This window comes from Saccostrea echinata, unplaced genomic scaffold (genome assembly GCF_033153115.1).
Source record: "Saccostrea echinata isolate AGI-Se365-2 ecotype Australia unplaced genomic scaffold, CSIRO_AGI_Sech_v1 ptg000020l, whole genome shotgun sequence".
NCBI lineage: Eukaryota > Metazoa > Mollusca > Bivalvia > Ostreida > Ostreidae > Saccostrea > Saccostrea echinata.
The window spans coordinates 855,209-927,297 of NW_026889769.1; the positions used below are offsets into that span (position 1 = coordinate 855,209).

General features: G+C 33.0%; 3 protein-coding genes and 1 long non-coding RNA gene across 6 annotated transcripts; 2 read left to right on the forward strand and 2 right to left on the reverse strand.

Moving 5' to 3' along the window:
* Window positions 1–1,866: 1,866 nt before the first annotated feature.
* On the reverse strand, window positions 1,867–12,928 carry LOC133189877 (RNA-binding protein 24-A-like). 2 transcript variants are annotated; one of them, XM_061325279.1, is made up of 4 exons: window positions 12,532–12,928; window positions 11,697–11,808; window positions 8,845–8,896; window positions 1,867–4,435 (listed from the first exon to the last, which is right to left on the reverse strand). In XM_061325279.1, the coding sequence occupies exons 1-4, from the start codon at window positions 12,703–12,705 to the stop codon at window positions 4,117–4,119; spliced, it is 657 nt and encodes a 218-aa protein (XP_061181263.1). In that variant the 5' UTR covers window positions 12,706–12,928; the 3' UTR covers window positions 1,867–4,116. The 2 variants fall into 2 exon arrangements, with proteins under 2 accessions (XP_061181263.1, XP_061181262.1); XM_061325278.1 differs by having other exon boundaries at window positions 11,685–11,808.
* Window positions 12,929–24,729: 11,801 nt separating this feature from the next.
* Window positions 24,730–29,732, forward strand: LOC133190032 (uncharacterized). 2 transcript variants are annotated; one of them, XM_061325504.1, is made up of 9 exons: window positions 24,730–24,878; window positions 25,020–25,111; window positions 25,249–25,290; window positions 25,537–25,575; window positions 25,773–25,802; window positions 26,187–26,290; window positions 26,743–27,019; window positions 28,993–29,172; window positions 29,427–29,732. In XM_061325504.1, coding segments are annotated over exons 1-8 (645 nt in total). In that variant the 5' UTR covers window positions 24,730–24,819; the 3' UTR covers window positions 28,995–29,172; window positions 29,427–29,732. The 2 variants fall into 2 exon arrangements, with proteins under 2 accessions (XP_061181488.1, XP_061181489.1); XM_061325505.1 differs by having other exon boundaries at window positions 24,730–24,817.
* A 1,504-nt stretch (window positions 29,733–31,236) lies between these two features.
* LOC133190033 (uncharacterized) lies at window positions 31,237–36,288 on the reverse strand. Its single transcript, XR_009721554.1, has 3 exons — window positions 35,324–36,288; window positions 32,666–32,817; window positions 31,237–31,652 (listed from the first exon to the last, which is right to left on the reverse strand). It is a non-coding gene; the product is annotated as an uncharacterized LOC133190033 (long non-coding RNA).
* Window positions 36,289–45,551: 9,263 nt separating this feature from the next.
* On the forward strand, window positions 45,552–51,518 carry LOC133189815 (LIM domain-containing protein A-like). Its single transcript, XM_061325207.1, has 2 exons — window positions 45,552–45,609; window positions 50,938–51,518. Exons 1-2 carry the CDS (start codon window positions 45,552–45,554, stop codon window positions 51,516–51,518), a joined length of 639 nt encoding a protein of 212 aa, XP_061181191.1.
* The last annotated feature ends 20,571 nt before the right edge of the window (window positions 51,519–72,089 follow it).

Genomic DNA, 72,089 nt, shown 5'->3' on the forward strand with positions numbered 1-72,089 from the left:
TTGTATTTTAGATTACTTTTTCCCAAAGTTCACTTCATGTATTTGAAAAGAAAAATTCAACATCGGCAACGAACATATATGCACTTGCTTCACAAATTTTGTAGAATGACGTCACGTGATCAAAGTGATGTTTGATTGGTAAATCGATGGTATGGCGGAAGAGAGGTTCGATTCTTATTGTTCAGTTCTCATTACACAGCATGTTGTGTACAGTATTTAAAACCATGTACCTTACTCCAGAACAGTGGCTCACGGTCAATGATTGATAGAAACTTGATGAAGGGAGCGCTCCCTCTTTGATTATTTACCGCTACCCTTCCAAGAACAGAGAAACCAGAACAATACACACTGTTTCAAGTTTTTCGCAATTACAATCATTTTATCAATAATTTCGACCTTGTTTGTACTCTTCGACTGTAAGTTTAGGTAGCAGACTTTTAAAAATGGACACACATAGACAAATAAAGATGGAGAGGGTTAAAGCGTCTAGCAAACATTGTTTGTTCGGAGATCTTTGTTTGGCGTTTCAATGTATGACAATCTTAGCCAAGTGCCTGAAGTAGCCAATGATTAAGCGATAATCTCTACATGTTGGTCATTGTATCAACACCTTTTTTCCAAGATAAGAACATTTTAATGCGAAGACTGGTCTGAGAATTCACAGCCTAGGGTGTTATGATAACACTGCGGCTACCCTCTGTGCAATTAAGATAATGAAAGTAAATTGAATTGATAGAAAATCTCATCGCCTCAACGCTCATTAAACGCTTCGTGGGTGAACTATCATTTTGATTTGGAGGGAGAGACTGTTAGAAGCATCCATCAGAAAATCGAAATATACATGCTTTCATGAACTTTCGTTCGCTTAACTCTTGAGCAAGATAAATAAACTATATGTAAACCCACATATGACCAGAAATGAAAACAATCAAACACTAGCGCAAAAAGTGGAAGAAATCGAACATCTTGGCTGTAAAAGAGTGCAAAAAACGTCTTTTTGTAAATTCCATTAAGCAGATTTTGTTGTTTTTGCATTGTTTTTTCAATGATGATTAGAGAGTTCGGAGTTATCTTCTCTTCGGAGTTGCAATCCAGTCACAGCATAATAATGTAGGGGAACATCTTGTTTATAGCTGGTTGCTCTCGTAATAGCTTACAGTTGCATAGTAGTATTTTTTACATGATGATTAAATGACCTCAAAGTACAAACTCGGATTTTCTCTTCGTTATCTGATGACGTGACTAATGAGACTAGATTATTTAACCACCATCTTATTGATGTCATATTTGGAATTATTTCACACGATTGTTAACATTTTCACCCAGTTTGTTTCCCTTCAATTTCTTAAGTTGTTCCCTTTCCATTCTACAAATCATTGACCTTCGAATTTAAAAACCATTTCCAGACACAATAGAAAGGTGCTGGCCCACAATGTCATTTTGGTGAGACTAACCCATTACAATATCGACGAATTGCGAAAGGATGAAAGAATTGCTCGTACATGAATTTTGGTAAACTTCTTTGACAAAGGAATTTTTCACGAAAGAAACTCATCTTAAATATCATCTTGTAGTTAGATTGCTATCATTAGTCACCTGGTGCAGATTTTACCATGCCGTGCAAACAGTATGTCAATATTCCCTTCTACTGAACAAACAAGGGAATGTTTCTTATTGACACAGGTTGAAATCTATATCACACCATATTGCTGTCTTAAATAGGTGATGAACATCTTAAAAAATTCTGTTACTCGATCGTCGCACAATGAGTTAAGAGAGAGAGAAAAACTTTGTAGTTGTTTTCCGTTGGGAACCCTCTGGCAAGGACAGACAATACTGTCTCGAAAGAATGAAAATGAACAACTGTTGTATAATATTTCGTTTTTTATTTGTTTTCATGATTGTAACATAAGTAAATGTCAACATAGTAAATGGTCTGTTTTTATTTCAACATTGGATTATGCTATATTCTCGCGGATGCTATACCGCTTTACAAATTGACACTATCATATGATGACACGTTGATGTCGATTGTTTTCATCTTTTCTACTATACAGACAATAATATACTAAGCTACGATATCTTCAAGTTATTTATGCAATTATTATGTTCTAAGTTATGACATTGATGATTGTTATAAATACAATTACAATGATAATACATTAATATAAAAATCCCAACCACCATTTTTTCTAATGGTCGGGTAAAATAAATAAAATATAACAATAATATTTCGCCCCTGCTTTCGTTATACAAATCTTGTCTCTGAAAGCGTAACAGCAATAAATATTTTTGTATATAACATATATACCAACAAGAGTTGTACAAAAAATGAGGCATTAGTTGTTGTCAAAGACATCCAACCAATAGATTTAAAATTGGACTGAAAACGAGGTTTAACTTTTTCTTATACATTTCGTGGTAGTCAGGAGATACTGCAAATTCGACATGGAACAAAGCTACTCTTCAAAATATGGAATGCGTTTTCGTCACAGATAAAAAAAAAAACGAAAATCAATTTCATCGTAATGTAAGTAAAACCTCGTTTTCAAATCCATAATACTTTCGGGTGTACAAGACTTTATTTCGCATTAGAACACAATATGCAACGAGTTGCCATGGTGATCAAATCTAAAATCGAAAAACCTGACTAGATTGACAATTTTAGTATGGTTAGAAGAATCATAGGAATTGGTCTATAAGCATAAAAACACCCAAAACGAAAAAAGATATTGAAAACCATGAAAAATGTCTCTGTGTGAAATTATAAGGAAATGATTAAATTGATTCGTATCGCCATGGCAACCTCTTGGGATGGACAAGGAACTTTAAAAATTATCTGATTAACATAAAGCACATTCATGTACTCAGCTAGCGCCACCTAGAGTCTTACTTGAACTACAAGCAGACAACTCGTGAAGCGGTGACGAAGTTTGCAAACATTCGAACCACATCCATACCTAACCTTATAAACTGATGATTGGTGACGTCATCTAAACCTAGCTACAAAATGAGACAGCAGTGGATTTCAGTTAAGAGTTTCCCCATAATTTTGATGAGGAGAAAAAATTCTGTTTATGCATTGGGACTAAAAGGCACTTGAGCCCTTTTTGTTGGGATATGTATCTAAACTAGCGGGCTGCGCAAGCTCAGTGATTCGATAGTCCGATTATTTGCACTTTTTGTCAATACAACCAAATAAAGAAAGACAATTAGGTAATACGAATAATATCAAGGTAGCACTTGCCATTGACTGCTAAATTCTATCAATGGGTCATCCTTTTTCTATTTGCATAGTGTTTTAACTACGGTGGCCTCTAGATTAATAATAAGACTAGTCTATATTCTACTAATATATAACATTACAATGATATGTACAATGCTCAGCGACAACAATGATATTTTATAAATATCGAATATTAAGTCTGTAAAGAGCTAACGACTTTACACAATAACAAACTCATCAACCTCTCACGACCGCGGTCTCCGTCCTACCATAAAGAGTGAAGAATGTCATGAAGTCTACAAATTATAATTATCAGCTACATTTCACATTTCATGTGACCAATGTCTTTTGCATGTCATGACCTATGACCTATAAAATATGATGGCAAGGTTGAGCTAAATGGACGGAGGAACCACGTGATTCAAACATAAAAACAACGATATTATAAATACTTCGATACAATTAAGATATATAAATAATACGGTGATTTTGAACTGTACTTGGGAAACGCTTTTTACTCTAAGCTTATCAAGCATGTATCCTTTCAACCTGCTCGCACTTCCACAATGTAGATTTAAATACAGACATCTCGCCCTCGCACTCTTTCACCCCAAAAGTGTTTAACAAACTTTCACTCATTTCAGTTCATTTTCTTGCATAGAGATCAGGCAACTTATTTCTTACCGATTTGCTATATGCATATATAATTAAAAATTTGAGAGAAACGTATCGATGTAAAACTGTTTAAAAAATGTCTTTAAAATTTATAACTTAATGGTGGATCAAGAATTTGCTCCGTTCTTTTCCTAGGACGGACATTTGGTCATTGTTGTTTTTTTTTTTAAATAATTGAGTTCGGTATGAATACTGCTTGTTCTCCCCGAATGTCATCATTGCATTCTTTCTTGTATTTGCTGGGGCTGATAGTGTATCGCACTACCGCCTGCCACTAGTGCAGGTTGAGGGATGGCGGCGTAAGTATATCCTGCAGCAGTGGGTGTGATCAGGCCACCAGCGCTTGAGGCGTAAGGATATGCTGCCTCGTATGCTCCAAATTGAGAAGCATATGCGGTGGAATAGTCAATCAGCTGTCCTGTGGTGGCCGCGGCTGTCGGTGAGAGTGGTGAATGCGGTACGGCAGTGGTGAGCACACTGGCGGTAGATGGCGCTGCTACATAAGCTGTGGACGGATATAAATACTGAGGAAACCTGTAATTAGACAAAAAAATAACTGTCAACATTCAACCTTCTAGGCCAATTACGTCACAGAATACTAAACATAAGATATGATCCATGTGAATTATGATAAACAGAAGGAGACGCTTTTGAATAAGAACATGGAACAGAAATACTTGATCATTGATAACCATTATTCATGTTGAGTTTCAATACACTGTAAGTGTGTTGGCAAATAAAATTTCGCACAAAGCTCTCTAAGACGTCGGAGTTAAAACTCTACTCAAATCACTTCTCTTTCTTATTTGCACACCCAAAACTGTATTGAGCAACAATTTTCAGCAAGAATCCTATTTTGGAAGGCAAAAATTATATTCCATGGAGGATATGTCTTTTTTTTCATTTTAGCCTCGCCAATGGTTACACGTGTTCCCTAAAAGATAATGTATTGCAGTCTTCATTGTTTGAATTTTATGTCCTAAGAAATAAAGTGCAGTGACGGGTCACGGAGTTGCCAGACAAAAAAAGATCATTTAAATGTGTTCATCATTTAAACATCAAAGGAAATTCTGTCATAAAATGTAACTTGAAAAAAAAACTAAGAAAACTGACAATTTTCCTATCGAGCATGTCTGAAAGTCAATATTTTTTGTATTAGAGAGTTTCAGTATTGATCTTTCTTCAATACTGCTATTTAGTAGCACCCCGCAAAACAAAAAAAACTTCACTTGGTCTCAATATTGGACAAAAGTTGTTATAGAATAAACTGGGTACATTCTGTAATGGAAGAATCGTAGAATTTTCTTTTTAAGCAATCTAGTTACTCGCATGTCAGCACAGGAATGTTCAATCAATATCGAGTCATTTATCAGCACCGAGATTTCAACTGTCGTTTCTTAATCCTGTAAATGTTCGAGATATATACACATCAAATAAAATACACTACCGCCATTTTTACGCCTAGCAAACGCAAACTAAGTTATACAAAGAAATGTTTCACTTTCTTTAAAATCTTCAATAGATCAGAGAGAAAGTGTACTAGCATTGATTGAGAGTTTTATCTGTGAGAGTACACACCGTCTTTCAGGTGGTGGATCAAAACGTTTTCGTTCCATTTCTAGACCAATAGCAGATAAAACCCCAGTGAACTTGGAAGTGTTTAATACGTAATAAAATTCCAAGATCCGCCACTTAGTTTGAGGTATACTCCGTAGGATCGCCCATTGGAACAATTAAGCTGAACATATATCGATATCCAAAATATGCAATTCCTGCCCAACCCCTAGATCCATCTCTACATTCTCGAAAATCTAATCACGAGGAAACTTCAATGAGTAGTGCATCAAGGCAATCAATTTATGAAAAAAAATTAGCAGGCGTAAAATTTCAAATGCAGCGAAAGGCACGAAACACAAGATATAGCACCAAAGCTGAGTTAATTAATACTCAAGGGATAAACTATCTTCTAAGAATATTTCACCCCCTGTGTGATAAAAAGCCTTCAAATATATAAACTGTCATGATTATTTATAGTTTATTCCTGGTCAAATAAATGGAAACAACTGTTTCTACTTTCACCTAAAAAAAAATTAGCATTAAATATTTGATCACCGTGTTCTGATACATTTTAAGTTTAACTGAAGAACGTATTATAATCTCAAAGGAATTAGGTAACGGTTAACTTTACGATATTATGGAAAACTGTGTCGGTTGACAGATTGAGTCATATTTGTTTGCTTTTTATTTTATCCTTTCAGTGTCTCGGCTTCCCAAATCCTGTCTCCTATTATGATCAGTTCAGTTTTATGTATATCAGTATTTACGGAGATATCACAACAAAATTACTTCACCCGCAAAGGGGTTTTCATTCCGGGACGTATTATTTACTTATCCCTATAGCCTAATTCAGCGCTGATTTATTGAAAATATAACCTTTATGGGACTCGCTATGAAGCCTAGAAAATCTAGTCCCGTTTCTCTTTAAACTGTCTTAGTGTCATCTTCAATCTTACGTAACATTTAAGGTGTGATAAAAATGCGGTGGAAAAAAGAATTAACCAATGATCCGTTATATGAAACTAAGTAAAAATTTGGATTTTTCGAATATTGCTAAGGGAAGACTACTAGGATATGGTCAAAAGAGAGAAGTAGGTGAATGGGAGTGATTAACTGCTTTTTTCAATTGCATAAACGTGTCAGCTCTAATCATAACAAATCGTAAAGGCTATAGAACTCCCAAATGGCCTTGCCCCTAAATCTCCCCTCGTTAGGATCAATGTAAATATTTCTTTTGTTAATTGTTTGGTCATCTGATTAATCCCGGGAGAGTGCCTCTAATGACATGTTACAAAATGAGTGATAGATCACTCCAAGTAAACTACTTGCTTTCGCCATAATGACCATCAAACGAGATAGATATCAGATTTGACCATTTTGCAAATGATAGAAATTCAACAGAAAATGTTAGAACGAAATAATGTCGTATGTAAGTACCAAAAGGTATTTGTTAGGATATTTTCCAAAGCGATTTTATCAAGTGTTACATTTATACTATGAAGTGGAGGCGTTTAAAAAATGCGGATCTTGTTTATAAAAGACTAGCAGGATGTTTAATTCCAACCGAAACAGAAGGCCCAGGGACAGCTTGATTGTGACGCCATGTTTATTCCTCACCTCTATTCCGACTAAATACTTCACAAGCTACGACATATGTTTTTAAAATTTTCCATAGGAGCTTAATCATTTATGGGTCTGATTTTCACACTTTGAAAACAGATGTTGTTTAAGTTTTTGTCTGAAGATGCGGCCAATTCCTCTTCAAAAAAATAAGGGTTGAACAAGAATGTCGAATGTTAGGAGCAATCAGATGTGAGCATCGTTTGATTCCATGTCCAATCTACTGACCTCTTTGAATGAAAACAAACTCACTTACACTTGCGCTCAATTCATATAAATGTATCGACACTTGGCCCTCTAGCTTTGAACTATTTGTAATAAACTTTGAAGAACTTTCGCCGCCACTTGAAAATTAATCTGAGATTTTTTGGCATTTTGAAATCGTACCTCGGATGAAATGTTTAAAACTATTGATAAAGTTTATCTTTTGAAAAGGCCACTCTCCCCCAATTCAGGTGGAAGTCATTTATTTATTTTCGTTCACAAAGCTTGCCGACACCGAGTCAGATTTAATGCAAGTTTGACCATTCAATGAAATGTTTTATGGACGAGATAAACATGTCTTATCGGTACTCAAAGTCGTCTAGCATTTTCGTCCAACTTGTAAAAAATCGTTTCTACTATGGCATGTCTAGCAATAGAGGTTGCTTACTTCCTGCCTTTCTGTTTATATTTACTTTCGATGCCACAATAAGAACAGTAAGCGTTATAAAATGTGACAAAATCAAACATAGCACCAACTTCCAAACACAAACAGAGCTACTTCGGGGGAAACTATTTCTAATCCGAAAACCAAATGCGGTGTCCTGCTGATTTCCGGTTCTTGTTTGTGTTGCTTTTAAACTCCCATTTTCTAACTCTCTTTCATGTTTCTTGCCGTTTGTTAATACAATTTCAAAAGTAATGTGAAAATTCTAAAAAAAAAAAAATAAAAGGTGAAATAGTTCACAAAATTCCTACAAAAAGTGTTCAATACTTTGAAAAACGATAAGAATACAATTCACCAGTGTTAGTATATTATTTACAGGGGCGACATAAGTATTATAATTATGTTAAAAGTAACAATACTGGTATTTGATGAAAAAGTATTTTCAAAGTGCAAAAACCCCACGTCACTCTCTGTCCATTGGCAAAAACACCACACGGGAAAAATTAAACAAAAAAATCAAGTCAACTTGAGTGTGGTGTGACATGATCGAGCTGCACACAAAAAATCAGAGCAGACTCTAAACACCGTCCTATTCAGCGCACCTGAACCCGGATGTTGGTGGGCACGTGATCATGAAAAGAGTACAGGTGCTCTGATTGGACTGCTCATCACATTGTCATGGAAACAAGAGGAATCACACGTATTGTCAAGCAAAAAAGAACGAAAGTTTGTAAAGAAATAAACAAATGACCAAAATACACTTCAAACGGAAAAAACACTGCCAAAATTTAATCACCGATATCTTTGCTTCCATAATTTTTGGGATGCATAGTAACAGCATCTCTTGACTTAGACCAGAAAGACTGCGTCAGATGGTTACAAAATCGGCTATCCTCTAAAATTGGTAAAACATGTATGGAGTGAGGATTATGAATCTTATGACATACATTTCTTCAAGACTTTCTAGAAGTCAGATGATGAAATGACTAAGCTATGACCTATTAAATGTGTGAACTAGCACCTGATTTAATGATATGTACAGTATAAAAAGTTTCAGAATATATTACAAATACTTTATCAATGTGATTTATGTGCTAGGTAATGAAAGATTTCTTACCCATATTGACCTGGTATGAGACCGGGTACACCTTTCACGGCTAGCGGAATACCTAAAATTACAGATAAAATCAGAATAAATGATATCCCATGCAACGAAATGACATCATCATAAAGTGTTAAAAAACATCAAAAAGTGCTTGGGCCTAATTATGTTTGCCAGAAAGATATTACACACTATAATCCAGCAGCTATTACTTCTGGTGTAGTGTAATCCAGGACGAATTTCTTGGAATACAGGTCTCAAACAGACGATTCTTATTACAAAAAATAAACAATATCGTGGAACTAGGACGAGCTTCCGTCTGCTGAAGGGGTGAGAGGCGATGGGGGTACTTGTTAATAAATCACTTTCCCTTGTTTTGATATGTTTATATAATAACACAATCCTCGAACAAACTGACTCAGTAGCATAAACGTAAAGGAAGAGATTGCTGTAAATATACCTTTTTGTTAAAATGTGACGAGAAATCTGACTGGACGCCTCTCATTCCGATTTTGGTGACTTTTTTTGAGCACATAAATACATTGTATGATAGGAAGACTTCAAATAGTCAGAAATATATTAATATATTTTGTTATGTTTGATTGAAATATGTGAAGTTATGAGATTCCGTTAAAATCGATTCCGAGATACAAGACTCGATCGTGCCCATTATACGCCAATAATACGCTAACGTGCAAAAAATATGTGGAAAAGGAATGTGGTAATTGTTTTCTTGTTTGATTAAATAAATGCAATAAAATTTTCCAAGATAAGAGTATTGCCGCACAGGTGCGTTTGTTTTATACAGTCCATCTTGCTTTGATCTTTGTCCACGGCAAGTTTTATTAACTTCCATACACTTACTCATATGTTCCCTCAATATCCCTATGATCGTTAACTCGACAACGTTCATTACCCTATGGCTCAGTGCGAGTTTTACAAAGTACAATGTATTAGATGACATTTTGAGGCATATTAAAGGAGGATTGGGGGATTAGGCTTAAATCTTTGGATTATTTTGTATGTTATAAAACTTGATAAACCACAGCACACACCAACGGTACATAATTTGCCAAAATATATCGTAGAAGATATTCAATGAAATATATATGTGGTAATTTCCACTATCATTAATCTATGTCTCATGACTTAATTTTGGATAAGAAATAGAAATTCTCTTTCAGAATACAACCCCGAAAATTGTTCTGTCACAAAACAGAAGGGCTGGACTTTCCCCAGTCCCCAAATATCTCCCGTAATTTATTTATTATTTCCATATGACACTCCTAAACCAAATAGTGGAGATACAGTCTATTTGCCCTATTTACTTTTACGCTTTTGATAAATAAGTCATCAAAAGATGAAATAGGACGTATATATGAATTATTAAATCCAGTTTAACACAACATTGAATCAAAAAGGTTTATCCTTTTGAATGCAGTCTTTTCTGAATTTTGGGAGGAGTTTTTACATTCATGCTACTAAATTTATCAGGCCTCTCTCACTGTGTCCGTTTGGGACTGGATTGTTAATACACGTGCCTATAATAATTGCTTAAAATATCACGCTAATTAAGACATGTTACTTCATGAGTTGTGCCAATTATCTGTAATTGCCACACATCTTTGTACATACATATGGTAAATGACACGCTTTCGCATGTGTAATAATAGTTTGCTAATTTTAGCAGCCATGGTTCGTTTGAGTGACCATGACTTTAGTTACCTTATAAAGTCACTGTATGGTGCTTGGTAATTAATAACTTAAAAACATAACAATCCCATTATGGCCCCGCGACAGCATTCATGTTTGTTTTAAGGTATACATTGTTCTCTCCTAGGTTTAACAAATACCGATATATAGTTTTTTGATAATGACCCCTTTTTCCGCACCGATAAATTTCTATTAACTTTTAAAATACTGAGTTATATAAAACAAATTATGTTTGCTTGATCGGAATCTGGTTAAAGTAAATTGTTAAAACTTGATGTTTGTGGGAGATTAAGCGATTAAAATCAAAATATTCAACAAATACGCATGCTCAAACATGCGACATCAGACCTCGGTATGGATATCAGAATTACGCTTCATGCTTTATGAAATCAAATAATCTTTTTCAAAACCGCATTGTGTTTGAGTCTTGTGTGCCAGAGATCGTTCTAAATCTTTGATTTACAAGCCAAATTTATTAATAGACACAACAACAACTGTAATTTATGAAATTAATATGGAAAAAATTTCAAGCAACCGATATACAATGCTTTAAAAGCCTATTTGGTAGTGCTATATTTGTTTAGTTTTGAAGTATTGACTGTTAAATGCATAAATGTAAAATTAAAATCCATTTTCAATACATTATAATCCGTAACAGCAAAACTAGGCGAAATAATCTCTTGATTTGATTATTTTATGAGGATCATACGCTGAACACTGCATACATGACAGTTTACGAATAAATATTGAAGTTAGGACTAAAGATTTATTGGCAGAAATGGACATCTGAAACGGATTTTACTCTGGTTAACTTTTCCACATTGTTAAAAATAATGAATTATTTAAATCGTTAATTGATTTTACAAGTAATGAATTTAAAACCTTGCATGATTTCGTAAGGTCAAATGAAATACCAGGAATCACGTAGACAAAGAACAGGGAGCAATGTATGCTATACTGTGCTTTTACACAACAATTCACAAGCAATTTCTTTACAGAGACGAGACCAACATTTAGATTTGAAAAAAAAACTGTTTTTTATAATCTTGTGGTTTCTTTCAAGTGATATAGAATTTCATAACCTGAAGACCTTATACCATATGAAATGTTTGGAGGAAAGTTTTCGGTACCGAATGATGTACCTGTCTGAATACCTCTTGGTTTGGCCCCGAGGTAGGCCAGATTAACATTGGCCTTCCTTCCATCAATGATAGGATTGGGGTCTTTGCATGCCCTTTCTGCTGCCTCTCTATTAGCCATTGTTACCTGTAAATGCATAAGACACATAGTCAAAGAAGGACAAATAAATTCCTCTAAAACCAACAACTTTAGGTTTCTAAAATGGCCGATGAAGAAGCAGACAGCTTTTGTAATTTTACCAATAGATTTATTTCTGTAAGGTCATGCATTTTTTCTTATGGAAGTCTTTTATCACAAAGAGCTGGGCATTTAAATTAATAAATTGACAAGAAAACCTATACAACGATTAGACGTTAACCCGCGTTTCTCGTTGGATCAATCGGTGCAATGTCCCTGTAATCAAGCTTCGTTCAATAAAACCTTACTATATACTTACGGGTTTGATTAAAGAATATATTACAAAAACTCCAACTTAGGCTATTTAAAACGAAACGAGAAATTGTGGGGATTTGTGTTTACTCTATTTCAGTTGTTGAAATGTAAGGGACAGTGGGTACCTCTGTATGGAATTGAATTCCGTAGGAGAGGGCGAGAGTAAATGAAAATTCCCAATGTCGAGTTAACACGGGTGATGGATTGAAATCAGACAGAATACTCACGATAGCAGCCGATAGGAAAAGATAAACATGTTGATAACACCCCAATTTTTAAGACCTTATCTTACAGAAGTCAAATACATAAAGGTTTCCCTGAGTATAGAACTGGGCAAGAGGAAATGTCATTTGTATAGGTCATACCATGATGAAGCTTAAATTAAAGAAAGTGACAAGTTACAATAAAGGTACTTACAAATCCATATCCTCGGCTTTTGCCGGTCTGTCTGTCTGTAATGACAACAGCTTCCTCAATGTCACCGAACTTGTCGAAGAATTCCCGTAGCGATTTATCTGTGGTATGGTATGGTAATCCTCCCACAAAGATTTTGGTAAAAGTTGTGTCTTTCTGAGTAATTGTGTTGGCCATTTTTGTTTGTTGAGAAAAGGAATAACAATGAATAACTTAAAAAGCCCTAAGAATCACACACAAACACGTGCAGGTGAATTCCACCACAACTTCAACCTGCAACTGTCTAAAAAAGACTACGGCACACACGGACTAGAGAGGTGAATATCGATAGTGTGCAGCAGTTACAGCAGATCTGTATATTTGGCACTCTTCTACTACAGTGTGGAATCTATATCTTTTGCAATGTGTTTAGAATAAAGAAAACATAAAGCTCCGCCCACATGCATGGTTTAATGAGCCACGTGAAAGAGCCGTTAGTCCCGCCCCCTTTAACGCCTTCCTTCCAGCATCGACCTCCTCCTGAGCTCCTCGCCCGTTAGCGTGTCTTATCTGATCGCGTTATGCCAGATTGCACAGGGTAGTTTGTAATTTTGATATTACCGATCTAGCTAATGTTTTATTTAGATTTCGATAGCTAATGAATGTAAGAAATGATGCACACAACTGCTTTTTATCAGACGAGGACGGAATTTATTGTTATAGAGTTTTCTTTTTTTGTTTTTGGCTATTCTTGATATTTTGTGACGCCTTGGACTGGATTTTTTGGCGTTTGTCCAGCCTACTTAGCTGTCATTTTACATCTGTTTAAATCTGTTTATTTCAGTCTACTACCGATCGATCGCATACAATTTATAGCATGAAATCACGGAGTTTCAAAGCACACCATCACAGGATTTAAAGACCATATCTCCGACTAAGTTAGTCTTTGTTACCGCAGTAAGCTGTTTAAAGGGACAAATCCTGCTCTAATCCGAATAATAATACTGATTATCCATTTAATGTCGTCGCAATAAAAACTAATTTGCATAACTGACAGATGAAGTAACCTCTTCTACGCGGGAGATAGAAATGGCCATGTTGTTGTAGCAACGATAACAAAAGGTTTTGATTAGCTTCGTGGACGAATGAGGACGAAGTTCCAAAGTCACCTCAAGTCGAAATCAGTGTTCCGATTCGGTACGTAATGACAAAAAAATACGATCCATCTTCAGATTCGTTAGGGGTCCGCTGATGGCACGCATCAGATTCGTAAATTGTGTTTTTCTTTGCTCCCTTTCTCTTTTTGGAGTTACTACTTTTACAACAGGAATAATGTAAGGTAGGCGGCAGTGTGTGGTTTGAATTTGGCCTAGATTTGCTGTGCCAGTTGTTCATTATATTCTTTTTATCATATACTAACATTTTCTTCTTAGAAATTTGTTCCCCCTCTTTCTTTTTTTCCTCTCGATTTTTTTTTTCAATCCCCACGTAGCCGCTATCTGACGTGACCAAAGAACAAACACATTTCGGGATGCTGTTGATTTTTATGAAATAAAATATTTACTCATTAGATCTGTGTGTGCTTTTTTTCTCTTTTGTGTGTGATTTTTTCATTAGTGTGTTTTTGTGTGATATTTTATGGGAATTTGATGGAAAAAAATCACACCCTTCCTGCAAGAAAGTGCCACGCTTCCAGAACAGAAGCTGCGGTGTCGGATGTCCAAAACATTACCCCTGCTCCGTAAAATCCTGCGAATCTGAGAGAAGTTGTCTGATAGGGTTCATATTTTTTAAATCGTTTGGTGTGGTGTGAGTTTGGAGTTGATTTGTCTACTTTTTTATCACAGTAGTTGTGCCCTCAGCTTGTGCACTATACTGATCAAACCTCAGAGACCAATAAAAACAACAGCAACAAATATAGCTCAACATAGTCCACTTTTTTTTTTTTTTTTTTTTTTTTTTTTTGGTTAATTTTTACAATAAATAAATATATTAAGGAGGATAATGAGCTTTAAGTCTTAATACAGATTGAATTAATAAACTGTCAAATACAAAAGAAGGTTTTAGGAAAGTCACAGGTATCAGAAAATAAACCAGGAAAATTCCATTAAATACTTCTCCATACAATTTAAAATAAGTACGTACGGTACATGCTACATCTTTCCTGAATAATATAATTTCTTTGCTTGTATCCCTTTGCATTAAAAAAAAAATGAAAGTTGTGGATAAATGATCTGCAAACCTAGAGAACATTAAAAATGCGAATAGCATAAAAAATCACAAATATAAGTAAAATGTTGCGTATTTGTAGTGAAGCTTTTGATATGGAATTTGCGGAAAATGAAGCATTAAATATGGACGTGGTTCGATGGCATACAGAAAAGAAAATTAGGTAATAGAACAAAGTCTGGCGTTTGGAATTTATCAAGATAGGGGTACACAGATTACAAAACATTGTCCAGATAGAACTGTAGTGTCAGGCCAGGAAAATGTTTCTTTGATATTATTGTTAAAAAGACGGAATGGCAGGATAGAACTTTAAAAGAAGTCTTGGCTAGATTAAAGGGAAATGTTCAAGGAAAAAGTTACATAAACGTGAAATTTGATAAATTAATGGGAGAAAAGCAGTGCCTCTTGAACTTGACTGGGAGAGGAAATTTCTATCGAGGATATTTTTCAATTAATAAGAATATCGTGCAATTTATTTTAAGATAATTATATTATTGTGAAAAGTGAGCAAGTTTGAAACAAAGTTCAAGCGTGGGAACCTTATCTTAAATGACTATGTATTTTTTGTGTGTATTTTTCTATGATGCCCCTGTCTTATTTTCAAGAATGAAGACCATGGTCTGACTATACATATATGTGGCAAGTAACAGCAGCCATTGTTTAGATGGTGTTTACATTAGAATTTCAACGCAAAAAAAGTTTAACCTCGTTCGAAATGCAATTGTTAAGTAAACTGCAAGAGGGAACAATGTCGCATCTTGTATAGTAGAACGCGTTCGATAAAACTTTCTTGACATTTAAAAAAATCAACAACAAGTTAAGAAAAACAACAATTGGAATTGTCAATACCCTAGCAGGATAAGGACTGAAAGAGTTAGTGAATAAACTGTCTGGTGTATGTAGTAACAGCCGTAAAAATTCTCACTCCTTTGAAAACAAATACAGCTGTCTAAGGCATGGTTTGTTCCAATGTTTGTCAGAAATTGGTCTTCAGTTCCTTTAACTCGCTAGCATCTTGGAACACTCAAGGTTAAAGGCGAAATTTTGCCAGATCAATTATTGGTATTATTTATTTCTGTTGATTAAATTACTGTCATATTAATTGATCAATATAATTTTTAACAACTCAGAAGTTATTAGCTGGTTACAGGGCCATTGTTCGAAGACATTGATTTTCTTCAAAGGAAGTACAAAAGGGTTATTAAGGATAAGTTTTTAAGAGAAATGAACTTAAGTATATCCCAATAAAAGATCTATATCTTAAAAAAAAATTAATAATAATTAAGGCTTGATACATCAAAAGTCGCCAATTCTCGCCGGGTTAGGGTATTTCAATTAAAAAAGTGCATAGACGAGCAAATGGCCCAGCACTGTAGCCTGAAAAATACTTCAATATTGTATAAGATCACCGTGTAGCCTGGAAACTACCATTTTCTTTTTGATAAAGCACCATTGGATACCTGCTGGTTAGTTCATTGTGGTAGGGTTAGTATCTGTGATGTATTTTGATTTGTATATCTATTCGCTTTTACTGTTGTGTGTGCGATATTCTTCTTATCATGGTAACCAGCTGTGTTCAAATCCTTACACTCAATTACAGCAAACAATGGCCGATTGCTCCCCACCTCTTCTTGTGCTATAAATCAATTAATCCATATCCCCCCACCCACGGCCAGTGCGTTAAGCCGGACATTATACGTCCGGAGTAAGGGCCATGTGGCGTTGACCATCCCCAATGTTTATGGTCCACATACCCGCCAGGGTGCTCGATTTACTTGTCCAGAATTGTCTGACTAATTATTATTTTTTAATTAATACCAGATTCTGATGTTGACGATATTACGTAATCCTCGTGGTTAACCTCCCCAAAATAAAGCACTTACTATTCAGATCCAAAGCTTTTAAAAACATGTCGACAACATAATATTATGTAATGTGTAGAGCATTATGAAGTTGACAGTCAAAATTGATCGTACAGACCCCTAACCATAAGTCATCGATTTTTTTTTTAATTTGAAAATTTGAGCTTGATTAATTTAACTTTTGACGAAAAAGTCAAAGTATATGTAACTATGAAATAAAAACTCAAATTGAATTTAGTTTTAAAAAAATATTCAAAGGATAAATGTCTAAATGCAGGGTAAAATATCACTTAAACTGATTACAAGAACCGATTAAAAATAATTTAATCAGTAAAAAGATTGTAATACTATGTGTTTGCATGTGGTGCATGAATATTTCATGAACATATTTTATTTTATTTTATGCAGACAGTATTTGACTTTTTACTGGACTTGGAACTTGCACTTTATTTCACATTATAATCTTCCTTAAGAAATAAAGCCATGTAAAACAGCTGATTGGAAAGGATTACGCCATTTCTTGGGTCTTATGACCCGAGCCCCGAGATTAAGTGCCTCCCCTGTTTTAACACGTACAGATCGAGCGGGATCCCCAACTGACAAAGAAGGCTCTAATTACCCAGATACCATCAGCCCGGGTGTCTATGTCCTATAAAAATCTACCTAAAACAAAAGATTTGATCGTATCGACTATTCATCAGTCGTCTTTGAAATAAGGGAGCCTAATTGTTATGGCAGTGTCTAGATTTTAGAATTCTTTGTATGGTTCGTTGTTGTCTTGCAGAGAGAGAGAGAGAGAGAGAGAGAGAGAGAGAGAGAGGTTGTTCTTATGTATATACATTTAGTTAACCTGCCAACCTCTCCGTTCGTTTGCTTTGTCTGTGCTGGTTACACACATTATAAATATTTCCAATGAATAATTATAACCTTTTAAAACATACTGGGTTTAAGTCAATAGTACACTGTTTGCCGCCTTTGATGCTATAGTTGTGACCTATGTTGTTAGTAGGTCGGCAAAGTAAATACTGGAAATAATGGACTAAACATTCATTTCTTTTATTCCTGAACTTAATGTAAAGATAACAAAAATAAATCTAGAGTTTATCCGACAAAATCCTAAATTATATATGTACATATTTCGCCTTCTTCAATATCCCTTTGTTACCTCACCAGTGGATAAAAACAGTAAAGGGATGAATTTACTCAGACATTTTCCTATAAATTAGTTCAAACTGACCAGATAAAGTCTTATGGGGTCATGCCCAGTTTGTTTGTATGTTGTTACATATGTTTCACATTAGCTTATATTCTCCTATTTTTTTTTTTTACCAAGGCTCATACAAGCGCGTTGCTTACATCTTACTAACCATACATATACAGTTTCAACCGTATCTATTTTTTACCACACAGGTAGTGTGCCGTCAAACCAAATTGATTTTATTCTGAAATCAACGATTAAAAAATACAAATACAACTGACCCTTAAAGAATTCACTGCACTAGAGTTCCAGAACAACCAGCTTTAGTGCTGTTGCTAGTCTAGAAACATACGGTTTCCCGTATTGAGGGCGAAGTAACTCGATCATTCCTGGCATTAAAATAAACAAGAAAAATGTCTTACAATCAAGCAAAACAAGAGAACAGTCTAACTCTTTGAACTCCCGTTTTAATAAATTTTGTAAAATCAACTCTAGTTTGACCTTTTTATTAACGAATCAAACATTTTGCAGCATGCATTGTATGGCACAGAAACTAGTATAATGATTTGAACAGAGAAATCAACTTTTGTAAATTTTTGATCGACCTTCGCTTCACATGAGGTGGGAGAAACTTAATATTCAGAGTTGAGGTGTATGGCTGGCCATTGTGGTCGTTCCTTGGCACAATTCTGACTTAATACAGCTGACAGACTTCATAATTCCTAACACTCGGTCTCTATAAATACAGCATCAATAATTAATTCGGTTTTCCAAGAGACGGCATGCTTCGATTTAAACTTCATGTTCTGAAAGATTTTGGATTTTTAACACCGATAAAAAATATATAATCTTCAATTGTTACATAAAATCAATATTTTTCTTTTTTTAGGAAAGTTTGAAACGTATCAAGCAAATGCAGAACAAAAAGGTATATGTGTCAAATTTTCCCAACATGGGGAGAACCTGTGACTTAGAATTTTCAATTTTGACACAAGTACATTTAAAAACCCAATAAAGTAAAATATCTTCTTGTGGGTATGGATTCAAAGTAAAAGCTTCATTTATGAAAAAGAGAGTGAGAAAAAGAGAGATTGAATAAAACAGCATAACTTTCATAAATCAAATATTTAAACTTAAATTCATAACAAGTAACGATTAAAATTTTCCAAGTCATTGAAGACCCATTAGAGAAGAAAGGGGAGAGATGTTTAAATGATTAGAGTCTTAAAGAACATGCCCTTAGATAACACTATAATTGGAACATTGGAACAAAGCAAAGACGTTTAGACTGTTGCGTTACCGACAACCTTCAAACGGAATTATCTAAAATTCATACCAAAGAGGTGAATATTTAAAAAGTAAAAGGAGAATAGTGCGCCCATAGAAAAAAGTGTAATAACTCTAATCGGTTTTAGGGGAGAAGTCATGCAAGAAAACAAGATAAATCTGTACATTGTGCTTCTAAGTATTTGAGCTGATTTTTGAACGATACCGTTCCGGATAAGAACTTAAGCGTAAGTGGAATAAAGTTTCAAGGATTATGAAATGTTCACAAAAGTTGTGATGAATCATTCAAGCGAATTGTCCAATTTCTAAACTCGGAACAAAGGAGAAGCGTTCCCCTTTTACCCGCATTTAACCTTGTCAATGAATATTCTTTCAAAGATCATGAAACAAAGAAAGATGACTTAATTTTTCTGCTCTGAAGGCTTCACAAGTCTCACCTTGTTCTGACAAAGTAACAACCTTCAAAAATGAGTTGAATTCAAAACAATGTCCAAATTTTAAACAAATTTTTCTTATGTGACAAAGAAATTTCATCTTTGATCCGTTAATAAAGTTTATTAAGATTATTACTATTAATTGTTTAATTAAGAAATCAAAGTTCATTGAATAAAGCTGCAGTGGAGATGTCATTTTGATAAGCACAAAAAACAGGGAGGAAAGCAAGGGAACCATATGGGATTGATGCCAACGGCAAAGTAAGAATATTTCCTCCTGCTAATCGCGTTATGTAGGCGAATTAGAGACCTTTTGTCTAGTCAAACCAGATCCATGTGGCGAAATGACAACGAGCATCGTACATACACAAGGATGATTGTCTTGAACATGTAAAAAGATCCTTGTTGGTAAACGAAAGAGAAATTTGATCTCGTTTTTTGTGTAAGGCAAAAGCTAGCAGATTACTGCAGGTCATTAATGTAAATTAAAAACGACGCGTGCGTAGAAACTAACGCCGTTGAGATGACTTGCTATCACATTCTTCATCTCGTAAGCTACTGATGAAAGACTCTCGGTAACACACACGCTTTTCTGAAGACATACAGTGTGCCACATGCATATCGCTGCAAACATTTAGTCATAAAAAATAATCAAACACATACAGTGAAACCATTTTATATCAAATAAATATTATCATCAAAATTGAGGAATTCAAAATTTATTTTCGATACTCTGAGCAGTAATAAAAAATGAAATATTTATTAACTTTTTTAATTTTGAGGGAAATATTTTTTGGATTTTTTCTCAGACTTTATGCATATTATGTTCTTATAGTCAAATATTTTTTTGTTTTTTTATGCTTTGAAATTTATAGTCGGCGTTCATTTCTTCTTTCTTTAAAAAAAATGAGTAAATTTAATTTACAAGCCTACTAGTTTAGATATTCATTGAAATTCAATTAAAAAAACACTCTATGTAGATTGTATATTTCTGCAGCTGTCATTCTCTTGTTACACACGCCAAGCACGTGTCACCATCCAGGGCACCTGCTGAGACTTGTGTATTGCATTATTCATGGCATATTCATGCTCCGTTTAATTGACCCCCGGAATCTTAACCATTCTTCTTTGATAAAATTTGCGACTCCTTATACTTACGCGCAATAAATAAGGTATAAATGCAAATTATTTAAGAAGAGGATATCAGAAACTTGAAACATTTAAAAAGCTTCAAAATCTTAAAAAATATTAAAATTAAACTAAAGAAGGATATATCCGGGTGTGTTTTAACTATATTGTACCATGTGTGATGTTATTACACACTGTCTCAGTGCTGGTGCTGTTATGTATTTCATTAAGATATGGCTATCTGTGCTAACACTTTAAGAATGTGGAAAAACAGAGAAGCACAGAATTCCTAGGAGTTCATTAACAAGACTGCATTGTCAGCAACATGTCTACCTCAGAACAAAAATCGCAAGCACTCTTTGTGTCTTTTCTTCATAACTATCAGTTAACATAAAATTGTTTAAAAAATGGACTTAAGTTTTTCTTAAATTTATAAAATAATTCACTAAATGATAAAATCACAGACACTGAATATACAAGAAATTGGTTAAAATTGCATTTGTACTATATTTTTCTTTATGAGATGTATTATAAATGATGCGGTAATTACTGTTATTATTATTATTTGCAATTCAAATGTTTATTAAATAAATAAAAAAAAATAGTTTGAATTCGAAAAATCAGACTAAAGAAAATATTTTTCATAATTTCCCGTCGAATTTGAGAAAGAGATAATTCCTATATCATATCATGCATATCAACATGTTATATACATGTACATGTATGGTCGGTACTACATAAATAATATGACAACATTTTATATTGTAAACGCTTATCAATTTAAAATAACATTTCATAGCGAATTTAGTACTCTTTTTTTTTTTACATTAGCATGTGTCAAATTATAATTGATTAAAGTTAAAATGTATGATTATCATTAATATATGCAGACAATTCAGACGGAATATCTTTATGTGCAAGTAAAATATTAGTAAAAATGGATGTTTTATAATTGAAATTTGATGTTGATTCATCAAATAAACAAAGTTTCATTACAAATGGGAAACTAACACAGCATTAAAAATTAAAAATGGATAGTTTCTTTTCTGTAAGTAGGAAAAAATATCATGAACAGATAATTTGAATCCGGAACTTCGAATTTTCTTTCTTTAAATAATGAAATTAATGAATTATGGAACATAATGTAGACGTATTATACATATAATAAAGAAATACTTCTTTCGAATGTCGTGTGTCATTGCTACGACTTGTTCAAAACAACCAATGCTATCGCTTCATCGCGTATTTATTATGTTGGTCATATTTCTTCACCGATAGAACAATGAACGACAATCGCCTAATGTACTCTTCTGGTCACGTGATGAAATCTAATCTCGTATTGTACGAGATTTGTCAAGTTAACGGAAGATTGTCGCTCTAATATGACAATAGCTTTAATCTCTTGTTTAACGAAATCCATCAACATTCATTTTAATATATTTTAGAAATCTCCAACTATTGAAGTTTCCCTGATAGAAATTTTACTTCGAGCAAATGATTTGAACTGAAGAAATTTAAGACGTCTCAAATTGTTAGTGAACTCGTACCACCCTTTTAAGTCCCAGTAATGTGCACTTAATCCACTGTGTGCAAGTGAAAAGAAACTTAACAATGTTAAAAACTGATAGTGGATCTATACGGGATAATCGACATCTTTTATATAAGCTTTAACAAATTGATGACATTTCTTGTCAAAATCTAGTTTTCAAAATTGAAAAAATCGCCGATTATGTTCCAGAAATGAACGATATCATGTAAATGATTTATAGATCTATCAAATTAGAAAAAAAGGGTAAAAGTTTATTAACGAAACCAGGGTAGACTTGAAAAATGACTTAGCAAAAAATATGTCGGGTCTATTTATTAGGTAATGATTGTACGATATGAATTATAAAACGAGCCAAGTCGTTTCAGCCAGAAAAAAAAAATCGTCATTCCATGTTTTGTTAGAGATTAAAATCAAATCTTCTTTCAGTGCCAAGCAGCTTTTGCAGAAGTTTACAAAAGGATTTATTATTTAGTCTAAATGTTAGCGGGATTAGTTTTAAATCAGTCAAAATATCCTTTAGTAGATTAAGTTGGATACACATAACATATAACGTGTAATATACACCTATATCCCTAGGATATGTTCCAGAATGCTAAGAAGAATAAAAAGAAAACAATGTTAGTTGAATGCTATGGAAAGCCACAGGGGACCCCCAAGTCATGTTCTATATATTCATAGTAATTCAATCTTGGGCGGTCATGTTTACAATCCCGGCCAAGTCATGATCGGCCACACGGGACTCCCAAGTCATGTTCTATATATTCATAGTAATTCAATCTTGGGCGGTCATGTTCTATATATTCATAGTAATTCAATCTTGGGCGGTCATGTTCTATATATTCATAGTAATTCAATCTTGGGCGGTCATGTTCTATATATTCATAGTAATTCAATCTTGGGCGGTCATGTTCTATATATTCATAGTAAATCAATCTTGGGCGGTCATGTTCTATATATTCATAGTAATTCAATCTTGGGTGGTCATGTTTACAATCCCGGCCAAGTCATGATCGGCCACACGGGACTCCCAACTCCCAAGTCATGTTCTATATATTCATAGTAAATCAATCTTGGGCGGTCATGTTCTATATATTCATAGTAATTCAATCTTGGGCGGTCATGTTCTATACATTCATAGTAATTCAATCTTGGGCGGTCATGTTCTATATATTCATAGTAATTCAATCTTGGGCGGTCATGTTCTATATATTCATAGTAATTCAATCTTGGGCGGTCATGTTCTATATATTCATAGTAATTCAATCGGTCATGTTATGATTGCAACTCTGACCAAGTCAGGTTTGGTTTGATAGCATAACATGGCCTTCTTATCTTTGCCGGTCATGATTTGACAACCCTGGCTTAGTCAAGATATATCCCATGTTTTACATCTTGACTAGGCCATGATTTTCTATCCCAAGATTGCATTGCCCAAGATACATTACTTCCAAACGCAGTCAAGATTTACTTCCCAAGATTTTATAGGACCGAGATTCGGCCAAGATAGCATTGCGCCAAGATATATTACTTCCAAACGCAGTCAAGATTCACTTCCCAAGATTTCAAAAGACAAAGACTAATTTCCCAAGATTTCAAAAGATCAGGATTTACTTCCGAAGATTTGAAAATATCTAGATAACTTGTTACCGTCGTATTACAATATAGGCCTACATAACTGCAATCAGGAATCGTTGTTCGATGTAAGTACATTATGAATAATTTTCTTTTATTTTATTTAGATTGTTTTCCTTTCTCATTAAAACTGTAGCGGGTCTCAATCTATTGACGAGTGAAACTGAAACCCTCACGAAGCAGTAAATGTCATTTCTGAACTTGATTTCTTTTAGATTTTTTAATTATTCCTACAGCTTTATTAACATATAACTGATAATCATTTATTGTAATTGTTTTCATTTTTCCATAAATGGAAGCAATTATATTAACGAGGAAACTCAAGTAAATTTATCTCAATAGTAGGATAGTACGGATCCTTTAAAATTAGAACAACCTGAAGTAGGTTTTTGAAAATACATTTGTGCAATTTTGCATTTAAAGGAAGAAAAAAAAACCCAAGAAATTGCAAGGTTGTTTACTATGCAGTTTTAAAATAACAACACAGAACACAGATAGTTGCATGAAACATTGCAGCTTTTAGGCAGTTTTAAGCAAAGCATGCATTTATATTGTTTGAGTAAATGGGAGTCCGGTCAAGTCGTACACAGACCAACTCATATACAGGTCAACTCGTATACAAAAATTTCCGTATAAACAACGTATACAAAAATTCCCGGTATGCTAAAGAGTCAACTCGTATACAAAAATTTCATATGCATATATAATCAAATACAATTTATGTCAAATATTAAACATGATAATTAATATATATATATATAACATTAACAAATATTCTTACAACAGATGATATCATTTAAGAAAAGATTAAGTTATATAATATTTTACAGCAAAAGATGACTTTCATTGTCTAAAACAGTGATAAGTATCCATTTTCTGTAAATAGGCTAACAATACGAGTTGACCTGTATACGAGTTGGTCTGTGTACGACTTGACTGTAAATCAGTAAATGTATACCAGTCCACCTTGTGTGTGATAAGGCATCGATAAGTATGATTACTTCACATTGTGTTGAATTATTAACAATCAATTATCATAGTAGTATAATTAGGTAGGTAAATAAAGCTATGTAGGTAATTAAAGGTACCTAGCAATATCTAGTGATTGTACTGGATCTGGTATTATAAGCATTGATTGTCATTATATTATGACCTCTTTTTATATACAGTTCATTATATATTTTCTTTTTTAGAATTATGTTTTGCATTGAATGTGGGGTGGTTTTAGGCCCCACAAACAAGTTTTGTGGTTCATGTGGCGCCCCAGTCTGTGTCAAAAGGAAAGGTAATAACGATAGTGTAGTATTATGCTAGAGATGCATTATACTGTAGGTCAATGAAAAATAAAGTACATATTAGATAATATACTAGTCTTGTACATAACCCACTTTGTAACTTATTGTTAATTAATGTATATTGCAGTAACAAAAGAACCTGACACAGCCAAACCAGGGCCATCAAAATGTAAGTTTGATATTAAATAAATACTACTGAAACTTACATATATCGGTTTTAATATGGTCAAAGGAATACTGCAGATGTACATGAGATACAAAAGTACAATGTGCTAAAATACTAATTATAAATAAATATATGCATAGCCTTGTAAATATTTTCAAATTGGTGACCTTTTATTAATTTTCAAAGTATGTGTTTGAATAGCTTACCTATAGATATTTTGATATGCTACTTTGTTTATACTTAATACAGCTTTTGATGAGTCAGCAAAAGGATGCTTCTCGCCAAATGGTAAGTACAGATGATATCCGTGTATGATTCAAAATTACAAAACTTTTTTCTTGGAAGAATAATTATTTAGAAATTGTATTTGTTTAATGACAGCACATTTTACATATATATGTTTTACTTAAAGAAAGAGAAGAATTCATTTAAATTATATATTATATTAGCAGGTAAAATCTATCATGACTATCCTTTTTCTTTAGGAAGTCCATCTTTGCATAAGAAGAGAGAAGGTACAGTAAATTATATGTTATTGGTAAATTATGAGATAGAAGTCACATTATGATGCCAGTGCTGTATGTTCATAAACAATGCAAATTTTTATTAGAGAAAATCTGGAGACATATAGAGTACATCTGAATAATTAAATGATTTCTAAAAGAACTATGTAGATGCTAAGTTTAGACTCTTGCCTTCAGTTTCCATTTTAAGCTCACCTGAACCGAAGGTTCAAGTCAGCTTTTCTGATCACCTGTTGTCCATCAGTCATTTATTCGTCAGTATGTGAACTTTCCATATTTTTTAAAATCTTCTCATGTTGTCCTCAACCTAAGTCATACTACATACGGTAAATCAAAGATGCAATAAAGGGCAATGTTCTATTTTTTCTTCTTCAGAGGTACAGTCCAAACTTGACTTTTTAAAGGCCAAGTTTTTGGATAGTAAGAAAAAAATGTCCAGCAAAAGATTAGGTGGACACACTAAATCTTCAGGGTTGGAGGTAAGAAATTAGGCATCATTGAATCCAGCTTAAATGTGTGTAGTTATTTATGAACTATTTTGTCTTTGTTTGATCAGATATTTATAATAGGCTATCAGTACTGTATGTAGGAAACAAAATATGTTTAAAAGGTGTAATGCACAACACTGGTCCTTCAGACCAATGGTATATATTTATCTTCAGGTCAATTTTGGTGTATAGTTGATCAGAGCTGAATCCCGTCAATTTTAATCTTACTCCATGGAACATTTTTGCAAGGGCTGGATAAAATATAAAATGTGCTGATTTCATGCACGAAGGCCTCCATTTTTAACTATTTAGTAATCATAGCATGTTTCTTTTTTACATGTATACTGTGCATGATTGTTCTATTAAAAAGGGATATTTTATTTATTTTTAATTACCTGGTAATTGAAATGCACTAACTACTAATCTTTTAATTACATAAACAGATTTTGGAAGTCCGTTTTTTGGACAACCGTGGAAAGAGGCTGCAGAGGGTGATAAATGGCAGCTCGTCATTATTACTGGAAGTGGAATCTTCCAGTGCCGTCCCGGAGTGGATGGCTCTCTTAAGTGCAAAGTTCAAGACACAGATTCCTATGGAAGCGATGGTATTTAAAGAGCACAAATTCATTGCACTCAAAGATACGACAAGCGTAGAAGATTTAAAGAACCTATCGAAGGGAAAGAGGAAACATTTTGGTTTTTTTGTTCAAGTGCATGCCTGTAAGTAATTGTAATTGATTACTATAAGAAAAGAACAATGTGTTAAATACATGTGTGTGGGTGGGTGGGTGTGCGTGTGTGTTATGATATATAATTCTTCAGTGTGTGATATTACATATGATAGTGCAGGGATTTGCTTGAAAGAAATTGTGCTTTTTGAAATATATGCATGTTTTAAGTTACGGTATAATGTATGTATTTCTTAAATGAACCAGAATCAGCTACTTTTTAATACAAAGATAAGTTCTTGTAATTTTGCAGTTACTGTAAGGATAACAAGTAATTGTTATAGTTGACAGGAATCATGAAGCTACAGATTGATTTATATATATTTTACAATACTAAATTGTTAGAACATTTATAAAAAAAATTAGTGTCACAGAATCATGAAAACAATTTGAAAATGGCTCTTGATTAAAGAAAATATGCAAGAAAAGCTTAAATGAGTTTGATAAACCATAAAGAAAAAGTATAGAAAATAAATTAGGAAGGAATGAGTGCATGGCTATGTTGAATAAGGCTGTCTCTTCCAAAATTGTGAATTCCATGGCCCCAGGGTCAGGGGTTCTAGTGCTAGGGCGGGGCTATATAGATTATATAGTAAAAAATGAATTATTTCTTTGAAAATTTTCTTCTTTGCTCCTGAGTATTAAGTAAACTAACCACATAATTACATAAGTACTTAATTATGTTGAATAAAGCTACCTCTTCAAAAATTGTGAATTTCATGGCCCCTGGGTTGGGGATTCTGGCGTTAGGGTGAGGCTTTATTGAATATATAGTGAAAATGCATAAATTCTTTAAAACTCTTCTTTTCTGCACCTGAGCATTTAACTAATAAACTATGTACATAGTTATGAGGAGGAAGAATGCCTCTTTGAGATTTTTGAATTTCAGGGTCCCTGGGTTAGAGATTCTTGTGTTAGGGGGTGGGGGGGGGGGGGGGGCTCTGATGTTTATATAGTGAAAATGCTTGAATTCTTTGAAAATCTTTTCCTTTGTTATTTGGTATAATGCCAATGATCTTAGTATATATTTATGAAAAAACTGCTTCTTCCAAAAATGATTAATTTCCTGTCCCCTGGGGCAGAGGTACTTTGGGGTGGGGGGGGGGGTAACATAGTCTGAAATAATTTAATGCTTTGAAGTTTGCACTTTTGGTATTAATCAACAGCATGATGAAATGAAATTTTTAAAAATTTCCAAAATTTCGAAAGATGTGGCCCCAGGGTCAGTGGTTCCTGTGGGATGGGGAGCTCAACTATGGACCCGCCCTAACATAAGAAGCCCTGACCCAGGGGCCATGAAATTCACTAAAAGTGGAAATGCATTTTCTCTTTGTTGCTCTGATCTACCTCTGGGTTTTAAGTAACCAAAATTAGCATGCTGAGTGTATAATTATGATAAGCAATGGTGCCTCTTTCAAAATTGTAAATTTCATGGCCTCTAGTTTAAGACATGAATCAAATTCAATTGTTGGAAAGTTGTTGCATGATACTCAGGTGACCTATAAGGCCCATGGGCCTCTTGTTATGAAATTATTGGGCTATAGGCTTCAAAATGTAATGTTATCACAGACAAAGAGAGTTGAAAGTGTAAATATTTAGAAATAGAATATGTACATAGAAAAGAAATAAATGCATAAAATCCAAAGACCACGAAAGGAAAACTACACATCAAAACTACACGTCGAGTTTCATGTGTGCAATTGGGTGTAACTTAATTGAATGGTTTATTTAACTGTGTGATGGTGCCCATTTACGAGTAGGGTTCAGCTTTAAATTGCCCTTTCAATAAATCTTATAGGTATAATCCCTGTTTGCCCTCAATAGATTTGATGATTTGGATTTAAATTTTTAACTTACTTGCAAGGTTAATTGTATTATAATGAGTAATTAATGCAGTGCAAATCAACACAAAGTACAACAAGTCGTGCAAGTTATTATTAAGTAATTATTTTATATTCTTTTCAGAGCGTTTTCAGCTGGATATGCGTGGAGGTCGATCCTGAAATTCTCCCCCCCGTTTTCCACTTGGAGTGTCGCACACCCACCAACTGCCCTAACCCCAGTTGCCCGCACATTTATGAACTAAAAAACAACTTCAAAGTGAAAGTGGGGGACTTGCCAAATATATTATACCTGCGTGAAGGGGTAGGTATTTCAGAAACCATCATTAATTGACAATGCCCACTAAGAATTGACAATGCCCACTAAGAAAATGCATTTTATACTTGCATATACATTGCTATCACAAAGTAAGGTTCTTTATCATTTTGTAATGAAAAGTTGAACACAAGCAAGAATTGCTTTTGCATGAACAGACATAAATTAAGTCTCATAAAAGAATTGATACAAAATTTGAATGAAATTACATGAGGAAATTTATTCTTCTCTTTTTTTTTTAGTATTTTGCCACAGAAGAAACTTTCACTGGATTTGGGGATGTTCTCATGTAACAAGAGAATATAAATTTGTAGCAGGTTTTTTTTTCTTTTCCCCATCACATTTGTATAGAGTACCATTTTTCATTATTGAGCACTTGATATCATTATGAGCAGAGATTTTTTTTCATAGACAGCAATATGGCTGCTTTGTATCAACCATTAATAGAGCGAATAAAAAAACAGAAAATATTATCAATGCATGGATTTGGAAAGGATTAATGTTTGGAATGATCCTGTACAATTTAATAAACATAAGAAATAACACAATATTCATTTTCTTCTTTATTATATCTTATTATTATATCAGTGATCAACTGTTTATCCTCAAATTGAATGTAAAAAGTGGGTATCTTGACAGAGGAACTATTAAAAATGAATCAAGGTCAGATATAACCAATGTACTATTATTTTTGTTCTCCATCGCCCCAAAGGGAATTTTTCACTAAATCCACTTTAATGTGGATAAAAGTACACGATCAAAATACACCTTTTTAGAATTTTAAAATGGTACCTATTTGACCAAAAAGAGTCTTTAAAATATTTTTGGAAAAGTCAAAATTATAAAAGCCCCAGCAGTATTGGAACTCGTGACATGAAAGATTTGTAGACAAACCGATTGTTATATACCGTTTGGTAACAATTATGGGTAAGGAATGATTCATAAAATTATACTTGATTCTTCTGGTATATTTTGATCAGGACAATATCCAAAATATGGAGGCATCCCATTACACCTGAACTTTTTTTTTATTTTGATACTGAAATTTTGACCTTTACAGAGTATCAGTTCACTAATCCTAGTTTCAGAATCTGATTCATTCAAGTATTAATCACTTTCAAATATCGTTAATCCAACATCTATTTATATTATTATATTGCTTAATCTAGGTTGAAGGACTTACAGTAAAACTCAAATACAGCTTTTTTTTATTATAAATTCATACTTCATTAAAGCAAGTTTTATTAATGCATTGGTAAGTTAAGTAGATGTATTGAAATAACCAACCAAAATCACTTATACATGGTGCTTCACTGTAATCATGTTGTACTTGGTTAGAACGTGAGTTTTTGGCCAAAAAGTTTCGTTTGAAATTCAGTCAAGTTAAACATTAACTTCATTACTATCAAGCGGCATGGTCTCGCTTATGGTCAAATTTGATATTTCTGCTTTCATTTTTGACAATGCTTTAAAATGCATTTCTAATTATAAACCAACTTTGAGCGTCAGTTACAGATATGAGCAAGATACAGATCTCAAATTTTTCTGTCATGTAAACAAGGCTCCGGTCATGTTTTTGTTTCCATTTGGTCAAAATAGCGAAAAAAGATCTTTTTCAAACTGATTTTTCTTTCTTCTGATTAGTTTTGAACATAAACAAGTAGTTTCTAGCATTTGTCGGATTCATTTTAGGTCTAAACCTGGAAAATTCAAAATGTAAACAAAAACATAACTCGAGATTTGTTTACATAACAAAAAATTGTGTGCTATGTATCTCACTTACAACTTGACGACCGATGTTCAAATTTTGGTTGAGCATTAGAAATGCCTTACTTAAGTATTTACATTATAACTTTTTAAGCACTCTTCAGTAGTGTCACATTGTCAACAAGTTGTGAAATTGTTATCTGGGAGGCATAGTAGTAAGTTGCAGGACTCTTTAAATTTGCATTCACTGGTTAAACTCCCAAGTAATATAAAGAACATTAAAAGAACTACTGGATAATATAAATTAAAATTCAATGCATTGATATTTTTTTTTATTGTTTTTTTTTTTTTTCATTTGTACATGTTTTACAATTCCCATCCCATATAATATGTTTCCTGATGATGTACAATGTACATGTACTTGATGTGTACAAACAGATGTTCATAATTAAACATACACAACCCAGAATTTATAGAATATATTATTAATTATAAGAATAGGATATAAAATACCCCCCCCCCCCCAAAAAAAAAGCAAAAAAATTAATGATATATTTGGTGTTCCAATACATCTTTGAGTGCAATATACATAGTTCTGGCTTCTAATATTGTTGAAGGACGGTAATAGTCTGAGATGATGTCAAAAGCTTCCTAAATGTCATCTTCCAAGTCATTTTGAAAGCAGCATTGAGATTTCAGAAAATGAAACCGCTCATCATTAACATCGATATAATGAAGATAATTTTGGCACTGTGGATTGCCTGAAATAAAAAATGAAATAAAACATCATACACAATTAACTAAACATGTTTTTCAGTTTTCAATATAAAATTCCTTAGGAAAAATTCTTACATTTCATAGGAAAATACTTTGTATATATTAAATCATTTGTGACCTTGTTGTTCTTAAACGATGTGTTTCATAAGACATAGGTAAACAATTGCAATTTTTTTCTCTTATAAAATTATTACACAGCGAAACAAGTCATTTTCTTGTGGGTTAAGCATCTTTCAAAGTCAAGACTTTCTGATCCGCTCCGCTCTACATAAACCCTTGACCGAATAGGCAGTGTTTGGCTGGGTTAGAAACCTCGCACGCTGGTTGGTGTCGTACAAGTTTGCATGATCCAATAAGAAACATGGTTTCAATAATGATGTTAATTGTGCATTGATCAATGTTGAATCATTGTCAAATAAATTTGAGACGAACTGCCTATTCGATCAAGGGTTTATGTAGAGAGGAGCAGATCAGAAACTCTTGACTTGGAAAGATGGGGTTAAGAGGTTATATATACATGTATGTCAACATATTAAATGATCTTTTAAAAAGAGACTTTAAATTTCATGCATTTTTAATTCCAACAAATTTTTAACTAAAAGATACTCTGACAGGGGCCAAAATTTTAACTTTCTTTAATTGTTACTATAGATATATACATGTACATGCTACTTTAACACAAGAGGAATGGGGAAATGTCTGGTATAAAGCTTTTTTTGTAACACAGTTCCTTGTAAGCAACTTATGATGAAATTTCTTGATTTTAAGTTCATTTATACACAATTTTCTATGAGAAAAAAAATCAGTTAACAAATGTACAAAAGTCTGTTGATCCAGCATTGTAGTCTTTAACAGTGTCCACAAGAGTTACATATAAAAAATTGAATCTAAAGAACTTTCAAATACAAACCTATTTTTACTTTCAGCAAAAAAAAATATGTGAACCGAAATTTGATCACTTTGTAAATGATTCCAGAATCAAAACAAGTAAACTGACCTAACATTTCAGGAACATGATAAAGGAGCTCAGGTATCCCAGGAACAATATCACCTGATTTTTGTTTCCTGATTCTGTGGTTATTCCAGGCAAATTTCACTTCTTCCAATTCTTCTCTGATAATCTGCATGTAGCAGTACTGAACTAAAGTTCTGAAATGAAACTTGATATTAGTTTCTTGGCTTCAAACATGGATCTGATTGGTTCATTAGCTTTTGATACTTTTGATATTGAATTTAAACCACACATATTTGTGTGATATACTGACAAACCGGTAGCAACTGACAAAGCAAAGACAACAGAAAATATAAACAACAAGAGGCCTTGACAGTCACTTGAGTCCCATAACCCTTAGATTGACATGTCAGAGTCTCATGTTTGCATTTTCAGCTTCATTTTGAGTTCTAAACCCTTTCTATAACATTTTTGTAAACAATATTTTCTATGAAAAAATCAATAGACATTCTTCCAAATCTAATGTGAGGAACAAGTGTATTCCAACAAACAGGTTCAGCTCTATTTTCAGATTTCATCCACATAACAACAAATTTGAAGAGTTTTTCTTCATGAATGCACATTGAGTCTCTTTTGATTAAAAGAATTAACAGATCTTTATGAAATGTACAAAACAAGTCTGCATTTTCTCTGATAGACATAATGTTTTCTAAATAATTGTCAATAAATGACAATGCAGATGACAAAACATTTTCTATGCTAAATGTAAAAGCCATATTCAGGATGGAAAAAACATTTTCAGATGATATTGAACAGAGCAAAAACTCTTCACACTTCTTTCTTAAATCAGGAACGATGTAGAAATCTGCAATTTGTAGAATGTCCTGTACATTTTCCATTGACAGATCAATATCTCTTTGGTAAAGAAACTTAATCATCGACCGTGTAAGGCCTGCAGAAAAATCACTGCAATTTACTTCATGGTTCCCTTTTCCACTGTTCCAATTTCCATTTAATCGGGTATGAAAGTATTGACAACCAATGACCAACACTAATGAATGTGCACACATGAAAGTTCCATCAGCTAGTGTGATACGTACGTCACAATGTTCTTCATTTTCAAACGCCCTCACAATTTTCTGCCCAAGTTTTGCCATTCTGATAAAATTAGTCAAGTTAACATATCATTTAGTTCCGACTTTTACCCCTTTCCAATTGCAACCACATTGGTTAATCAACTCTTATGTATTTAAGTCAGGTTACAGTGGTTGCTGGAAACTTAGGTTAAGAAATACATGTAAATATAGGTACTAAGGGTTAAAATTAGGTCAGTGCTGGGAATTGAGTAAATTGGGTTTGGATTAATTAGAGTTTAAGGTTAGTTATGGTTTTGCTTAGTGTTTGGGATTTGGGAGAAGGGTTAGGTTGGGTTTATAATTAGTTAGGATTTGGGGTCAGGGTAAGGGTTGGGATTTAGATTAAGGTTAGTTGGGATTGGGATAAAGGTTAGTTGATTTTGGGATAAAGGTTAAGTTTGGATTGGGATAAAGGTTAGTTAGGGTGGAAATAAACGTTAGGGATTACTGTTAGTTAGGATGTGGGTTAGTTAGTGTTTTAGATTAGGGAAAGGGGTTAGGTTGGGAATATGGTTAATTAAGATTAATTGGTTCATTGGGGCTAGGGTAAGGATTGTAACCAATGTAACCGAATGACACTCTGCAAATCAGTTAAATTACAGCCATTATGTATATTACAAAATAGTTATAATAGAAAATATACTATATGTCTCGCCATTAAATCAGATACAACTAACCCAATCACAGGTACTTGGGTCGTGGTTTATAATATAAATATGTATGAGGGTTCATACATATTTATATTATAAACCACGACCCAAGTACCTGTGAACCCAATGCTACATTTTGTCACAAGAAATAAATAAAGCTGTAACATAAAGCTATAGCCATGGTAACTAAATAAAACAATATTACTGATCTAACACTTGTTTGTCATCTCTGTTACTAGTATTATTGTCAACATGAAAATGAGTTGTATAGATTTAAGTTTTGTAACATGATTAAATAAAGCCATTAAGTAATGTTGGGCCAAATAAAACAAAAATTTAGTCTTACTTCATGTTATCTTATTTATCAGAAAACAGTCTTGTTAATTAATGGTTAAAAATGAAATGGGGTTAAAGTCAGGACTAGCAATGAATTTATTACAGGTAGAGGGCAAAGTCCTTACCAAATGGTCCATGATGGAGAAATTCTCCCTATTTTGACAACTATTTAAAGGTCACCAGGTTTATTAAGTATGCCACTTTTAACAAACCAAAGAAATAGATGGGTGGATCTAACTGTGCATGTTTCAAATGAGTAACTCTATATCGAAGAATTACACAAATAATCATTATTATACTTTCATGTTAAATACTAAACTTAAACACACAATACTAATATGTCATAAAATATGAAGTGAAATGTATAATAAATGCATGTTTCTGCATTATCTAAACTGTAAATATTAATCTTGTGAGAATTAATTTTTTTCTGTTTCTAATGTCAAAGAAAGCGGCAAAAAGAGGAAAACATGAAATGCATACGGTCTTTCTTTGATTAAACAGATATATTTTTATCCATATTTTTCAAATAATAGCTATATATTCGTGACATACAACAACAAAAAAAAAAAAATCCCTACCTGTATGTGGGTCTCGACCCGTGGCCAAGCAAGCATATGATTATTGCCGCGCTTCTGCATCCTAAAAATTCTTGGCCGATTCTTGATCTTTTGAAATCTTGGGAAATTAGTCTTTGTCTTTTGAAATCTTGGGAAGTGAATCTTGACTGCGTTTGGAAGTAATGTATCTTGGCGCAATGCTATCTTGGCCGAATCTCGGTCCTATAAAATCTTGGGAAGTAAATCTTGACTGCGTTTGGAAGTAATGTATCTTGGCCAATGCAATCTTGGGATAGAAAATCATGGCCTAGTCAAGATGTAAAACATGGGATATATCTTGACTAAGCCAGGGTTGTCAAATCATGACCGGCAAAGATAAGAAGGCCATGTTATGCTATCAAACCAAACCTGACTTGGTCAGAGTTGCAATCATAACATGACCGATTGAATTACTATGAATATATAGAACATGACCGCCCAAGATTGAATTACTATGAATATATAGAACATGACCGCCCAAGATTGAATTACTATGAATATATAGAACATGACCGCCCAAGATTGAATTACTATGAATATATAGAACATGACCGCCCAAGATTGAATTACTATGAATATATAGAACATGACCGCCCAAGATTGAATTACTATGAATATATAGAACATGACCGCCCAAGATTGAATTACTATGAATATATAGAACATGACTTGGGAGTCCCGTGTGGCCGATCATGACTTGGCCGGGATTGTAAACATGACCGCCCAAGATTGAATTACTATGAATATATAGAACATGACCGCCCAAGATTGAATTACTATGAATATATAGAACATGACCGCCCAAGATTGAATTACTATGAATATATAGAACATGACTTGGGAGTCCCGTGTGGCCGATCATGACTTGGCCGGGATTGTAAACATGACCGCCCAAGATTGAATTACTATGAATATATAGAACATGACTTGGGGGTCCCCTGTGGCTTTCCATAGAATGCAGACAGATATACCGTTTGAGTTTATTCAAGCTAAAAACTGTTTATTCACAGGGCTTTTGAAAAGGATAAAGTGTTAATAAAGTGTGTCAAATATTGCATGCTGTCAGAACTATCTCAAACTGAAACACCGTGTGTGTTAAAGGAAAGATGATCATTATAGCATTCTAAGATACTCTAAGTACACAATGAATTATTCCCATTTGTTCTAATTCATATTACAAATCTCAAACTTTACCTAAATGACCCATGCTTGGTTATATAATTTCTAGCTAGTTTAACTGATTCCGGCCCCTACCTTTCTGTCACTCCCAAACCAACAATCTGCATTTGTCAACGCTCTTAATCAGAAATTTGAATTCTGAAATTAGTTACTATACAGGTACACATAACTGAAGTTTTCTTTATCTTTCTTGTGCTTCTCTAGCTTTATATATCTTTTACTCAAGTAATTATTCTTTCTTTATTTGTCCAGAATTAAACTCTTGAACTTCTTAAACACTGTTAACTTCGATCTAAGACCAAATGTCCAGGAAAGTGAAATTTTTCACGAAGGTTACAAAGGCAGCTTCATTTTAACCTCTACATATTAATTCAATTAAAACATATGGAATGTAAGAATTAAAAGTATATGCTAAAATAAGGAAATATAAATCCAATGAACTTTTAAAATTGTTATAAATAAAAAAAAATAACACTAAAGATTGCAGAAGCTTGGTGTAGTATTGACAGTATTTTTTCAGTGTAATAATGTGTAGTTAAATAAAATGTGACAAATCTTTACTTGGATTCATTGACTGACAAATTCAGGACAACTCTAACATAGGTCGATGCACCAAAAAAGCAACAAAAATCTGCAATCTAGTGGAGTCAGATAAGAGTTTACCTTTCAAGTCTATAAAAGAAACACGATAAGCTAAGAATCTGTCAAACTGGTATAGATTCTTAAATGTAGCGATTTCCTAATTGTCGGCGTTTTGACTTAAGAATGGACTCTCTGATTTCCTTGTCGGCGTTTTGACCTGTAGCTGGTTTTTCTGGACCTCTGTCGTCCTATCTTGGTCCCACACAAAGCCAGCCCCTGTCTGATATACGTATCATTAATTGATCACCTTTTCAGTGTTTACCCCGTCTAGCTTTGATTTCATTAATAGGTCGGGACTAGTGCTTACTACACCTTGGTTATTCTGGTTATGTTTGGTTTGTTAGGTATCGGGAGATATGGTCAATTGTTAGTTATCCTTGACACGGATAACCATCTCAGGTCAAGAAAGTCTGTAGCTATTCAAGTTGTGTATGCGTGCTGTATACCATGCATGTTCAATGCTTCTTAAAAGGAACAGAGTTTGTAACATGAATGATATACATTTATTTCAGTGGCTTTATACCCCAGACATCATGTGGAACTAAAATTAAAACATGATTAATCACAAATGATGAAAGCATATCGAATTAATAATTCAAAATAGCTGGATGCGTGACTTATACAAAATTTTTATCTTCGAAAACGAATTCAATAATGGTGTTTATCGAACCAGTTAAAGGAAAAATTGGATTTTTTTTTTATTCATGCATATTTTCCATGATTTATGTCCTTGTTGATTTTGAATTGAAAAAAAAGTGCTTATTTATTGAAACTAAAAGCATTCTAATAAGCATTGCCCGTTGTGCTTGAATTGGAAATTGTTGGTCTAATAGTCACAAAAGATGCGTTTTACGGTACATTAAATTTAACGCGTTTCCGCGTATGAAATGATCCACAATTTGCCTTGATATGTTTAAGTTTATCTCCATGTGTAATATGTTTCTTTCCTCTTCAAGGTTCAATATTCTATTGTTTTGTTTTTTGAAGTTGCTAACGACTCATTGACAAAATCCTTCATTTTCTGAGATACTAAGCCTTTGTTTCACACGTGTGATAGAAATGCCGATTTCATGGTAATTGAAACCACTGATGCCTTCTGTCAACAACCGATCGCAAGCTTCTTTCGCACATTGGCATATAGATATGGACATCTTGCGTACTTCTGGCACTGGAAGTCCGACTTACTAACTGTGCAAATTAATCAAGCGCTTTTTTTTCTTTTGTCACTTTCCTGTCACCCCTAACTATCTGTTCAATACCAATGTCTTTCTGAGAGCTGCTATTTTACTAGCCATACTGACACTTCATAAACTATGTGAAATCAATTTTTATTACAAAGAATGTTGATAATTTTCTAGCATAGTGACACTTAACTTATTTGCACAGAAAAGGTTGATAACTTTATATACTAAAGTATATAGAGCATTGAAAACATAAAATTGAAAATATATCCACAGATATGAAATGATAAATGTCTTAAGATTAACAAGATCAAAATTTATCTCCTCAAACGAGAGAATACGATCATATTGGACAGGATGTGAATAAATACATGACCATGAAATTTTTGTTTGCATTTAATGTTTAAAGCAACATTTTCAATAGGCTTTCAATCAAACGGGTACCTGCTACGATAACAAGGGCATATAATTTAATGATTTCTCTAAAATGCGAATACCTAAACGTGTTGATCATCGACTTTACTCGTAAAAACGTATAATTCATAAAGCCCCGACTTTTATAAAGTTGCTTTTTCACATTGACATGCATGTATAAGACAGTATATATATCTTTGTATAGAGGTGCATCTAACAGCAGTATGTCATTAGAAATTCAATGCAGACTGATTTATCAGCATGAATATCTGTTAAGGATAACTTATCTGATTTTGCCCAAACTCCATGGTCTAGATAACTATCTTGTCAATGGTGTCGTCTCAACGTATACAAATCTAGAACAACATATATTCTGTAGAGTGGTCATGTTTCGCAAATACATATATTTCTAATATACATTTGTTATCATGTGAAGTTTACATGTGCAGTCCAGGGATAGATTTGTTTAATTTCGCAAATTTTCAAAGATTATGCGTTAGTTGTATGACTTAAAATAAGTACACTATACTATCTGAAAATATAAAAGAGTCGAAATTAAAAGCATTGAAATATGATGCATACCATGTTCAAATGAACACACATCTTTTTGTGGAATTGGCCTTGAAATAATGTTAAAAACTACTGAAGATTTTTAATGTTAAGGAATAATCTGAGTGCATGCATTTAAAAGATTTTGCCTTGTCATACATTTGCTCATCATTGTGTGATATTTTTGAACAGCTAATGCAAAGCTTAAGTGTTCGTCTGAGCCCTAAATTGCAATAGCACTTTCCCATAGTCTTCAATTAAATGACTCTTACGGTTCTAGGTCCTATAATGGAGAACAATAACTAAATGGCGGTTAGTTCATACCTCAATATCCCCATAATATACACTCGAAAATTTGCTTTAAAAAATACAGAGAACCCTTTTTTACTTTTGAAAATATTCTGTATGAAATCGAATGCTCCTTGGGCATAACAGGCAATATTCCTCCTTTTCAAGTATTGATATTTAGTTGAAGTTTAGTGCTCTTATGAAAAGAATCTGAAAAGAAGGTGGTTTGTTGTTGTATGTTGTCAAAATGCTGTATTCGCCTTTTATAAATTGTCTAGTAACAGAATTCAGATATGAAGAAAAAAACCCAAGAAACACGGAAATTGACCTTCAGCAAACTGCGTTTTCAAGGTTCCCTTGAGGTTCTCATGAAGCAAAACTTTTCAATTAATTATATTCCGTATACTTTATGAGTTTTAATTTTCTAGACTGATCACTTAAACAGGCTAAAACTCGACAACTCGACTGAAATTCAGTAAGTACCTCTAGCAAAGTTTAGGACTGGCACTCTGTGTGATGGGTGAATTAAATGCATGTCCAAATAATTATTTAATGCAGATTAAGATGATGATTAAAGAGTGTTTTATGGTGAAGTTTAGACGTGTCTCTGCTCGTAAAATATTCATTGGTTCTTTTTTTTCAACAGTTCTGTAAACTGCAAAGAAGCCTTCGGATTATTTACTTCAATTTCCATTGCAAATAGTAAACACTTCAAACCAATACAGACAGACAAAGCATTTTAAACATTTCTTTAAAATATTGGCAAACACAAGTTTGATGTAGATCTCTCTAAATATATAGACATTATTTGGCCAGTATGATTGTAGATTACAGAAACGGACTTTCATTACCAAACTAATTATAGTTTTATTTACTATATGTATATTTTGTCTTAACAAAGCAATGTAACAGATTTGTCGAGCATAAGAATATAAATTAGAATATGTATTAATAAGATTAAAGAGGATTATACATATGTACCTTCTTTTTGGCATACACACTAATCCTCAGAATTTAATCTGGACCAGGAGATATTGTTAATCCATTTCTTATATATTTATTATTTACTTATCTAAATTATAACAATGGTTATCCATGTGTACTTACGTTTGTGCAGTAATTTCTTTTTAATCGGATTATACTAAAGACTTTTCCCCTCTGTTAAAGGTTTAATTAAACACGCAGCTATGTACTAATCTAAGGCTGTTATGAATATTAACTGCATTTCCCAATCTTTCTGGGTTTAAATTTGTGTAGTAAAAGCATTATTCAATAGTGTGATAAAACTTAAAAAGAAAAAAGATTTTTCTTTGACCTTTTTAACCATCGACTTTAAAGAGGAAATGTAATTATTTGTTTTATACTTGACCATTTTAAAACAGAATATATATATATAAATAATGTTTTAAGTAACCTCGGAGCATGTTTATTGGATATAGAATACAGGCCTGTAGAATGCGCGGGGGGGGGGGGGGGGGGGGCAGGGGCAGGGGGACCGGACTGAGGATATTACTAGTATTTTGCTATAGTAAATTTTCCTTTAGATGCTGGTCCCCCCCCCCCCCACTTTTTGATGTTGTAAGGTCGAGCACTGGCAAATTCCAGGATTGGGACAGTAAATTTTTTTTTTGCTTGACAGATAATTTTGGGAAGTTGCTCCCCCCCCCCCCCCACTTTTGGTCAGTTTAGGTGCTTTTTTTTCTTGCTTGTCAGATTTTTTTGTGGGAAGTTGTCCCCCCCTCCCCCACTTTTGAAACAGTTGCTACGGGCCTGGTATACTTTTCCCCAACCTTATTAATTTCAGAACACGCTTCTCCAATACCATGAGATATCGCAGGTACATTTTATTATCAAGTTTGCCTCTGTGATCTATACATTTACTGTAGCTCAATGGAGAGCAGTCCAGTAGTGGATGGTTCTGGGTTCAAGTCCTAGCGGTGAAAAGTAATGGTCCAAGGCATAACTTGGAGTTAACTGTGCACTGTGATAAAACTAAAGTATTACTCGTATTGTTTCAGTTTTTTCACATGAAAAAATATAAATATATGTTTGACAAATTTTTCTTTAACTTCAGTATTTGAAACCATACTGTAAATAAAAATTTTATAAACTCTGAAAGAAAAACAAAATGTCAACATATGCCAGGTAACACTAATTCAAACATTTAAAATTTTCTCACGTCAACACAGAAATGACTAATATGCAAAATATTTGTTTGGCTCTGTGAACTAACGGGTGAACCCCATTGATGAATCAGAGGCTTTACCAACTAATGGACTGTTTTCATTTTTCTCTATGAAGATCATCTTCAGCTGCCCAGCCGACGTGGCCTCTAATTCATTAACCGAATATCACAAAATTTGGCAAGGAATAAGGAATATCGTTATATATAACAACATGTAAATAATAGAAAAATACCGGCTGTAGAAGGAGAGACATTAGGCGGTGAATGCTAGCATGAGTAGCTCCGTAATTTGATGAACAAAATGTAACACATTTCTGAATCTTGAGACTACCGACTCGATACAGTGTCAAAACAAAGGCCGAGAGCCATATAAAATCTTATCTCTTTTTTTCCCACGAAGTGGGTAGAAAGAAGATTTTGAATGATATCGTACAATTATCTGACTAATTGATCACATGCTAAGTAACGGTGACCCATTCCTTGTTACTGAATCTTTACAGCGCTATCAAATATATCTTACAAACGTTTAGTTACGGAGTTATTGTTTTGTAGCAATCTGATCGAATTCTTAAAAACTAATCAAAAACCCCATCTTTAGATGGGTCAATGAAGCATGTGTATTATACAAATCACGTGACTACTATGACGATGATGACAACCGTCTTGAATTAATTTTCTTGTAGACATTGACAATATATAAGAAATGACTGGTTCAAGGCTAAAATGTATATTAGGTTAGAACTCACAATTACTTATTAACGAATATCTTTCCAATATGTATCTGAAATGACACTTCTGCCATCTTGTAGTAATTATAATTTCTCTGATTTCCACGGCAACGACGTGACGACTTGGTGGAGGCACGGCAAACCTGCACATTAACACAAACGTAAGCTGCCTACCTAATCGACAGCAGGTTTTGGTCAATGTCGTTCTACCTTAACTATCACCTGTAAAAGTACACGGTGCCTTTGATGTCTCATATACTAGTACTTCATCTACTAAACTTCCATAGTTTTGATGGGAAAACGGAGGAGAAAAATGAAAGCAAAGAATTCAGATTATTTTAAAGATTTCACAACACTGCCTTTGCAAGTAGTATGTGAAGTACATCCACAAAGATTTAAAATTTATACTTGCAGGGCATACATTTGCAAAAGACAGTAAATTTACCAAACTCTTTTTTTAAATAAATAAAATTACAGTATTTGTAATGTTCAAATACAAAATACTGATCTGTTTGCTCAATAATATCAAGTTTTCAAATATAAACAAATAAATAAATTTAAATGAATGCAGAAAGTATGCAATCTTGTAAAAGATTTAATTTTTCGCTTTTGTTTTCTGTTGATCTATTTGATGTTGTATGAAGACAGATTTTGTGCATAAAATTCAGTGGATCATGCAAGCAGATTTCAGAGATTTTTTTTTTCGGGAAAAAAAACACAATGGCGATTTAATCCTGCATGTATATATGTATGCATCTAAGACCATGAAATTTATGTACTTGAACTAATTTTAGAACGGTTACGAAAGATTTTTATTTAGAATGATCTAGATCTTCGTATTCAATTAAACAATTGTCTTAATGTCTTGAATTATGTTTGGGTGAACATTTGCCTGAATGATAATGAAACGTGCTATTGTCTCCAAGCCAAAATATATTCTTCACATGCTGAAAGTCTCTTAAAAATGCATACTTCGTCACCAGACAAAACAAATATCTTCTCAATAAAACCTCTATTGACTCTCTTTAAACATATGGTCGCAAGGTGGTTTTAAACAGTCGACTCGAAGATAGTTTTGAAAAACTGCAGTAAAAACAATTGCGACCGTCACTCAAAAAATCTGCATGTGTTCTCTATCTGAAGACCTAATTATATTGCTAGGGGATTGTCTCCATGTAGAAGCTGATGTCACAGAATATGCAATATTCTTTGTTCTTGGGTTATTCTGCTATGTTTATTTAGATATCCAATATTGCATTTTGAATGAGAGACCCTCTCATCGTAAGTGGGTACATGGTGTTAAAATTTGTTTGCTTAAATGCCGTGATGGTTATTTCTACCTCGTGCAAACCCAATGAGCCAATTGTTTCTTATCAGATCAAAGCAGACGACAGATTTTCCCGCCTTTTGATTTGCAAAATTACGTGTGTATTGGTGCATTTTATTGCAATAAATTTATGTGGAAATATATTACATGCTCTTAATTTCTAGGGTTGTTACAAGTCTCTGCAAGAGATTCATTTCCAGACCGGGAGTGAATGAAAGCTCTGATTGATGTTGAACGAGTTCATTCAGATACATGTTTTTTTTATATACTTTTTCCGAATTCTAATTTCTTGTGATTTTTCTTAACATGTTAATATTTGCACATATATGTGATACAAAGAAACGCTATTTAAAGCACAGGAGGAAATCTTACTTAAGAACATAATTAATCACCTGATATTTAATTCGGGTTTAATTCACTTCCACCTTGAATTCTTCAAAATATTTTTATGGAACTGTAATGATTAAGGAATATTGAGAAATTGACTCATCGACACCAATGATATTCTGCTAACTAAGTATACTTGACATATTGACATCCATCTTTCTGAAAATATATACCTCGAACTAATTAAAGAAAGTTATACTGAACCTTTTTATTTTATAACTACATTCCTTGTGGCCATAAGTTCGGAATCAATGATTGTTTAATTTTTTTTATGCCGAGTTGGCAGTATTTTTCAGGAATATGCCCCCCATTTCCCCCAAAAGGGCATATAATCATTTTTAAGTCCTTTTTGACTTCTGGGCATATTAACAACAAACAGCAAACAGTATACTGTTCATTAAATATTACGAAATTGCAAAATTATTAATCTAACCCTTCATACTGTCATTTAAACTGTATGACAAATATTGAATTTTAGAAGCTACAGCTGGTATAATATAATAATGCAGTACATTCACTAGAAACATCTGTAAAAATAGCAAAACAATGTACTGGCAATGAAGCTCAAATATCAAGACCATTGCTGATATTCAAGGTATGCGTCTGAGTATATATATTTTACGAATACTAGAACTGGTACTTTTACTCCTACTATGACTCCTACAAAATGGTACTTTGTGACAAAGTGTGTTCAGGTGCTTGTAGGCGGCACCACAATAGTGTTCAACCTTCAGTAATAAAGAAAACTATGGCAACTCGCATTCTATAGTGAAGCCACTGTTCCTTGCTCAATCACTATTCACTCTTTGAAATGAACTTGTCCCCATACTATTCATTTTTAAGGAATCCCTTCCTTCAGACAGGAAACACACAAAAATATTATTTATTTGAATGTTTCAAAATGAAGCTTGAAGTGTAATTTTATTTTAACATGCAACAATTACGATGGTTCTTTTTATGCTTCTCAATATTATCCAAAATACTAACAAGTTTTAAAAACTTTATTTTACGAGAATCGAATTTCCTTTAGACTGGGCTTAAACACCAATGCTTACATGCAATGAAATTGGATGCGATCTGTGATATCTTATTGTTATTAACACAACGTACTTTTTTAAGAATTGAAATTATTAAGAAGAACTAAATACCACTTTAGTATCAAAACCGTTTTTTTTTTTCTCGGATACCTTAAGCTTTTATTCCTAAAATATATTTGTTGATCGTTTTCATCTTTAAAAAATGCATAATTGATGGTTTATTCACATTTCCTTAAAAATATATATGATATTTTGTAATTTGTAAAGAATGATTAACTATTGTAATTACGAACATGGAAGAAAATACCATTAGTATCGTAACACGTTACTTTGTGAATTCAGTGAATTCTTGTGAGTATTTTTCAGTTACCTACAGTATAACTGTTGAGTTTTGGAACCGGAGGGATGGCTTTATAATTCATCTAGTCTACACTGAGTCTTTTTTCCCCATTACTTCTTCTTTCACAGTAATGATGAAGATGAATGAAATACCAGTATACAAGTACTCTCAAACAATGTAACTTTGTATATTGGCACTGTTACTTGTATATAAACTGTTTTTGTGTTTGTTCTTCCCACTCAGTTACTCTCCGAGTAATGACTGGGGATTTTGTAAGTAATCATAGAAACAACTGTTTTTGGTAGTAAAAACTATGTCTCGTTGTCTTTATTTAATCAAGTCATCAACTCGGATGAAAAAAAAAACAAGTTTACGACCTAAAAAACTAAGTTTACGACAACAGAAAAGCAGCAGAAGACGTTATTGAAATTGACGACATACGCAGACGCCATTACCAAGAACGTGTTGGAGTAGTTTGGATTGTCATTCCGGTAACCGTAACCACAGGTGTCTTTGGAAACTTAATTCAACCACAAATTTAAGTAGAATTCCCAGTCTTGGGAGATAATCTATCTTGCATACATCGAGTGTCGTGATGGAGCGAAGACATATTTTAGTTGGCAATTGGTTACGCTAATGTTCATTTTACAAGGTTAAGAACACGATATTACTGTAAACAATAAGAAATGACGCGCAAAAGAACTACCTAAAAATTCCTGTTTTGTGGTTCCTTTAAACACTGTGGCATGGAAATGCCGTTATCGTCCTCCTACAAAAACAAGTAAGGATACCTACTGTATGACTATTGCCTCTGTGAAATGGTCTCTCATTCCAGGCGAGAGAAGGTCGCTGACACTACATTACCATTAACCTTCGAAATAATTTGTATAGCAATGGGTTTTTTTAATATTCCAGCCAAACACAACATACGGACTAGCCATGAGTTTCATTCTTTAGTAAGGAAATATTTGATGGTAGATCTCACTGGCAATAGACATCCCATTCTATCTTGATGAAAAGCAATTTCTATATATATTCAATGATCTAAGCCAAAGCCTCAGCAAGCTTGTCTAATCGAAAATTATTCGGATATTGTCTATATTTGGAAAAAAAAACATGCGTTCAAAGTTTTACTGTAAATGAAGATTACATATAAATAAACAATGACATATTGTCATATCAATACAAAGAAGCACACATTGCAATGTGATTTAGTCTAAAATTGTTGATGTCTTGGCTTGTTAGGTTTAGGACCTCAATGACGGGATTCAGACCTAAAGTTAGTAAAATACAAGGGCGATTCCTGTGAGCTTTATACCTATTTGTCTCTCGTTTTCAGATCTTGAAGTTTTATTAAACTATCCATGCAATTTTTAGGGATTGTATTTGTATTATGTATTTGCATGAACAGTATATCATATACATGAAACGATTATCACGATTATTTGTCACAGAATCGGATACCACAGTATATTTCATGTAAATTTAAATATTTCACTTGGTTTCATGCAATTTTGTTTCCATCTTGAGGGATTGATTTATTTTTCAGAATCCCCCATCAGGAGGGAGTAAAATATTTACACACGTGTCTGTCTGCGATATATTAAAACAGATATATTTTCAAACACAGTAAACATTGGCCATTCATAGCCTTTCAGATGTGAAGAGTCTTTCGTCTGAGACAGGATCGCTTTTTGGGATACAAATATTCACGTTTTATTATCTTAAGGTGAAACTTTTATAGCAATGTAAATATTTGAAATCCACGTAATGTTATCAGCAATAAGGAGATCGATTTAGCTGTCAAAAAACATTTCTAATGTGATATAGATCTACTGTTTCTTAAATACCCGCCATAGAAAACGAGAAGTAATTTGACATATTTAGTTTGAGTATCAATTAAGATGGACAAAAGAAAAGTGTTTAATGGTTTTACTGCGTTTTTGATGAATAGAACGTTTACTCAAGAAGAACAAATAAAAGTATCCCCTTCAAAATTAATCCCCCTGTTAAACGTTACCAGAAATTTGATGATATCATTCGATGCCGCTCTTCTAATTAAACGAGTCCCTGAAACTCTCAATTTTTAAAATTTATTGCAACGACCTTAAATCTTTGGAAAATTTAATAAATGTCAATTTCTATATGATTTCTTTCCTTCACATTCCATGACTTTAATGTTACGTTACTGGACACTAATAACAGGAAAATGAATCGGTCCATAGTCCTTCACCATAGTCCTACACTATAGTCCTCGGGAACCCTAGTCCTCTACCATAGTCCTCCACAGTCCTTTAGCATAGTCCTTCACCAATCACCGAATTCCCGCAGATATATGCAAGACACATCGACAATCGTACGGTTATCCGTTTAATTACATTAAAGTACAGTTTATATACAGTATATATATAATTTTTTTTTTGTTGAAAAATTTGCACATTTAATAACTTTAAATTTTTTCGACTTTGCGAAAAATATCACTCTAAAAATCAAGCTAACATTTAGATGTTAATAGTTACCTTGGATCGATTGCATTTAAAAAAGATATGAAAAGTGTCAATTCCTGTAGAAACTTGCCCGCTACTGGCTGCACGCATGCATGTAGGATCACTTATGACACTTTTAATGAGTAACAGCTGTCTTATAATCAGTTATTACCCACATGGATTGTTCATGACGCAGACAGCAGTAAATTTTTTGATATGGACATAGGAAGTTTCCATGTACCACTAATTCTGATGACTTTTACAGATTTTTAGTTTGTTTTGGAATAGAGCATGCTTGATGCAAAATCTTGTATCTTGCAAAAACTCAATCCATAACCAAGAAGTCGTGAAATTCATTTATCAAAATTTTAGCTGAAATCCAAATTTATTTTCAAAATTAGATCATTTTAATAGCATCTTCTCTAGCCATCGTTACCTGGCAACCTGAGTTACCATACTTGGTAACTTTCACCATTCCATTCAAAACATGACTTTGTTTCTTTATCCTCTAGTGCAATTAAATCATGGTGATAACAACAAATTTTGACCTAAACTGACCTATGAAGATTTGTTTTTTTTATGCCACAACTAGCGCTTGGACCTTTATATCAAACCCAGGATGATTGATTTTGCCTGTACACTATTTCTGCATGTTCGTCTGTGCTGTCGGGACTTTTGCGTTATTCAGTGTGATCCACATTTTTCTTGCTGGGAGATTGCGATAATCTCTCCCGCATTGGTTGTGAAAACCTAATAATAACTCTATTCTTGGTAACTAGTCTTTCTGTGAATATGTTTTCTGTTTGTTTATTGATAGGAATTATTGCAGTGAACCTTCAAATAGTCTCAACAATCAATCAAATCTAGTATGTGATAAATTGTTAAATTTCAGAGATAAAGATATTGTTAAACTAATGTTGATTGATTGTTCTTAACATCTATTCAATACAATTTATGAACAAATGTTAAAAAAAACATTGATCGATGATTGTATCAAGAAAATACATGTATTTTGTTAGAGGGAATGGGGATTGTGACGTTAACTTTTGGGCAGTACATTTTTTTCCAGTATAACTTACTATATACTGTACTTCTGACAATATAATATTTGTGAGCACTATGTTTTCCTGGCGGCAAGTACGGTTTTGTCAGCAGCAACAGTTTGCTTATTTTATTGGAACTCAACTTTATTTTATAATAATTCAAATTATATAATCCACAATTTATTGATAAATAGAGCCTGCAGACACTTTTTGCTGCTAATTAAGAAAGATAAACTTTTTTACGTTTACAAATGTAATGAATAAATCGCTTGTCTAGATCAATCAAATCGTTTTGTTTCTTCATGTTGTTCACTGGATTTTGAAATTTACGACCGTGAATAATGTCTGGGGTATTCAAGGTGAAATTGAACATAAAACTCACAATATGACGTAGGTGAGAAATATATAGGACTCACAAAGAAGGGACATTTCCTGGTATCATCAATAACTACTACATTTTCCTTAATTCCCCTTTAAAGTGCTCTATTTGGTAAACGGCGCTTGGAGTGGCAGGTCTTATAACCAATTCTGGTCTAAGGGTATTGCGGGGAAACGAAGACCCTCTTTTGGTATTGAATAGAAGGGTGTTCTTTCTTGTGGCCAAGGTATATCTATCACGTTCGTGAAGCCAAAATTGGTGAGGCTAAGACGAACTTTATACTACTAAAACTTTCAAGGAGTCTCCATTAAAATTATTGTTATAACATTTGAATGAAAATGTTAAGATAAATATAGCACCATAGGAATGTTTTTTTCTTATTGTTCGATGAAAAGGATAGAGTTTTTAATCCTCTTGTGTGAATTACAAATAATTATTGAAACTACATTTTAACTAGGTTTTGTTGCACTTGGGCTCTCCGAATATGAAAACAACTTTCTGACACTTACTTAAATATTTCTTTATTTGATCGAGGATTAATGCGTTTTCTTTGTCTTTTGAGGGTTAATCGCGGTTCAAAATTGTTTGTTTTCTCTTTGATCCAACCTAATTCATCCATTTTACAAGTCTTTTATGATCTTCGATACGAACACAAACCTGTTATTTATTTCATTTCTACAATGCGATTAGAAAAAAGGTACATTTCAAATGACCTCACGCGAGTATGATTCATTTTCTTAAAGAATGTATGTCGCATGAAATGCAGGTGATGTCATAATAAAAAATCTCGAATAAAGCCTTACAAAAATATAATTCAATGGCTTTGAGAAGATTTTTAAATAGCGGTCAGTAGGTAAGAAGAAAATGTCATGATAGCTTACATAGTCTGTAGGTTCTAAATAAAGGTACAAAATAAAGTTCTTAAGAAAACATTGTGGTCAGACTGGAGAGTTTAATATTCGGCTGACATTGAGAAGAAATCTCCCTTGAACACATATCTGAAAAATGAATGCTTTTTTGTTTTTGTTTTTTTTGTGTGTGTTTTTTTTAAAGTCTTATATCTTACATTGGTTTCCATTCGAATGAAAAATATTCTTGTAAAAAACCATATGGAAAATGTTTATAAATCATGAAAGATAATCTGTAACTTTATGCACTATATGTAATATCATGTGCTAATACTAATATTCAGGTAAGACAGTATTTGATATTGAAAGCCCTCCTTCTCAAATCAGTTGCTTTTTAAGATCAGATAACCATTCAGATGCACTGTCAGCCGAGGACATCTGCTCTGTAAAATTAAAATCCACTAAATACGAGTGATTTTTAATCATATATACACACTATAATGAAGTATTTCAAAGTACACATCTATTTATAGTTTTCACTATTTCTAAAAATCAAGTCAAATTTCAAGGTAATCATCAACAGCACATCCCAATAAAGGTCACTATCAACAGCCCATCCCAATCAAAGTCATCATCAACAGCCCATTCCAATCGAGGTCATCATCAACAGCCCATCCCAATCAAAGTCATCATCAACAGCCCATCCCAATCGAGATCATCATCAACAGCCCATCCCAATCAAAGTCATCATCAACAGCCCATCCCAATCGAGGTCATCATCAACAGCCCATCCCAATCAAGAACGTCATCAACAGCCCATCAAAATCAAGGTCATCAGGAACCGAACATCCCAATCAAGGTCATCATCAACAGCCCATCCCAATCAAAGTCATCATCAACAGCCCATCCCAATCGAGGTCATCATCAACAGCCCATCCCAATCAAGAACGTCATCAACAGCCCATCAAATTCAAGGTCATCAGGAACGGAACATCCCAATCAAAGTCATCATCAACAGCCCATCCCAATCGAGGTCATCATCAACAGCCCATCCCAATCAAGAACGTCATCAACAGCCCATCAAATTCAAGGTCATCAGGAACGGAACATCCCAATCAAAGTCATCAGCATCAGCACATCCCAATGAAGGATCAAGAGTTTTAGTACAGACATGATTCTGTGACAGCTAGACAGACAGAACTATGGCAAAACCAATATTCTCATCTCAATGGGGGAGACATAATAATGTTCCACTGAAGTGTAGAATGCATATCAAACGCAACAATATGGAATAAACTTTTCATGGAAACCACTAATGAGAAGAAACTGGTTTATTACATTCAACTTTAACCTTCTTGTGAATAAATATTAAAACTTTAATTCACTGCCAGTTCATTAAGTTTCCCTTATGTAATATGTCCTTTTTCATAAACTGTTTAAACTTTTCTTTTCACATTGTTAATCGTAGGTTCTTTAAGGGGATGATTAAAAGTCTTAAGTTTACTATCGCACTCTTAAGCACTGATGTAATAGTTCACATTTCTTTATATATGTGAATCGTACGCCAAATTAAATATTCTATTGAAAACATCGATTAATGGCAAGGCAGTAACTACCAATCAGTCTGTCTGTAATGGAAGAAATCAGAATCCTTCCTAGGTTTTTACTTTTAATATTTACTAAATCCGGGGTCTGAAAAAAAGGATTCGCCAGAAATCAAAGAAGATTTTTTTCTTATAAATGATCGATAAAGACATCATAATTATATAATTATTTGACAGTGCAAGCTCATTTTGATTGAAAATGATTATGGCTTAGCAATAAATACATTATCATAAATTGAAATGTTCAAACAAATAATAGCGTCATTATTTAATTTTTGTGAATTTATAATTATTCATCCTGATATCTGTTACCGTTTGAATGAATTTGATCGGTATTATAAGTTTGTTTTTTTTATTTTCAGACAAACAAACAAACGTCCTTCACACCAATGAATATATAATAACAGAAACTGAATGTCTAATACAAATAAATAACATGATGATGTGTCGCTTAGATAAGGAAAATACAATAAAGGTCTTATTCTGTTATTGTCTTGTTTCATTTCCAAATCTCAGACTGTCTGAATAGCTTGGTATTCCACTTTTTAGCATATGTTGATAATTGAGACGAAGTACTCGAACATTAAAAAGAGTTTTGCGCCTTTCCCCCCACAGACTCTTGGACAAACGGCCATTACACTTAAAACACAAGAACCAGAAGAGGAGTCACCGGAAAATGGGTAGCACTGATAACCCTAAAATAAAAATTCTCAACGACCCCAGCTCAGTGGTTGCACTTTGACATTAAACGAGACAATAAAAAGAATGTTTGCAGTAGAATTATGAAAGCCATTGGAAATAAAGCATGTTCGAAAATAACTTATTTAAGTATAGTAGAATTTGAATGTTTTTAAATTTAAAGAATATCATTTAAGTCGTCCTTTTAGACAAATCAGTTTTCAAAATTAATCTTGGTTTTCCTACATCGACCATAGAATTTGAATCTAAAAAGAGGCAGTATGTCCTTTCAACCAAACTAAATTATATTACTGTAATGATGTAATGAAAATATTAATTCATTGTATCTGATCAATAATTATGTAATCATATTCTTTAAAAAATAATTCAATGAAGTAAAATGTTACCTGACAAAGTATCCTTTTTTTAGCAGTTAAAAGTGAAAGTAACGATAAAACAATTGGTACAGTAACTGAAAGCAAAGGAACTTTTTCTATCAGCTGGTTCTTCCCGAATCAAATAATGATACAACACTGAAAGACGGGGTCAAATTTACAGAGTTAGCGATTTTATAAAATTTACAACTGCTGTAGATTTTCATAGGGTATGATACAACCTCAAAAAAAAAAAAAAATTAAGATTAAAATAAAATTTAAAATAAACATTGTAAACAAAATATTTTGTTGAAAATTGGTTCCAATATAAATTTTTATTTAAAAAAAATCTAACATCTCCAATGTTTTACTGAGCGGTCATAAAAATATCGATGTTTGCCCCGCAGAGTGAGATATCGGATCTGTCGATGAGATATTGGACCGCTTACATCACACAGTGGACGGGATCACCTAAATCTTATTTGCATTCGTTGGTGTTCGACAGTGACAGAATAGACCAGATTTTACCGCAGTGCCAGTAAAGGAAATTTACATCATGGAAGCCAGCACAAGATACATGTATGTCAAAAAAGTATAACAAAACGCTTATTGAATGTGTTCTCGGGAAAAATGCGTTTTGTCGACCCCTCGACACAATCTTTTAAACAGTTTGGTTCTTGGGACCAACAAAACGCATGTTGCCTTCGAACACTGTCAATAAATGTATAATATTCACTCCATAGTAGATTTATAATTGAGGGACTTTAGCACCACAGTCTATTATTACACACCCTAGTACACATTTAATGATTCCATAAGACAAAAAAATTACAAAATGCCTGTGTAGAAAAATCTTCAAACTACATGTTCTTTCATTTGTTTGATTAAGCGTGTTTGTCTTTTGACCAAACCATTCTACACTCTTTTCTGTAGCGTAGCTTCAAGCTCAAGCGTAGATTGAGGTGCTATAAGCGCAGCTTCCGTTTGAGACCTCGACTGACAGTAAACTAATAAACGGGGTCACATGTCCCCGCCTTAAATGGATTTGTAAGTCTACAAGCCCTAGATATTGGGGTTTTACAGAAAGTTTAAAACCTAGACTGAAGCAGACTGAAATCAAGTAAAACGATAGCAAATTTACTGTTTGTTTTTAAATACTTTTTCCTAAACTTTAATTTTTTTCAAAAATTATATATTATTTTTTTAAAAATTATACTGTAAAGACACATTCGTGTAAAGCTGGAAAATTTGACTTATGATTGTTAACTACCATGAAGGTCACTGAAACGAGTTTTCACTCTAGAACAATGTACTTTCTTAAAAAAATATTTTCAAAAAATTCCAGTAAAAGATGAGAGTGACTCTCGGTAAATAATGTGGATATTACCATAATTGTAAAACCCAACGTGATACAGCGGTTATTTTTTCATATATTTAATAAGAACAAGATTAACTCTGCATTACGTCAAAAGCTTTTATTAGACAATAAAAATAGATGCACTTATTTTATGAGGAAAACTTTGTTCTGCTTTTTGAGTTGTGTTAGCTAGAAAATAAATTAGATCGGGATCGAAATATCTCAAATTCTTGCTCTTTGCCCTGGATGGTACACTTATTTTGTAGCAGACAGAATTTTGAAAAAATATACTTTCAATCGCAGTTTTTTCTAATGAGTAAAAGTAGCAAATCTCTATTTTATACATTTATTGAGATGAGTGATGCCATTACAGCTACCTGTCTTTATCAAACAATGGTGGCGAGTGAGAGTGAGTCAAACGTTCATTCGGGCACCTGCTGTTCTTGTTTTTCGTTGTCATTTTACGATTAATTTGTCTTGGAATGCAATACTTGTGTTAATCATGTGATTCTCATCTTATTCTCTGACAGTTTCTTTCTTTTCTTTGACAAATCCACTCACCTGATACTGACTTTATCATATTTTCGCTGCATATTTTTGACTTTTCGGTTTTTGCTGATGACACCTGCATGATAAGCTCACACTTCTAAAACTGGTATCTGCAGAAAAAAATTGTCAATCCTTACATCTTTCCATCCGTTACCTACTCACAAGTAGTCGAGTTGTGAATAAATATGTAAGTATCATTGAGTATACATGTATATATAGCTTTTTCAAAAACTTAGCAACAACCTTAAGCAGTAAACTGACCTACACCTTTCAGGCTGTATTATTCTTGAACATGTTTTGGCTTTGTATTTTTTCATCAGCTTTTTACACACATTAGCCCTACCATATGATTGATTGATTATTTGATTGATTGGTTGTATGTTGTTTATCATACAAAAACTGTTAAAAACTGAGGCCAATGTAACCATATGCGCACCCCTGACGCGACAGACTACTTTGTTTACTATGCACTGACACCTTCATAAAAATCTATTAGAACATGTTAAAAAGTACTAAGGAGCTTTTTAAATGCATTTACTTTGAGATGCCAACATTATTAGCAAGCGGAAGCGCCGCTCGTATTGCGAGCTCTTAAGAGTCATTCTCTGTAAGCATCAAAGAATTTAGAAAAAAGTTGGAAATGGTACATCACAGATTTGGCTGATATTTTGCATGTAATGCAGAAACACCATGTATAGATCATATTTGGGGTCAACAGACAAATTTGAGTACCGGTTGCCATGGTTACCGAAACCGCCATTTTTAGCTCATAAATGAGCAACATTCTACTAAAATTATACCAACTTCATCTTAATTTTTTATTTTCTACACATTTCATACAGGATTAACAGTTACCTATTCTGATGTATTATTTATAGACGTAACTACCGCAATTAGTGTATCAATTCAGTAGTTGGACATGAATGAATGATCTTTCAATGAAAAGTGTCAATTTTTACAAATTTAACAAATTTTAAAAAATGCAGATTTTGGGCATTTTCTACAAATAATAGCAAAAAAAAATGCAGGCACTCCATAGCAAATAACCACCATCATGTAAAAGTTCATTCCATACTCAACAAAATATAAAATTTCTAGAGTGGTAATATTTCTTAAAATAAAATAAAATGAAAACAAAAATGGTTGCTATGGAGAATTTGGATTAATTTGTAGATTCCACATTTGACTCATTTTTGAACATATCTGCTTTAATTAAATCATTAATGAAAAAATATCTCAATAATTTACCTTTTCAATTCACTTAACATTTAATCAAAATAGAAATATAAAATTGAAAAAAACCAACGTTGCTATGGCAACCAAATATTCAGGAACTATTCAAATAATCATTAATATTAACAATATAAAATAACCATTGCCACATTGCATTATTATAATTCTTCTTCTGAATCAATAAATAAATCAAATTAATCAGCTTTATTATTTCACTTTAAGAAATTCATAATTTAAAAAAAAAAAAAAACAGTTGCTATGGCAACCAAATAGTTCAGGAACAATCCCTATTATTATTGATATTATCAATGTACACATCGTTGAATGTTATATTTCTTCTTCAATAAAATAAATCATGCTAATGAACCTTGTCATTTCACTTGCATTTAAATAGAAATTCATTTAAAAAAAAACAGTTGCTTTGGCAACCACATTTAATTTATCATAGTTCAGGAACAGTCCCTATTATATTGATATTATCAAAATACAAAACTAGAGAATCAGTGCCTGATCAACTTCTAATCATGCACTTACCCTCACATACACAGACAAACACTTAAATTAATAAAATACAAATATATCAAAATTACTGCAACAGGAGTGGTTTTGCACTATGTTGTTTCCATGGAAACAAACAATAAATGGATGTATATTAAGCAAAAACTGCCCATATAAAATTCAGTGGAAATTCCCTTTACTTTTCTTTTTTGCAGTAGTATTAATATAGTGTGACAAATCTCACCCCCCCACCCCCCAATGGAAGTCAATATTAAGTGCCTCATATTTTGCCATAAAAAATATACTTAGGGAATCTTAGGGATGGAGGGCAGAAAGGAGAATGGAACAACCAAAGATGCACATGACAAGTTATATAATTTGTCATGTGCATCTTTGGTTGTTCCATTTTCCTTTTTTGATGGAAGGGCAGTAAGGAGAATGGAACAACCATAGATTCACATGACATATTACTAGTACCATATATAATTTGTCATGTTCATCTTTGTTGTTCCATTCTCCTTTCTGCCCTCTATCAGTTTACTTTTTTGCTCATGTAAAATGAAACTGTTGAAGATATAACTGTCTGTCATCATACACTCATTAAATTAATTTTGATAATCACAATTCAAACTTTTCAAGATTTTGTGATGTTGACCCTCCCTATTCATTGCATTGCTATTACATTTACTAATGTTGATTATACTCATATACTCTGACATTGACCTTGGCCTGATTTTACATTGACCTTGCTACCTTGAATTTCATACAACTTGAAGACAGATCTTCACCCATGCTAATGTTCGACTCTGAAATCATTACTCATGATTTGACCTAACTTGATCTACTTTTCTACTGGCCAGAGACTACCCTCCCTGTAGGTTTAGTCAGACTTCAATAAAACTTGGTACATGGGTAAACTAATATCAAAAATCATTTTATTTATAAAAAGCAAAATTTTGAGTCAAGGAGCTAATTTTCTTTTTTTTTTTATTATAATAATAAACTAGTAGTCTTGTTAGAGACATATTGAACATGTATTTTGATTTTAGGCAACAAAAAAAATGATAGTCTTGTTTCCTGCTACCAGCTTAAAAAAATAGGGTAGGTGGGTATGAAAATTATTTTATTTTTTCCAACGGCTTTTTTTTGGGGGGGGGGGGATTTGAACTAATATAAGATCAAATTAAACATGTCACAATTCAATATTGTATTTCAAAATTAAATTTCATGTCTTTTGATGCACAACTCAAGTGGTATTTTATGAAAGTCCATTTTGAAAGAAAGAATTTCATGAAATGCTTGTTTTGTGTTAACACCGAAACCGATTACTGTGATAGAACGACGAAATTCTGGAAATTCCCAATTTTTTTTCTTCCAAAACTAAAACTTTAGGGTCGGGAACAAAAAAAAGGGGTCAGACAGGTAGCAGGAAACAAGACTAATTATTATTTTTGGCTTTAGTTAAAATTATTAAAGTTATGTTAAAGAAAACTACATATTCTTGCTGGCAAGCCAAGAAACAAGAAACTGAACAATATGAAATGCTGACTTTAATGACAAATTACTCTCATGAACTAGAGGGTACTCTGTCTACCCAAACATTTTTTAACTTAATTGTCATACTTAATAACATCAACAACAAAAACCTGTATTAACATACTTGATAAATCTAACAAACTTATAAATTCATATTTTGCTCTAGTTGACAAATCATGAAATTTCACCGAGTAAAGATTTTGTTTAGTTGACCACTTAATACCAACATTTATTATATACCCAACTGTTTGTCACTCAGTTTTACTGTTGAATTTACGCAATCACGAGACGATGCGATCCGACTTTCCGGATCACCACACTGTGGTTTTCTGAATCCATATCACCCCTCTCTGAAACTGATGACGTAGTACACAGATAAATGACGTTTTTATTCTCGCTCTTCAAAAAGTTCCTTGAAAAAATGGTTTGTTTAATGTATAAAAGTTATGTAATTTATCCAAAAAGTTACTTTTTATTACATTTTGCTAGTTGTAAAGGGGTATATAATAAATTTATCATCATAACAGTAACTTGATCCGAAGAGCCGTATCACGTCTCGTTGAGAGGCGCGGATCATCAGATCAAACTCGACGCTTCGCGTCTCGTTTGATCTGATGATCCGCGCCTGTCAACTTGACGTGATACGGCTCTTCGGATCAAGTTATTGTTATAATAATATATATGTATTTACTAAATAATACAACTAAAACATCCTTCACTTCTCATTTAAGGCATCAAGTAGCATCCCTATTATGCTTATTGTCAATAATGATTGCATAATTTCATGAAAAAATTTATTTTGTGAATTTTCAATATAAAAAAACATCTCTCTTTTCATCTGTCCTGATTCAACATTTTAAGATGATTTCACTTGTGAATATCACATAATGTCATTGCAAATTTTTTCTCGGTTTTGATTATTTCTCTGTAAAATCACCATATTAAGCCTAAATTTCTCAATTCCAAATAGTATTCCAGCAATTTTGTGCACTGCTTCCTAAAATTAAAAAAAAAACCATATAGATCAATTAGCATTTACATACATAAACACTTTTTAAAAAAAATAAAAAAATAAAAAAATAAAAAAGGGCCATTAAATGCAAATAATGCATGAGATATGATTAAGTCCCCCAGCCCCACCCTCTCAACATCATATAAAAATAATATGCAGTGAGATCCCTTCTGTTCTCCCAAAACAAAGCATCAAAATGGGCTGGAAATAGACTCTCACCAATTTTGTTTAAACTTGGTGACATAATTACACTATAAGCCCATTAAAAAAAAATAATATTGCAAATGATCAATTGGCATTGTTTCCATGGCAACGGGTCACCTATTTTTGCACATATGTGGGAAATAACAACAAATGTCATTTCACCCCATTAATATTTATTTGATGAATTTCAATGACTATTATTTATTTTTATCTTTAAAACTATTTGTGAATCGTATTTTATTAACAAGAAAACTAAAAAAAAAAAAAATTTGGACCTGCCAAGAAATGCAAAGTAATGTCAAAAAATGCTATTCAAAAGGTGGGGAAAACATAACAGTGTACCCAAAAAACGCAGGCACTGGTGGAATATTTTGATGCTCCTAATTTTACCCTAAACAATTATTAAGAACATTTCAAAAAATTGGAGTGGTAATATTTGATTTAAGAAAATAAATCAATTGTAAAGTTTGTAAAAATCTCTGAAATTACATACTTTTTCACCAAGAGTTGTTTCCCTTTTCGGAAATCTTCAGCCAAATTTCAAGAAAATGAAAGTGAAAGTAGAGAGCAGAACATGATTCAGAGGCGTTAATTCTGTCTGTTTTGGATATTTTCAGTCATTTTAAACCCACTTTGTATAGTATTTCGTATATTACTGGAAGTTAAATGTTTGGTCAGGCCTTACTGTGTCTGAGAAATATATGTGTTTGGTCGTGAAAAGCCTGAAAATGGATTTCACCCATTGAAATTCCAAGTGTGACAGCTACCGATGCACTGCAAGAGCAACAGAAGCATTGGAAACAAAATGTTTATAAGAAAGCAACATCAGTTACATGGATTCCAGAGCTACAATTAAGTTGCGTTTGGTGATAAGGCCGTGATGTTGATTTGAAAGCTACCTGGCAGTAATAAGATCACTAGGCAAGTATCAAAGTACAAAAACCTGTAAAAATTATTTACCTCTGTCAATATTTACTCTTAACTCATGCATGTTTGTTAATTATAAGTAAATTAATTAATAAAAGTGTATGAATATCTATAACAGGGCAAGACAAATAGCATTGCCCGATGCCCGGGACAACCAATTTTGTTTGGTGGGCAAGTTATTTGATAAGTGGTGCCTGCCCGCGGACAAGTGCTTTTTCCCATTTAAAAAAAAAACATATACTCAATATGTCTTTTGTGTTACCGCTTTTAAAATATCATGAATCACAACAAAGCATCTGTTTTCGCTGCTGTTAACCACTATTGAATACTCGGTCGGAACTTCTCTAGAATTTACCCATGAATGTGTTGTTAAAATAAACACAAGTCGTAAAACATGACACCTTCCGATGTCGTCAAAAAAGTTGAATTGGATTTTAGACTTTTTTTATTGACAAATTATTGAATTCATTCTGTGAATACAGACGTGCTACTGTTATTATTTGGTTGTTGATTGGCAATCACATAGTCATGAAGTCGATAGCTCAATCGGCATGCAGTAGTGTTCACAGATTTGTCTCGTTTGTAGGTTTTTTGAGATCATCTTCACATTTTTCATTAAATTTATTCAAAGAAAGTATATGGAGTATCTTATTGAAGAATTTTGAGGAGAATAGAATGAAACTTTGACTTTACCAATGCCCTGAAAATATCGAAAGAAATCTGGGAGAATTTAGTGATTTTAGATCTAGGTTGATTCCTGTGTAGTGTCTCAGTTGAGAAATAATTTAATGTTAATGATTTTGTTTAAATTAAGAAACAGGTCGGACAAGCATATTTTTTGGTAGGACAAGTAATTTTATGATGATAACCTGTCCGAGGGCAAGTAATGCAAAATTCTATTTGTCTACCCCTGCTATAAGAAGAAACATCAAAGTATCCAAGAAACATCAATGACATTTGAATTCAATTATTAAAAAAAATAATTACTAATCGTCAAGTTTCAAACTGCATATAATAATAAATATCTGTTGTTGAAAAGTATGTTAACCATGCACCATATATGATAAAATCTACATTGGTTTCAACGCCTGGAAGATGGGAAAATTGGGACTGTGCAAATTGATCCATATATATGAATTCCCCTGAACCCACAAGTTCAACAAAAAATAAACTCACCTTGATTTGATATTTTTAAAGGATATTGAAGATAAATAGTAGATTAAACGTTCTTTGTTTTAAAAAAGTAGCACTTTTCAGACTTCTTTATCGAAATGCAACTAACATATGACGTCTAGTGACGTCACAGTCTAGACAAGGTAAAAGGTAAATTTTTGAAAAGAAGGTCAAACTTCAAAGTCACGGGGCCAAAATCATAATATATTTTCAAAGATCTTGTCAGAGTGATTTACCTGTGAAATATGAAAGCCATATCTCTTCTCATTCGAAAGTTATGACCAAGGTTAAAGTCTTGTGACAGATAAGACTGACAGACGGACAGATTGACAGACTGACAGATGAATGAGATTCAATGTCCACTCGCTTTCGCGAAAGCGGGGGACAAAAATACATATAGCTTTGATTAGCATGTTTTAAGCAAATTGTTTGAGGTAAGCAATGCATCAGCATTTTTCAGTAACAAAAACCCCAAACATTTGCTTGTTTATTGTTGAAAATTAATTATTTATCTCGTTTAATAAAATATGTCTTCACACTTCAAACATTCCACTTATGAACAAACCGATAAAATATTTTGTTATCCGCTGTAATTGTAGAGCTTACTTTCTAAATTCTTTGAAGAGGCTACTGATAGACCATAAACAGATGACTTTAATTCGTCAACCAAGACCATTTATTTTCAAGATATCCTTCTAATGAATTCACGAGAGACCTTGTTTAATACCTATTGTGGTCATCAAAACACATACTGGAATACCTAATGAATTCCTCTACTGATTTACGATTATATTTCTATCCGAAACATGTCGATACAGAAAAAATGGCTAAATATCTTACTGGAAGCTAATTCATCGTCAGTTATCCGTAACCACTCGGGAGTTTTTGATTAATAAAGACAAGAATTGCCATTAACTCCGCCATTGTTTGAAAAGGTCATCCACCATCAAACCAATGGAGGACAAAATTGTGCGATATTATACACGTCAACAAATCGATGTCTATCTGGCGAATGAAAAAAATATATAAACTATAGCACCATACTTATCACTTGGCAACTAAAGTATTTGATGGAATAAAGATACTACGTTTTATGCTTTATTCTTTGAAAGTCGGAGATTTTTCGTACCAACTATGGCACGATTATCATTGTTTGGAATCAGTGTGCATTATCTCAACCATTATGGTGACAAATCATTTACTTCTGTTACATACAGAGTAGTTAATATACTGACTGCTTCATCTGAAAACAGGAAATCATACTCTTCGTTATGAACCTAAAAATTAAACGCAAAATATTTTAAAATCGCTTTAATATCTTGATTACATCTGGTCGTTTTACTGATTTTAAACGGATTAAATTCTCAGTACAACAAATTTGAAAATTCTCAAAATATACATTCATGTTAGATAATATTAGCTATAAACTATATAAACGTTGATTTTAATACATGGGTATACACTGATTAATTTCATGTTTTGGCCCAAGTAAGATTAATTTGACATTTAAACAAATTTCCTTTAAGTTATGTATTTTCCAATTGTAATACTCTTTGTCAAGCTGTAAAAGTACATAAACTGACAAAATTAGAAATTACTGCATTTCAATACAAATTTCTGTCTTGATTAACAGAGATTTAAACAAATATCGAAAATGCAAGTGCTTTTTCTATTCGAGTTTTTACGTAAGAAAATGAAATTCTTGTCGTGATATTTTATTTGTATTGTTGTATATTAAGCAATCAAAATGACACAGTTACGTAACATAAGTATCCTTAGAAAGTTAATATAAATGTAACTTTGTAAGGGGTTTGTTGCATTTAGTATAGACACGCCTACAGGCTGTTGAAATGTCCCTGAACAAGCCTCAGTGGGGGATAGTTTTTCTGCAGCAGGTGCTTCGTCATTATCTCATCACATATCATTTGATACTTGTTTGATTTCTTTTTGAAAAGTTAAGGAGAAACACGTTTAAACTCTGTCAAAATTCCTCCATGGTTTATCGGTGCATTTGATGAGAAAATCCTTGAATTTGGATTTAAAATGTATTTGTCAAGAAAGGTTAAACTTTAATGTAGCTCTCGACTGTAATTGTTAATGACATGCAAATAACTGTAGCAATTTAATCCAGAATTTACTCGCTAGTGCTTCAAATCAGATAAGCCGTTATTTTGCTTCAATGTGATTTGCCAACTCGATCCACATGACCAACTATCAGCGCCATCTGTAACAAGGGTGACAACTCCCGTCAGATGCAAATCTCGTTGCAGGCAATTGGTAACATTATCACGCGATGTCACGCAAGCTGGACACCTAGGGAGGCCATCTTTTTGTTCTTTGCAGTCGAAAATCTGGTCTAGATCTTAGATTCGCCGTCAAAAGTGGCCAAATTTAAGCCTATCGGAGTTTGCCATCAGCACAATACACTTGCCTTGTTTCTGCGCATTGTCTAAGAAAATAATTAGGTTATCATAAAATGAATAAGTCATTATAAAAATAATTCGAATTAATGATTGACGATATAACACTATTTTGTTACAAACACTTCGTCATGCAGCTGATAAAATAAAAGATAAATGCGGCAAAAAGGTATTTGTATTTCTGAAATTTACCATGAATTTTAAATTCGAGAGCAACGCCCGAAATGTAACTGTCTTGTTCTCCTCGTGTACTTTAAACTTGAAAAAGCTTTTATCTGCATTTATCCAGAATGTGTGAGACAAAAAAATTACCTAATTTGAAATACATGTACATGTAAATGGATTGCCACAAATTATTGTTCAAAGTATGAAATTATTAAAAATTATTTGTAAAAGAAATTATCTATTCTTCAATATCTAATTCGGATAAATCCCTTTTCTGTACATTTTCGTCATGCAAACGTCAAACATGATATCTATATGCGACTTTAATTTAAAATTCTCAAAAGCGTTCATAGTTTGTTTTAATAGGTAGTAATGAAGTTGAGCTTTTCCATCTTGATTCATCGACGTAAGTGTATGGCCATTTTTTTTTATATTGCCAATTGTGTGCAACAAGTATGATTAAATAGTAAAATGTAAAATTCTTCATTTTTTTTTTCATGCAAATGAATTTTTTTTCCTCGCCTAGCTTGAAAAGAACAAAGAAATTGTGTCATTTTTGTAATCATTTAACATACCTTTGTTTACTGAATGATTCATATACTCTATTAATCAAAATGCTCAGGGTCAACGCATAGTTCGGCCTTGGCATAATGCAACAGAAGAAGTGAAACTATCCTGTGATCCTGTCTCTTTCTTGGCAAACCTATTGCACTTACATGAATTTCAAACAAAAGTTGCATTTTCGATAACCTGACGGATTTCAAGAGTGTGTTTCGCGCGACTTCAAACGGAACGTGTCGGAAAATTCTATTAACAAGTACACTGAAAGTGTTAATTTGCCGTAGAGTTGAACTAGACGTGTTAAAATTACCCCCGGTCTTCGAGAGGCCTGCAGAAGAAAACAGTAATTACCCATTCTAATTATTATATTCGAAACAGATCTGGAAGTTTATTGCGCGAAATAATCTGCTCTAACAACGTGTTGCCAAAAATCTATTTATATACATTTCCCTGTGCACTGCTTTCATAGAGCAAGACTGGGCAAAGCTGTCACTTTTGGTACAGTCTCATTCTGCTAGGACTAAAACGTGAGTGTAATGTGCTTTAAATGCTACATGTGTTAGACGTCATGTTCCCTTCGACAATATGACACGTTTCTTATGCCAAAATATATTACTAAATGATCAAGAATTTAGATGCTCCCTAATTGGTCCAGGTTCTCTTTTCTGACATGTACCTCAGAATAAGTCAAAATGAAGTTCTGAGAGGTTAATTCAAAGTAATCTAACAACAAAACTTTATGATTAATGTGACTTTTCCATCGATAACTTCCCTTATTTATTTAGCAATATACCCTTAAAACCTACATATATGGAGTTTATGTCTCCCAGTTGATTCGAATCGCAAGAGCATGCTCTACGTACGAACAATTTCTAAAATGAGGCAAGCTATTGCCAAACAAGTTGATGAAACAAGTATATCAACAGTCTCTTTTGAAGTCAACATTTTGCAAGTGTATTGGTCGATACAATGACCTTGTCAGCAAATACAATCTATCATTAAGTCGAGTACTGAATGGCGTTTTTCATAATAATTGTTAAGCCATTGTTTGCACACTGAATTGTTTGCGGATTTTTCCGTTTGTCCGATCATGACAAGGAGCGCACAGCGGGTCGACAGGGGATGCTTACTCCTCCATGGCACCTGATCCCACCTCTGATGCTTTTAGAGGTCCTCATTTGCAGTGCTCCCGATTCATATTGTTTCAATGGACTTTTGAGCTTGATTGCTGTTCGTTATCTCCATATCTCATTTTAAGAACTTGGTCAGGTATTGGTTAATCTCGGCCTTCGGCCGACTAATACCTGACCAGGTCTTTATAGTCAAGAGTAGTCCTCATGAAAAGTCAATAAATATATAAAATTATCATTCTAACATTTTGCATATCAGTATGATATGATTGATAAGGAAGAGTGAAATACAATGTTTTACTGTTGCATGGGTATATTGGAATTTCATTGGGTGGTGAATTGTATATACCCATGTCACCGCAAACTGCCAAACTGCAAAATGTATACTTTGCATCAGAGCAAGTGAGCATCGGACAAGTTGTCATTCCGTTTATTATGATCACTAGGTTAGGCTTTATCTTGCTATTTATAAGCAACATATTAAAGTCCGAACGGTGAAAATGTCCTAATGACGTAATGGCTATCAATTGTTCTGTATGGTTCCCCAGTCTTGTTTGAGGGTATAAAATTCTTTGGGGGAGTACTATAACATAGACAATAGGAGAATAGGGTTTCAGCCTAATGTTTTTTTTTTTAGTTTCTCACTCAAACCCACAGAAACGAAATTAGGCTAGTTGCATTTATAAGCATTGCCAGATTAAGAATACTTTAGTATTGCAGACTACGAAGTATAACACGCTGCACATTCCTATGTCGCCAGATTGTGACCAGAAATTGGATGTCAAGTCAGATTTGGTCAGTAGTGTGGTGCATTGTGCCATTTTAGAATGTGGGTCATGGTCATTATCAGGAGTGTTTATTTTTTCCAGAGAGAGGAGGGTTGTTTGAACCCTTTTCATGCGGTTTTCATCTGAAAAACAATGCTTACAGGTCAACAGTGATGCTTACCATCGCGTTTGATCAGAACATTATCCCAGAGACAGGTAGAATTTTGACGCAAAACACCGTTTACGTCAGCAGTAGTTCTTTCAGTCTCCGCCAACATGTTACATAGGTATGTCGGTCATTTTAAATGTCGTGTCCAATTGTCTTACACGAGATATCTGGGTGAGATTTCTGCGAGATTTAGATGCTATCGCAGAAGGCTGATTAATCAGGTTGGATTCATTGTGATGCTTTGCAGAAGGAAAGTCTGTTTTCGTACATGATACACCTTGACAACCCGTTGTCTTTTCGGAATATTAATTATTATAGACAACCATAAGCTTTGTCAAGGCGAGATGTTAAACAATCTGAAATAATATAGTATTTATTTTTAAAAAATGTTGCCATTATACATTTAGTAAAATTTGCTGCACAAAAATGAAAAGCTTTGAATTACACGTACATCTATCTTCACACCCCTATCTCTACAGAAATGAGTGTTTTAGTCTGTCTGTTTGTCTTTCTGATTATTTTCTTGATTGTCTTTCAACACTCTTGGCTATAAATATTGAATTTTTAAAGAAAAAAATCTTTCAAGTTAGAAACTTTGTTTGGTTAATTACTTCGATGTGAAAGATCAGATGGGTGTTTTGCATACAAGTAGACTATGGCCTTTGATTCACAATTATGGTACAGCTTGTATCATATTGAGATGCATGAAATGAAAAAGATTTGAATTTCAAGCTTTATTTTGAGCCTTTTATATTAAATGATAATTTTAAGAGTTACACTTCCTGGCTGAGGAACGGATATCCTGGAAGTCAAGTTTTATAATTAACAGCTGGGGAAAATTTGGAATAAAATGTATGGCCTTGGAAAATTTCAAGTCAATACGGACATGGAACTCTTTGTATACAAAAAGTGGTTTTCATTGTTCGTGAAAAGTTTTTTTAAAAAATAAATACATTATTTGTTTAATAATTTATCATTCTCAGTACTCTTATAAAATTTTAATACATTTTGATATGTATAATTTACGCACTTTGAGGTTATGCTTTGTTCACACACTGAAATAACTCTTGGCAGAAACTTTATGCATTCACACGTTCAATCACAAATAACATGTAATTGTTAATATATGCCTCTTATTTCAAATTTTTAAAGGTTATATTCCAACCATGTTGGTAAGTACCTGGTCTTGCGGCGGCAGTTTTAGACACCCCAGATTGGTTTTTCAGAGACAAATTTCGTAAAACAATGGACGTCATTAGAATTGAAAAAGGTTTACAGTGATAAACATGTAAAATATCAGAACACACACAGAATGCTGTGTTTTCTTCACTTTCAGTGTGTATTTGTATAATCGAAATAGACATTTAGGGGCCAGATGTATTGTCTTGAACACTGCGAAAATGTTTCGGAACACATTAAAAATTCGTTTGTATACAGGCATCTCCAACTTCAAAGAAATCTGCTACTCTCTGTGTTATGGCATCAACTGCAATAATGTAGGACTTTAGAATATAATTCGATCATTTTCTGTTTAATTTACCCTTGATAAGGAAATTTGTTGCTGGTTAACATTGCACATTTGATGAAGATAACCCTATAACACGAAAACGTTAAAGTGCCGCGCACTGCGCGTGATTTAATATCTCGTAGCAGACGAGAATATTTTTGTTTTATAGCAATTAGAAAGAAATTATAAAAATCGAATAAAAACAGAAGCTGACACGGATCGTTTGAAGATAAGATATGTATTTAAGGTATGATAAATATCCATTGTTATTTTTTTTATGACGTCAGGCATACAAGTTTGTTTTTCATCATTACCTTAGCTTGTTTTTTCATACCATCGTATTAAATATAGTTATGTAGATTGAAAAAAGGCATATTTTTATTCTCTAAAATAAACAATTATGGATAAAAAGATAGACATAACATCGATATTTGGTATAAATTTTTAATTTATTTTTATTTCGAACTTTAAAGAAAATGATAAAATGTGATGGCGACGAATGGATTATCGACGATAATGACAACAATATCTTAAATCACATAATTTTATATATATATATATATATATATATATATATATATATATATATATATATATATATATATATATATATATATATATATAATAATAATTTTTCTGTACCTTGTTGTATACTAAATAGCAAAAAGAACCCTATAAGCAGCACATTCCAAGCCTGTTGATGCCAAGATGGCACAAGAATTACCTGTCGAAACAATCTGTAGACATGGTTTTTTTTTTTATCATAACACCCCCTTCCCAAGTAATTTATGCGTTGTTCGTGTTGGTGGCAGAAAGTATATTTCCAACAATCTTACTGATTGCATTTTGTTAAAAAAAACCCAGAATTTACGAGGTCGTGCACTTGTTTTACAATGTAACATGATTGTCATTGTTAGTTAGTATTCACTGTGTTGATAAATTGAAACATCTCTCTTTTTCAATGTTGCCTGATATAAGCGTGAGATGACATCTTGAGTGAAAATGGAGTGGCTTCAATAAGCAAATTGTAAGAAGATGTGAACACAATTTTAAAAATATGTTTATAGTTTTATGTTTGTCTCCTACCGGTGAAGAGATTTATTAATTCTAATTTCATATATGAGAAAGTATAAATTTTATAAGATTTTTTCCCCTTAAAATATATGACATTTAAATCTACAAGGAATGTCTTGTTTAGTGATATTCTCTCGTAAAGCACCAAGTATGAAAAACTGATATTTTTGAGTGTATATAATATATCCGTAGTTAGTATCTTCAGATCTTCCATTGGTAAATATTTCATTCATAAATATAACAGAAATTATTAAATTCTCTCGAGCTCCTAGAAAGGATTTAAAACGGTCAACATTAAAGCAATGTTTGAATTTTATATATTATATACAGAGTTGTCTATAAAGTTCGTGGACAATGACGTTTTTTGTCAAATCGAATGTTCCTAGATAAATTTATTGTATACTAATATATTTTTTATGAAAATGCAAGTCAGAATAGTTTGGTTTTGGTTGTTTGAAATTTAATATTGCTGTAAAGCCAAAACTTAATAGAAATTAATTGTTTTTCAAATAAAGAGGATGTCGTCATTTTCTTATATCTTTAGTATCGCTTATCGGACAGATCGTGAAAATATGAAAAATCCGCAAGAAATATGTTTCAAAAATTGACAGAAAAAGCGACGTCGGCCATTCGAACGGGACAGCGTTCATTCATAAAATTATGTTTTAATATGGTTGAAACGACGAAAGAGGCAAACTAATTATTCGAACAACTGGAAATTATTGGAATTTATTTCGTTAATTGATTTGGAGTTGGTATATACGATTTTTCAACGGTGTTACAATTTGAGAGACACTACAAGAAGTGGAAAACTACAGTTATTTGATGAAAATAGGATATCTCTATTCATGACGTTGTTATAAATACGAAATAATAATGATAATAATAAAATTAAACAAATGCAGCCTTTTGATTAGGTATTCATAATTCCTTGAATTACTCTATCAGCATAAACAAATATAATGACATTAAAACAACATTTCTTTTTGATTTCTAGTCTCTGTGTGTTTGGTTCAACACTGAATTAGAGAGGATACATAAGAAAGAACAAAGACATCAGAAAAAAACCTTACTTACGTAAGGAGATCGTAAATTTCTTATACAATTTTCTTTGAACATACATATCGAAGGGAAAATTATAAGATATCATCTGTTCTGAAGTAAATTTTTTCCAAACATTTATATTCTTGACGTTCTTGGTTTTATATCTTCTTACTGAGAAAATGTGAATGAATCTTACAGACTCTGGACTTCAGGTGACTGTATCAACTAACAAAAGGAAATAGTTATGGGTGCTGAGAAATTCCTCATACACAAGGCTATCAATTAACAAATTATGTAAAAGCAATATGTACAATTAGTTCCATTCCGTGCTTTTGAAAGCTGTGTGGGTGGCACTGTGTGTCTGTGATTGGTGCTTATATAGATGACCCAAATGATACTACGTCAAGGACATGCACTCTATTCAGTTTCTAATATTTAGATTTTTTTTTCAGAATTATAAAAAAAAATTATGGAAAGTTTGTTTTCAACTATTTTAAAGTTGAATTTGAAATTTTCTATTACGGCGATTATTTATATTGAGAAAAAAAATTGCTGAACACCTAAAACCAAGTCAAAATACATGTAGCCTAGAATGAAATTGAAAGGGCGACTTATTCGTGTGAAGTGCTGGGTTTATACACAATAAATTGATTTTTTTTAAATATTAAATAAATAGAGGATATTCAATGTTTTGTAGATGAATATGGAATTTATTTCACGAGTGGGACAGGATTTTTTGATATTTTCACGAGTGCGAAGCACGAGTGAAAATATCAAAAAATCCTGTCTCACGAGTGAAATAAATTCCATATTCATCTACAAAACATTGAATTTTCTGTTTATTACATTTTCTTTGATTTTCCCTTTGCCTCTGTCTTTTCTTAACACAGTGTCATAGGCTTGACGTCATAGTTGAGCGGTTGAGAAGTCATAGTTTAGCAGTTGTGTGATTGAAAACATTACATAGCATGGATTTTAGCAACATATTTATGAAGAAATTTGCAGTTTTAGCTTTATCAAGATGCTTAGGTACTATCTCTATCTCATGACAGACCAGAAATTATTTTTTACTTACTTTGATATCCTTTCACACTGTGAGAGAATATCATTTTGGTATCCTTTCACACTGTGAGAGAATATCACTTTTATTCAATAAATAAATCACAGTATTTCACTGTTGAAAATGTAATAATACTGTATTCAATTTTTAATTGCTTTCCTTTTCATGTTCCTCGTATTGAAAAAGTTCATCCTATGAAGTACATGTAAAATTATTTAAATTCGAGTTATGAAATAGAATGCTTCTATAGATACATTCTAAATTCTGATTAAAAACTGTACCCAGTACACACTAACATACATGATACATGTACGTGTAAAATGTACTTGGACTTGTGAAATTTGATAATTCAGAATTATATATCCAACATCTCCCTCTCATTCTTTAAAGTTTAGTGTCAAATGGAAATTTGATTCTTTAATATGAAACAGATTTCAAGGGGGCGAAAGGAAAATGGAAATGGAAAAGTTGTAGGTGATTAGTTAGAAAGCAAAATCTCGTGTCAAATCTTAGTTCTTTTTTAGGATCAATATTACTTATGATCAAACAATTAACAAATAAATGTAAAGAGGATGACGTGATTTATGAATTGTAATATGATCACAAACAACAGGAAACAATGGTAGAAATGTGTATCCATTAGGCATCATATCCACTTCGAATTGATGCCGAATTTTTGCCTTGTTCCTAGAA

Bases quoted from the DNA above. Each gene is read 5' to 3' on its own strand.
- LOC133189877 (XM_061325278.1), bottom strand. From the start codon at position 12,705: ATGGCCAACACAATTACTCAGAAAGACACAACTTTTACCAAAATCTTT. The intron at 11,809-12,531 runs GTAAGTACCTTT...ATGCATTTACAG, and splicing joins AAAGCCGAGGATATGGATTT to GTAACAATGGCTAATAGAGA. The intron at 8,897-11,684 runs GTACATCATTCG...CTGTAATTTTAG, and splicing joins ACCAAGAGGTATTCAGACAG to GTATTCCGCTAGCCGTGAAA.
- LOC133190032 (XM_061325504.1), top strand. From the start codon at position 24,820: ATGATTACTTCACATTGTGTTGAATTATTAACAATCAATTATCATAGT. The intron at 25,112-25,248 runs GTAATAACGATA...TGTATATTGCAG, and splicing joins AGTCTGTGTCAAAAGGAAAG to TAACAAAAGAACCTGACACA. The intron at 25,291-25,536 runs GTAAGTTTGATA...TACTTAATACAG, and splicing joins CAAACCAGGGCCATCAAAAT to CTTTTGATGAGTCAGCAAAA.
- LOC133189815 (XM_061325207.1), top strand. From the start codon at position 45,552: ATGGAAGAAAATACCATTAGTATCGTAACACGTTACTTTGTGAATTCA. The intron at 45,610-50,937 runs GTGAGTATTTTT...AATCATCAACAG, and splicing joins TGTGAATTCAGTGAATTCTT to CACATCCCAATAAAGGTCAC.